This window comes from Malus sylvestris, chromosome 6 (assembly GCF_916048215.2).
Source record: "Malus sylvestris chromosome 6, drMalSylv7.2, whole genome shotgun sequence".
Lineage (NCBI taxonomy): Eukaryota > Viridiplantae > Streptophyta > Magnoliopsida > Rosales > Rosaceae > Malus > Malus sylvestris.
In genome coordinates, this window is record NC_062265.1 from 20,274,370 (window position 1) to 20,346,266 (window position 71,897).

Below are 71,897 nucleotides of genomic sequence, written 5' to 3' on the forward strand. Positions count from 1 at the left end.
AATATCATATAAACATATATATATATAGACATATATATACACACACACACATATATATGTTCAAAGTCGACAATTGCGGACCCTGATCTGATCTTCTATAAATATATGATTGTGATGTAGGTGCAGCCTGCACCATAGTCCATGTTTGTGTCCTAAATTTTCTGTGTCCCACCATGTGAGTGTTTTTTCAATAATTCATAACGATAGGGATTTGTTTATTCAGAGATTAAAAAATAATAATTCAAATCCCCATGAAATCTATTACCACTATGTTTGGATGAAAAATTTTAAAATTACTAAGGAATTTTAAAATGACGGAAATTAAAATGACGGGATTTTATTTTCTAGAATTTGTGAATTTTGTTGTTTGGTTAACCTAAAAAAACAATGGAATTGAAACAGAATTTGTTAATTTTAACCTCTCAATCATAGAAATTGTGAAATGACACCTATTTACATGGAATTTAAACTTGGATATATTTGGATGAGGAAAATAAACTTGAAATTTGGATAAAAGTCAGAATTTATAAATTGACATGCACCAATTCCCTGGTTTGGATTCATAAACATAGAAATTTAGAATTTCCGCGTGGAAAAAAAACTTAGAATTTGGGACCTCCAATTCCCAAGTTCAAATTCCATGTAAATAGGTGTAATTTCCCAATTTCTATGATATAGAGTTTAAAAATAATAAATTCAGTATTCAAATCCATTGTTCTTTTAGATTAACCAAACAAGAAAATTTACAAATTTTAGAAAATAAAATCTTGTCATTTCAATTTTCGTCATTTTAAATTCCTTAGTAATCTTAAATTTTTTCATCCAAGCATAGTGTAAAAGTTGAAACAAGTAAATAAATTTTCGCTTTTTCAGCAGTTCATTAAAAATTAAGGAATAGAAACAGGAAAACGAGGAAATTCAAGTCAAAATATCTTCTACTATGTGTTGCCTCAATTCTTGCTAGCTAGCTGCCTCCAACTGTGATTAGCTCTTGATTAGCTAAAGTAGTAATTAAATTTTGTATCAACAGGTATCTTCTGTTTGTTTCTAGGGAAAGTTTTTCCACTGAAATTCTTGTCTAGAAATCAAACCAAAAACATGACCATATAACAAAAACTTGCATACCCAAGATTTCAAATTTCACAAATATCAAGTAAACTGAAGAAACTTGGACAGAGAGAGAGAGAGAGGGTACCTGAAAAAACTTGAGAAAAAAAAAATGGAAGCTTTATGCTTTTGGGCTGAGCAGAGAGCAACTATATATAAATTTCAAATCTTTAACATGAAACTGAATTAATGGCAAGAAACTCAGAAAGAAAAATCTCAAATGGGAGGTGGAAAACCTTGAAGAATAAGAAGAATAATGGAAAATTATTGTGAAAAATATGGAAAGGGAAAGAAAGAAATAGAGATAAAAAATAAAAGCAAAGGATGTGAGAGATTTTATGGTGAAAGTGACTGGTAATTTGCAATTTGCATTGACAACGAGGATGAAGACTCGGGAGGAAAGCTTTCAACTGCAGAAAATATTAAGTTGGGTTGCTTTCCACTTCCCTCTCTCTCTCTCTCTCTCTCTCTCTCTCTCTCTCTCTCTCTGGCTTTCTGCATTTCCAACTTCAACCGTCATCCGACAGACTCATCACCTCCTCTCCTCCTATTTTTTTTGTTTTCATCAAGACTCTCACTTCACGTTAAGCTAAAGAAAGATAAAAGATGTCTCTTCTTATAATAAGATTGTTCTGCTATAAGCCTATAAATGCTTTGTTATATTTTTTGATGTTAATGTTTACAAAAACAATGATATTGTAAATAGACGGCCGTTGGACTTTTACAATGTTTTTTTAGGGAGGTTCCACACTTCTTTTTACCTTCCAGATCTTCTTTGTTAATTTTTGTCATTTAATCTTCTTTATTTCATTCGATCTGAAAACCGTGTTAATTTTTGTCATTTAATCTTCTTTATTTCATTCAATCTGAAAACTGAAATTGAGGTGTGTGTAGAAGGTTAAAAGGTGTTTGTGGATAGCAACACCATTTTCTTATATACAAGATGGTTCACACTAAGGTCTCGTTTGGTATAGATGATTTAGGCTAGCTAAGCCACATAATTAGTCCATTATAGTAATGTGATACCATACTTGCAATTCACGGAAGTTGAAACCAAACTTCTCACTTATAAGTGATGAGAAATATCATTAAATCGTAATATTAGTGACTATTTTATGAGACTTACTAAATTAATGATAGAGGTTTCCTTCATTCTGGAGAGGAAGAGGTTAATACTTTCATCGTACCTTATTGACGTGGCATCATTTCAATCTATAGTGTCATAATCAAAATTATTCATTCTCTTTATTATCATAAAAATCAAATCTAGAAAGAAAAAAATCATTCAATTTGGAGACCATTTAGTAATCTATACGAATCAAAGAAATTGATAGTTTATCATTAGGATTCTACTTCATAATATAATTCTCGATGTGTTCAACATGTATAGATGGGTAAACTGTATCCCAATTGAATGAATTTTTCTAGAAACTATCTTTAAATAATGTTAAACAAAATAAACAATTTAGAATATCCTTATTGTATGACAACGATACCAAGTTAGTTTCTTCTTTTTTTTTTTTTTCTTTTTGACTTGTGCCCACTCACCTGTCCAAATGATACCGTGCTAGTTGGGAAGAAGGAAATGAAATGAAAGAAGTATTCTCCTTGAATTATGATAATGGTTGGTGGTAGCAAATTACACATGTTATATATCACGAAACTTATTAAATTAGTTAATGGTGGTATTAACAAATTACTCGTCATATTCCCTCAATTCAATAATTTTTGGATAATACTTGCATCCTTATGGTAATGGAAGAATGAACATATTTCATTCTTAATAAATAATGAACTTGTATCGTCTAAATCGAACAATTAATGCTTGCATCCCTAACTTGGCAGGATGAGCTCACTTCTCTTGGATATAAATTAGACTAAAAACAGTAAAGTTCTGTAAAATGGAAAACAGTTACCAAACTATTGTTTCAGTTTTTAAAAACAAAAAGTGAACAAAAATTGAAAACTAAATAGTTATTAAGAGAATCTTTAATTGGAGACCCTAATGTATATAAGAAAATGGTGTTGCTATCCACAAACACCTAATAGTTGACAAAAATGATCATAATTACATATTTTGATGAGTTGAGGGACCCTAATTATATAAATAGTTATTCCAACATAACTTATTTTGACAAAATTTTGACGAAATTGATGAAAATGATTATAGCTACACATTTTGATAAATTGAGGGACCAATGGTAATGAATTTTTAGTTGAGAGATCATTGCTCCAATTTTATTAAAGTTAAGGAACCATTGCTACAATTTACTTTAAAAAAAATATTGGTTCTGATGGGACAGTCCTTATGGTTGATCTTTAAATTTAGGGACTAAAGGTTTAAAAAAAATCATTGTTAATTAACAGCCGTTGATCTAAAAAATCAAAAACAGAAAAATAACAAGAAGCTATAGTAGCTGTTGGTTCTCACCTTTAAAACAAAAAGAAAAGAAAAAACAGCATGTGTTGCGGGGCCGCTGAGGACGCTGCGACGGCTGCGTCACAAGTTGTCCTCGAGTAAATGCTTTCCCGCGCATGCCTTTCGCGTCCATCCCAGCTTTGGTGTATACATCACTTCGTGGGGTATGTTTTCTCATAACAAAAATGATAGGGCTCCACCCTAATCAGTCCTTACCCAGTCCTCAATTATAAGGATTTTTTGAGGTCTCCGGCGACATCCTATATATTATGGTCCTTGTAGACGAATTCTAACTTCGGATGGTCCTAATTAAGGGATGTTAGGCGCTAGTCCACAGGCGAGCTGGAGCATTTATTTGCCCAGACTGAATTTAGGCAAAGACCTAGATGGATTAGGCAAATTTAAGTAAACTTATTGTATATCATACAAGTAAGTGTCTTTTTACACTTACAAATAAATATACTTGCATTGAAAATTTGAGGTTTATTTAATTAGGTTCATTATTCAACATATAACACACAAAAATATCAGAATTTTGCTTTAGTATTTTATGAATTTGATAGTATGAGATTAAAGTGCAAGCGACTACGAATTCATAGTACTTTACGAAATACTTTTCAGATGTCGTATGAATTTATAGAGAATTTTTGTAAAAGTAAAGGTGTCAAACATATGGTATACAAATATTGGTTGAGATATACCATCCATTTGCTAATTAAAATGCTAGGGATGCATAACCTGATTGGACAATGATTTTTAAAAAATGAGAGTTGGTCACGTCGAAAATGGAGAGAAAAAGTCTTTCTTCTTCGTTGTAACCAATGTCCAAAAACAACAGAGTCATGGTGGTCTTCTCTTCCATTACATGTTCACACCGTTGGATGGTCCTTGGAGATTTTAACAGGCGCTTCTTCGGACGTCCAGGTGGTCATGGAATGATTTTTAAGAACTACATTGGAGATGCTCTAACCGACCACTAAACCCTCAAATCAGTTTTTACCCCTAGAAGGAGGATAAACATATATGAACAAAAAGAAAAGCTGCATTTTACATTGTGACGATGGAGACTTGTGGGATCATGAAATAGGGTGCGTTTTCGGATTTAGTGGGAGATTTGTCGTCGTTGGTGACAAAACACTGATATTGTCAATCCAATAACGTGATTCTGAAGGAAGCAAGCAGCCAATCCATATATAGTTGATTGGTTGATCAGAAAACTTTTTTAAAAATTTGTCTGTTCTTACTCCCAAAGTTTGAATTTCTTGTCTCAGCTTTTCAAAATTTGACCTCCATGATTTCACCTCATCGCCATGGATTCTGGATGCCTGGACGCCTGGACAGTGGATTCTGAAATGGTTGCCAAATGTCTAAAACCATAGAATATATCCAACCTTATTATATAAACATATATATTTGTATGTATATGTTACAATAACTCCATGATTAAGTTGAAGTCAATGCAACGATTCTTACAATGCGTAAGCAAATATATACATACATACCCATATATAAGTAATGTTAGGGAGACTAAATTTGTAGATAAAGTTTTGAAAACTAAAAGACATGGAAGTTGATGATTGATTTATTACTTACACGTTGATAAACGTGCTTATTCTTATTAGTGACATATCATTTAGTTCGCAAATTTAATCTCCAAATTTGATCTCCTTAGTATTATATATATGCTTCTGCGTGCAACTACTCTTGGCGTCGCATGCGTTGCATCAGGCTCAAGCTTGGGACCGCAAGCACCAACAGCCACATGGCTATTGCAAGTTTGCAACAACAAGAAGGCTTAAATTTTTGAGCAAATTAATGTTGCTAGTGCACCGAAAAGTCTACTATCTAATTTAGCATTGGATAATGTTAGAGACGCTAAAATTTCAAATTAAATTTACAAACCAAATAATGTGTCACCAATAAGAGAAGCACGTTAATCGACAATTAATTAATAATCTAATCATCTATAATCACATCATTTGATTTGCAAATTTGGTTTAAAAAATTTGGCAGTACCCTTTTATATACATTGTTGATTTCCTTCCTTACAATTTAAGTTTTTGGCGCGGTTTAACATGATATTAAAGTTTTGGTTCGATAGAGTCATCATGCGTTTAAAGCTTCCAACTTTTGTTTTTACAGATATTATATCTTTGGATGATAATAAAGAGAATCAACAGTTTCGATCTTATAAATAATCATTCAAATCGAAGATCGTTTAGTCATCTAAATGTATCAAACAAATCAACAATTATCATGAATATGTTACTTGGTAACTACACTATTATTTTATTTGAATATATTTGGATAACTAAACGGTCTCCGACTCGCATTATTTTTTGTAAAGATAATCTTCAAATGGAGAATAAAAGATTGAGTGATTCTAATTATGAAATTTTTATCGTGAAAATACGTTATTTGCAAGTTAGGGCATGAGCTCATCCCTCGAATGGAGGAATATAAGTATTATCCATTTAAAAATACTTTGTTCACTTACTTGTATGAGATTGCTTCTCTAAAAAGCAATTATCTTACTTGTATGAGATTGCTTCTTTAAAAAGAAATTATGCTCATAAAGATTTTTTTTTATTAAAAATATCCTTGAAAAGAAAAAGGGGCATTTTGATTCAAGTCCAAAAAAAAAAAAAACATTTTGAAAGGTAGATAACAAAATTAAAAACTTGTGATGTAGATAATATAAGGGGCATTTAGATTCATGTCCAAAAAAAATCAATTGCTTTCGGATTGAGTAGTCTTCTATGTTTTTACTAGTTTAGGTCAATTGATCTTTTTTATTCTCATCTCACCCTTTATAGTAAAAATCAAAATACAAGTAAATTTTTTAACTTATGCATCATTTACTCAAATTTAAATTTCAAATTTTGAATCTTCATATTCCTTCAATATACCCACTATTTAAGAAAAAAAGTTAAAAAGTATGAACAAAAACCTGTGATAATACCCATTTATTATATTTTTGTAAATTGATATTGTGGGTCTACTTCCCTGCAATTAAACATGGACAAGGATTGTCTGCCCTCCATTTTTCCATGCCCTTCCATGCCCTCCTATTTTGTGTGGTCACGGTTAAGCCACGTTAACATTTTATATTTTTTTTATAAAGATAATAAGACAAAAATGAATAGTAATATAAAATGTTTACGTGGCTTAATCATGACCACACAAATAAGAGGGCATGGAAAAAAGGAGGTCAGACAATCATTGTCCATTAAACATGGTTGTGTGTGTCTTATCCAAATGGACCATGCCCCCTCGAATGCCAGACAACATACGTCAATCTTGAAAATTGAAAACGATACATATCTACCTAGGTTTGTATTTGTATATATATTAAATGGAACTTTAAAAGTTCCTGGTCTTATTTACTTTAACGAAAAACAACATTTTTACATTAAAAAGTTAATCCTGGTATTATTCACTTTACCCTTTATTTTTTCTTTATCGTTTTGAGTTTTCAAACAATTTTCATTAGTTTTCCTTATATTTTAAAACCATAACATATTGTGTGAGAATAACCAAATAATTAAGACAGATAAGAGTTGGACTAGAATATTTCGACATATAGACAAATATGCTTTAGTTTAGTATCCTTGTAGCAATTTTTTGGTACGAAATTTTAAGCTCATGACAAGGATCACAAGAACATGGAGCATGGAGTGTTTTTTTTTTTTTTCTTTCTTTCTTTTAACATCGAGACTTTCGACAATAACTTGCTAGTTTGATCATTCCTTCCGACTCTACATTTTTTACCAAGGTTTAGTTGTTATAAATGGAGCTTTTGGATGCGGTCCATAACTATGAATATTCTTTGACTGAAACCTTGTTGGTTTTCAATTTTTGATCGAAGTTCCTAAAATTAATGTGATAATTTATTTCTATGTATGTTACTATATTTTTTTAAATTAAAAATTGTAATTTATGGTCGTTTATATTAATGAGATTTTAAATAAAAAAAACCATAATTTGTGGGATTACAAATATTAAAATATAAATATACTATTGTGTGTGTGAACAATTTATTGTACCAAAACATGGGTACATTCTTCAAAATCACAAAAAAATAAATAAATAAATAAAAATTAGTATCCAGTCCCTAATTACTAATGTTTATTGATTGAAATCTTATTAGTTTTCAAATTTTGATCCAAGTCCCTAGCATTAATGTAATAATGAATTTACACGTCAGTTACATAATTTTTTAAAATAAAAATTAATAATTGATTTAGAATTTTAATACTCACACCGTTAATAAACTCCTAACTAATTTTCAATTCAAAACATTTCCAAAATAAATAAATAAATTAGAATAAGTTTGTACCCATTAGCTTTTTTTTTTTTAAATGCTTTCAATTTTTAATCTTATATGTACTCATTCCTGTAATTTTTTCAAATTTTTAATCTTAAAATGTATTCATTTTTAAATATATTGATTTGTTATATGTAAAATGTACCCTTTTTTTATATATAAAATCTATTCATTTTTTTCTAATCCATTTTTAAATTTATATGGGTACATTCTTTTTTCTTTGATTTGAGAATGTATTTGTTACATCTCATATCGACTAGGGGAATGGATCATGTAAGCCTTATATGTATATTCTCATCTCTACCTAGCACAAGGCCTTTTGGGAGCTCACTGACTTCGGGTTCCATCGAAACTCGGAAGTTAAGCGAGTTCGCGTGAAAGCAATCCCATGATGGGTGATCCACTGGGAAGTTCTCGTGTGAGTTCCCAAAAACAAAACCGTGAGGGCGTGGTCGGGGCCCAAAGCGAACAATATCGTGCTACAGTGGAGTCAAGCCCGGGATGTGGTGGGGGCTCAGGTCAGGATATGACAATTTGGTATCAAAGTCAATTCCTGGCCGGAAGTGTGCCGACGAGGACGTCGGGCCCCTAAATGGGATGGATTGTTACATCTCACATCGTCCAAGGGAATGGATCATGTAAGCCTTATATGTATATTCCCATCTCTACCTAGCACGAGGCCTTTTGGGAGCTCACTGGCTTCGGGTTCCATTGGAACTCGGAAGTTAAACGAATTCGCGCGAGAGCAATCCCATGATGGGTGACCCACTGGGAAGTTCTCGTGTGAGTTCCCAAAAACAAAACCGTGAGGGCGTGGTCGGGGCCCAAAGCAGACAATATCGTGCTACAGTGGAGTCGAGCCCAGGATGTGGTGGGGGCCCGGGCCGGGATGTGACAATATTCATGTCAAGTTTAATTGAAGAAATTTACTAATGTTATTATGCCTAATATCTTCTTTTCTTTTCTTTTTTTGGCTTCGGTTTGGAAAAAAATTGATTCTGAAAAAAAAAGTTCGAAAAAATTACATGAATGAGTACATATAAGATTAAAAAATTGAAAACATTTTTTAAAGAAGCTAATGAGTACAAACTTATTCTAATTTATTTATTTATTTTGGAAATGTTTTGAATTGAAACTTAGTTAGGAGTTTAATAAAGGTGTGAGTATTAAAATTCTAAATCAATTATTAATTTTTATTTTAAAAAATTATGTAACTGTTATGTAAATTCATTATTACATTAATGCTAGGCACTTGGATCAAAATCTGAAAACTAATAAGACTTCAGTCAATAAACATTAGTAATTAGGGACTGGATACTAATTTTTCCTTGTTATAATGAGTGTGAGGATAAGTGCTCTACTATAGAAGTTACTCAATCCCGCCACTCGCCGTGTTTGCAATAAATCCAGGATGTTGTTTTGGTTCAAAATTTGATCAGTCTCTCGTTTGCTTAGACTCTAGCGTCCAAAAAATTTGTGGTTAAGCTAAAAAATTAAAGTTTAAAAGAACATTCATCTATTTTTTTTTTGTCAATATCTCCTCTACAATTGGACTAAGAGCGAATAGTAGGTGTTATATGATCATAATTTTCTTGGATCCTAAAGCCCAGGAGGGCGAGACTCAAAATTTAATGGCTAAAATGCTCTATAATGGGGCTGAAACTAAGGGTGGGCACTTAGAACCGAAAATCAAAATCAAAACACGAATCGAATCGGACCGCATCGAACGGTTTGGTTTTGCGGTTTTGAAACGGTTGCGGTTTCAAAACCGAACTGCGGCAAAGAAAACGGTTTGGTTTCGGTTTTGGGTTTTCAAAACCGCACCATATTGAATGTTATGTTTTAATTAGTTCAACTACATTATAGTCATGTTCAATTTTGCACCACTATTTGAGTCCATACATCTCTCTCTCTTAAAACTCATCGTCATCTTTCTCTCAAAAGATATCTGATGATATCATTTGTGTTTTATGAAATTGCAGTTGGTAAGGACATCCAAAATGTTATTCATTGGTCAAGTCCAAGTCCCATCTCCCTTTCCATAGTCCAGTTTGCTTGTTGGAACATTATGGTCCTATTTCTACCCTAGGCTGACGGTATGAGAAAGCTTATTGCTGCTCAAAATCCTAACTTCGTATATATTGTTGAAACTAGAGTGAGATTGGTTATTGAAGATGTCAGTTCTAGAAGTTTTATTTGGATTACTCTATGAATAACTTGGGTAGTTAATATATGAGGAAAATAAGACCGTCTTATGTGTAAATAAGTGCATATTTTAAATTGTACATTTTTTTCTTAAAAACTGAACCGAAACCATTTGAAACAGCACCGAACCGAACCAAATGGTTTGGTTTCATTTCAGTTTTGGCTTCAAAACCGCACCACAAAAAATTTCGGTTTCAGTTGCGGTTTCACTCGAAACCACATCGCGCCCACCCCTAACTAAAACTGTTGTCGTGGAGGCTTCTTCTCGTGGGTTAACTATAGCCAGGTGTCATAAAGTTAACTTTGACGTGGTTGTTTTCACAAATTTGATGAGACAATTGATTGTTGAGGGAAATTTAGTGTAGGAACAAGTTTCTTCCAACACATTTCATCACTACTAAAAAAGAATAGGGTTTTATCACTTCAGTTTTGACCAATTCAATATTAATAAAGAATCTCTTAATTACTATCTCTTGTAACAGATGTCTAAACAAACGTAATGTCGGGGATGGTTGTTTGTTTACGTTTGTTTAGTTTTGTAGCTGCACTTGAAATAAATCCCAAATTACATATGTGAACCTAAAATAATCTCAAAAATCTTAGAGATGACACGTGGACTTTTTTCTGAAGAAGATAAGATTGCTCTCATTAAATGGGTTGGGCACACAAATCTTCCCACACCCAGCTCAACATATTTGACAAGCGCATTTGCGTAGAAAACGACCTTGGTGAATAAGCTCTTGGAGCACATTGAGACTCAGCACACTCGTGATGAGATATCACGAAGCAGGACAAGGGCAGGCAACAACGTTTCTTTCCAGCAGCATCCGAGTAAGCAGCCATTTAACTAGCCATTAACCTGTCATTCTAGCAGTGTGCATTCTCGCTTAGGCCCCTAGGGTAATGGTTTCTCTCACCTTAGCATCCAAAGAAGCGTTCAATCTCGACTAGGTCCACATGCAAGTATGCATTCACTGTTGGGCCCACACTTTGATGAGCGCATTCACGGTTGGGCTCACATTCCGACAAGCATTCCAGACCCAATTCCAGGCAAAGAGTCCATTCGCAGCTTGAACCGCAAGGAGTATCCTCCACCTCACATCGGAATAGGCAACAATTCATAGGAGTTATTGTAAAGAAGATAGATGAAGAGAAAGTGGGATTGTGAGAAAATACTTTCTTAATAAAGTGATTTTGTAGTTTGACATAAATATCCCCAGTAAATAATTTTTGTTTAATATTAAGGGAAAAATTGAAAAAATGAGGACATAATTGAAAATTTTGAAATGATGTTGACAAAAGCTCTTTTCTTAATAAATAGTAAGTATAGATAGATAATTACAAGAAATTATACCCATAATAATAAAATCAAATAACAGAAATTAACTCATTCGAGTGGTGGATAGCACCACCCTAAAAATATGTCTAACTTCTTAGGGTTCACTTCGGCCCAAACACTTCGCCAAGCCCAAAAACTAAAATCCAAAGGACAACAAAAACCGCGAAATGAAAACCCGCCACTCGCCACGTCAGCACTAAACCCCTATCCCCTTCCCCATCGCCAAAACCTCTCACTCTCTCTCATCTGTCTCTGCAACCTCAATCTCTCTCATGGCCTTCACTTTCCTCTCAATCCCCAACTTTCTCTCTCCTCAACCTCACTTTCTCTCTCTAAGATCCAATTTCACTTCCCTCAAACCCTCAATTCCCTCTCTTTCCACCCGGTCCATTAAGCCCACCCACGCAATCGGGCCGGACGGCAAGTACTACCCGGACCCGGCCGACGACGACCCGCCCGAAGCCCCGGAAGACTCGGGCCACGGAGTGTCCAAGTTCCAGCAAATCCAGCGGCAGGCCTCGCGCCACCGCAAGCTCCAAGAGGAAGACTACTTAAAGCACCAGGACACCTTCCTCAACGCCATTGCTGACGTGGAGGACGCGCCGGAGAATCCCAATTCCGTAATCAACGACAACTCCGGGGACGATTTGTTCGGCGACATCGACCAGGCGATTGCCTTGAAACGCAAGGAGTTTGTGAAGCAGGGGCTTCTGAAGCCAAACCCTAAGAAAGAGATTGTGGCGGTTGACGAATTGGACCCTGAGGAGGTAGTGGATTTGGAGGAGATTGAGGAGCTTCAGGGGATTAGGGTTGTTGGCGAGGACGAAGAGGAAGACGGGCCGGAGAAATTCGATCCCAAGGTCAGTGATTTGGATGGTAAAGATGGGATTTTGCGTTTGAATTCGGAGTTTGATTTGGATTTTGATAATTATGGTAAAACTAGGGCTAGGATTGTGGAACCGAAGTTTAAAATGAGCTTGGCTGAGCTTTTGGATGAGAGTAAAGTGGTGCCCGTGTCGGTTTATGGTGACTTAGAGGTTGAGATTACAGGAATTCAACACGATTCGAGGGTGGTTAATGCCGGTGATTTGTTTGTGTGCTGTGTTGGGAGCAAGACCGACGGGCATTTGTATTTGAGTGAGGCTATTAAGAGAGGTGCGGTGGCTGTTGTAGCTAGTAAAGAGATATACATGGAGGAAAGTCTGGGGTGTAAGGCATTGGTCATTGTGGAAGATACAAATGCGGATTTACCTGCATTGGCTGCGTCGTTTTATCGGTACCCGTCGAAGAATATGGCAGTGATTGGGATAACGGGAACAAATGGGAAGACCACAACTGCATATTTGATAAAAGGGATGTATGAAGCGATGGGATTGAGGACCGGTATGTTGAGTACGGTTGCATATTATGTGCATGGGGATAATAAGTTGGAGTCACCTAACACGACCCCGGATGCTGTTTTGGTTCAAAATTTGATGGCTAAGATGCTCCATAATGGGGCTGAAGCCGTTGTCATGGAGGCTTCTTCTCATGGTCTTGCTCTATCCAGGTGCGATGAAGTTGACTTTGACATAGCAGTTTTCACAAATTTAACGAGAGACCATTTAGATTTTCACAAGACTGAGGAGGAGTATAGGGATGCAAAGGCTAAGTTGTTTTCAAGGATGGTGGATCCGGAACGGCACAGGAAAGTTGTGAACATTGATGATCCGAATGCAACCTTCTTTATTGCACAAGGCAACCCAGATGTTCCAGTTGTGACCTTTGCCATGGAGAATAAGAATGCAGACGTTCACCCCTTGAAGTTTGAACTTTCCTTGTTTGAGACGCAGGTTCTAGTCAATACTCCAAATGGTATATTGGAGATATCATCAGGCTTACTTGGAAGACATAATATATACAATATACTGGCTTCTGTGGCTGTTGGGATTGCAGTCGGATCACCATTGGAGGATATCGTTAGAGGAATTGAAGAGGTTGATGCAGTTCCAGGGAGGTGTGAATTAATAGATGAGGAACAGGCCTTTGGAGTAATTGTGGACTATGCTCATACTCCTGATGCCTTGTCTAGGCTATTGGATTCTGTAAGGGAGCTTGGTTCAAGGAGGATTATTACTGGTATGTTTCTTATGTTTCGTTTTGTGTATTTTCACATATGAAGTTAGCATAACTGTACTGCAGACTTGCAATATGTATCCAACTTCTCTGCCCACGTCAAAACTGCAATATTGTTAATAAAAAGTAGTGATGTCTAGGTTGAGTAAATTGTAGGGGTGAAACCATTTTGTAAGAAGGCTATTCTTATTCATGTTCTGTGTTTAAGAGTCTTTTTATCATAATTTTTTCCCATGATGACCAATTATGGAGCACTAATAATAAAATATTTATGCGAAAAAATGTAGTTGTTCTTTCTTTGCTGATCAATTATTTGTGCTTTATGTGAAGTAATTGGTTGTCCTGGAGAGAGTGACAGAGGGAAAAGACCCATGATGACGAAGATTGCAACAGATAAAAGTGACGTGACCATACTGACGTCTGACAATCCAAAGAATGAAGATCCATGTATGTATAGCAAACCTCAACACTGATTTTTTATTTGTTTGCTATTATTGACGTTGTAAAATGTTACTCGACTTAAAAAAAAAAATCCATAGATGGGGTAACTTCTATAATGTTTGTGTGACTCTAAATTTAGCTGTGGCCGGTCTCTCTAGAAATGCTATTGTTTAATGTTTATTGTTCTCTTGTATTGTCAAGTCTTGGTGTCCTAAAGCTTACGCTTGTCATTTGTTTCAGTGGACATCTTGGATGATATGTTGGCTGGTGTAGGATGGACAATGCAAGATTACTTAAAACACGGGGAGAACGATTACTACCCACCTCTTGCAAATGGTCATAGGCTTTTCCTTCATGATATTAGACGAGTAGCCGTACGTTGTGCTGTTGCCATGGGCGAGGAAGGTGATATGGTTGTAAGTTTATGAAGCCCCAAATCTCTTCCATACGCAAGATTTATGCATATACAGGAAAAAAGTCACAATATGGCTATCCACTCTCTCAAAAGATTTAATTAGTATCATTTTTTGCTTCTAGGTATATTATTGCTTATACATAGAGTTCAATGGTACCCTGCATCTAGTCATTTCAAATCCCAAACGCAACCCCTCAAAATTGGCAATTATTTTACTTTTGTCTTCTAAGAAAAATAAAAGAATTAGTATGTATTTTGGTTTTGCAAGATGAAGAAGTGGTATTCCTTAAAAGATTCTGAGAGAACGCTGGTGGTGAAAACTAACAAAGAAACTTAAGGGTTTTGAAAAAGAAATAAGTTTGTACGTGTGCAAACAAATTATGATTACTCTAGCCACTATAATATAGATTTTCCGTGTGAGATGAATTACAAAATATGGTTACCCTCCCTGGAACTGTTTTCCAGTTGTCATGACTCTCCTTGTTGCTCTTTTTAAGATTATGTTGCATTACTGCAGGTGGTTGCTGGCAAAGGGCATGAAGCATATCAGATCGAAGGTGGCAAAAAAGAGTTCTTTGATGACCGGGAAGAGTGCCGAGAGGCGTTACAGTACGTTGATGAGCTTCACCAAGCTGGAATAGACACAAGTGAATTTCCATGGAGGTAGGTTAACTGACCGTAATTTGCATTTACTTGGGGTATCTCTGTTTCTTAGCATCTCCAGAAGACCGAGCAATCCCTATGAGGGAAAGAATGGCTTGAAAAACAGCATTTCTATTTATGATTGATAATTCTCATTTATCAACAACGCTTTTTAAAGAAAAGCTACATGCAATTGTTCTAGATCTTGCAAGTGAGAAATCATCGTTATGTGTGCAGAATGTAATCCTTGTTTTTGTTGATCTGATGCAGGTTACCTGAAAGTCATTGATCTCTTATAAAAGGAGTGCATTTTGTTACAGTGAACGGAGGTATACTTCCACGTTGTTTTGATGTACAATAGGAGATACTTTGTCCAGAATGCATGTGACCGTGTATCAACCTTTGTCTGGTCAAGTCAACGTTGTACATTATATGCGAAGGCAGTCGATAACGGCTTCTTGGTTACTAAGACTGGTATACATTCAACTTACTAATTGACGTTTATTTCTAGAGAGAGAGAGAGAGAGAGAGAGATTTATCTTAACATTTTCTTCATTTATGCAGGTTGGTGAGGAGTTGGTCTTTTGAGGCAGTGTATTTTAACCCTAGAAAGGTTATTAGGTGACAATTTTTGTAAGGTTATGCGTGTGTAGAATGTAGAATGTACTCGTATGTAATCTGAGATCCTGGATTTGCCAATGTCACAATTTAAATTATAACCCAATTGATTGGTCCAGTTAGTTCTCTCTCTCTCTCTCTCTCTCTCTCTCTCTCATCAGCATTAATTTTTAATTTTTGAGTACAAGCGATATTCTACATTAATTTACATTAAATTTTAATTTAATGCATCAAATATAATCGTGGCCACTCCTTTTAAATTTCTTTTCCACACGAGTATAATTTCTACCAAAAATGAAAATATATTTCCAAGTTTGTCATTCAAATTTACTGTTCTATTGAAATTAAGAAAATAGACAACTATGTACAAACGCACCATAAAAATTTCTTCTAAAGTTTAATGGGGAAAAAAATATATATTGTAACTTTTTCTGCATGACATTATTCTATTTTAAATTATTCAATCTTATGAAAAAGAATTGAACTTGAGCAAGCAAAGTGGTCACACTGTCCTAATTAACTAGCACAATTCACATTTACGTTGTAACTTTATGTGGGAAAAATCCGAAAAAGGAAAAATAAAATAAAATAACTCCCAAAATAAGAGAGGGAGGGGGTGCGGAAGAAAAGAAATCTTGGTAAGGCAAACTTTTCTTGGCATCATAAAATGGAGGGAGGAGGATTGGTGGAAACAGATAACAAGCATTAGTGTCGTGAATTTGGGTGCAGAGTATCATTTAACTCTTTTACCAAAATAAACAACTCTTTTACCTACCAAGGCCATATGCTTTTTATATTATTAAAATAGAGTTTTGAATTAAGTCACATAATACACCAACAATCAAAACTCGCAATTCACGAAAGTAATATGTAACGCTAATGACAATCCCAATTCAAATCAAGAAGTCTAAGTGCACGCAGTTTATGTGGTGACAAAAAACACATTAATATTTATTACACCCAAATCCACATACATTTTTACTTTCCTTTTGGAGAGAGCCAGATATATATTCTGAATTTCTGATGCAAAAACAAAAAGCTAATGCTGAACCACCACCACCTGGAGAGCTGTCAAAGTATGAGCATAGGAACTTCATTGTCTCATCAGATTCTCATCCACTGATGTTATGGTATGAAAATTTCCATCCCACAAATGAAGAAAAAAATGAATAAAAATTTATATATTCTGTAGGTATTTGTATGTTGCTCTTGATAATTCCTCCACTTTTTTATGCCAAATTTTCAAGCTTTTTATGATCATGTTTCTGGGCTTCTGAATTTATACATGGATGTTGTGACAGTTAAAACCTGCATATATATATATATATATATTTCTAATAACTATACGAACTGTTAGCGTTTTGTGTAAAAAAGGTAGCTTATTGTGCTTGTATTTCTGGGCTGTTATAGCTTCTGGTGTTACAAGATTTACTTTTGTTCTTGATTATTTGCTTAAGTTTGGGACTTGGTCGAAATTGGGGGGCTTGGGTTTGTAGGAGTTGAATTTCAATTTTCCCTGTAGCGCTAGACTGACTGATCGAGTCACTCTGGTGTTCTTATCAAGGTCACATTGTGTTGCGTTTGTATGTGGTTCAAAGTTACTGAATCTAGTAATCCATTTCTGTATCCAATTTCTTAAACCAATCAACGTTTCCGCTAGGAAATTCGTGGACCATATTTGGTTTTCAATCATGTGGTTGTCTTTGTTAGTGTTTAATTGTTATTTCCTGCTACTAAAGAAGATGAATACTATATTCAGATTTTGTTATCCCCTTTGTTCATTCAACTTGATCCTTTGTTTCTGATTTCCATGTAGGATTTGAGCAAAGAAATCAACGGAAGATGCCAGATAACTTGCGGTTCTAGCCAGCGGTTTTTTCAAGCAAACTTCTTTCCTAGAGCCAGTGCAGCATTCAGAGTCGTATGATAGCAAATCAGTAAAGCTCTGATGTCGCCTAGCTTTGGGATGGGTGATGAGGTTAAACAGCAAATGTGGGAGTTCAGGAGGAAGGACAATGACAATGATTCTTCAAGTGACGATTCTAAATCAAGTAGTGAGGCGGCTCACGAGAAGCGTAAACTGGTTTCCGGTTTGATATCACTTGCAAATGATGCAGCAGTCGATAACTGCAGAGCTCAGCAAACTGGCATGTTCATTCCTTGTGGGGAAGATCAAAACATGTCAAAGAAAGGCAAAAGGGTGCACCTTAGGAGTAAGAAGAATAGTAGAAAAAAGAGTAAAACTGGCGTTTACAATTCTGCTGCAGCTTTGGATGAACTTAAAATCTTCAAGGAGTCCCTATTAGAGAATCTTAAAGTGACGAGAGAAAATTTGCTTTCATGGATGAGGAAGGAAATGCAAAAACTGGTGGATGATGACGCTGCCCCGCGACTTGAACAGAGAGAAGGAAGTTCTGGAGGGAAAAATGTTCGAGTACAACATGGAAACAACTTTGAGAAGAACACCATCTATAAAGAGAACATACAAGTGAATAACGAAAGAAAAAATGAGGATAACATTCAGCACCAAAACAACTTTGGGAAGAATGTCCCTGTGCCTCGAGAAAGCAACTTTAAGGGGAATGTATTTGCACACCATCACAACAATGTGAAGGAGACGGTCCAAGTGCAACATCTGGATGAAAAAGTAAAATTTCAAGTTAACTATCGGAACAACTTTGAGTTCGGCATGAAACCTCAACAATGTGATCTTGAATCGTTAGGGAGGAGTGTTAAAAGCAATGCAGCAGATGGTTCTGATAATTTGTATCATGTTAAGCCAAATTTTCAATCCTATTCCACAGACAAGAACGTCCTGATGCAGCATCCCAGTCAAGTAGCTTCTTCGATGTATTTGACATTGCCCACCGTGTTAACTAAGCCACGCGGTGAGAACTATATGCTCACTACTTCATCAAGCAATTATATTGGAACACCATTCGACATAAACAAAATCGGTATGAACTCTGGGAAGGTAAATCCAATGCTCAAAGTAAATTGTGGAAAATTATCCGACATGGAGCAGCTAGAAAGGGATGGAAGCTTTCCTCAAATAAGGTCGAGAAATGCGAATTGCCTTGATAAACAACGCATCCCAAGTTCAAGCACTGGAAATGGATTCCCAATTCCATTTCATCAGGGTAATGATATCGGTCTTAGCATTCCAGGCCAAGTAAGCTCCGAATACTTGCCCTGGGAAGAAAAGAACATAATGAGTTTAAAGGTGGATGAAGGAGCTTCAAGCTTCTTCGGCGGAAGCTATAGTAAATCAGAAGACTATTTCGAGAACAATGTCTACGACATTCCATGAGTAAAGCTTACAAGGCATTTCAAAACAAAGACCTTCGAGAGGGCTATTTGTTCCCAAAGTAGTATAAAGTTGCAACATGGTTGAACAATGGACCGGATTCGAACTTCTGCAGAAAGCGCTTTCTGTATTTAACTTTTCCGAAGCTGGCAACAATTGAACTAAACTTCTGCTGCCTTTCAAATTTCTTTAATTCTAAAGGAGGTACTTTTCTGTGATATGCCTTGAAAATTTTGCCTCTGCACCCAATTTGTCTGTTGGAAAGAACAAGCTGCGGTTGTTTGGAGAATTCTGGATATCATTTTGTTTTCTTGATTTGGATATGATTTGGGGTCCGTTGATTTTGTTCTATGAATGTTTAAATTTTCTACAAAGCAAATTTTTTTTTGTTTATTTTTTCAATCCAGGTGAAAAATGGTGTGCCCAATTCATTTTGCAGAAAATAAATATTTGCTTCAACCTCACCACCACCGAGTTGTTTTTCGCTTAGTTCCTAGCCGCCCCCACATTAAGATTGAAATCCACTTGTGCTCGTAAGTGCTTTTGTTGAAAGTGCTTCTAAAATACCGCCAAACATGCCATGTGGAACCAATAGAAATGTAAAAAATGTACACACAAACAAATTATAAATTATGAGAAAGACAAGCTGAGAGAGAAAAGCGGGATGCTCACGACAAACCATTTTCTGTTAGATATGTGGGGTCAAGGAAGAGGATAGAGGTATATGGACACGTAATCCTCAACTTGTTTCAACTTTTCTATTATGTTTGATTTGTAAATTACAATTTTTACATTAATAACGAATTCATCGTTCATAAAATTCGAACTTAGGTCTCTCACCTACAAGTGAAGATAAATATTTGTAATTTGTAACTTTGTTTTCGTTGTTTTAATAGCGTTCAATTTCTATCTATGGAGTCATGGACATTGCCACTTGCAAGTCCAACAACAAAACAACAGAATGCCTTGTGGGAACACGTTTATGTCGAAGACTTGTCGGCAAAAACAAGAAATCTATATCAGTCTTCTGGTTTTACCAATATGAATGTGCTTCATCTACAGAAGGATATTAGTAGTATGCTTTGACAAAATTTGCAAATTTGGAAATGATTACTAATTTATAGAGTTGATTCTTACAAATGTCATTCTCGAAAGAGCTCATCAATTAATCAAGAAAGAGAAGATAGATAAGATCTTGTCACATCGATATAGTGTGAGCTAAGGATATTTTAATGCTTAAATTAAATAGTAAATCATCTCTAATGACCGAATTACGAACTATTTCTTCACCATAATTGTCGACGTTTAACCGTTGTTAGACATGGTTAAGTGTCCTGACATGCTAACCTGGCAACGAAGGCTTCCTCTGGTGGGCCTATACAACGAGGTCTAAACTTGCCTCATTGCATGGGATCGAAATGAAGATGTAAAAAATGGAACTTTGAACTTCTTTCAACGATGAAACGAGAAATATTACTAAATTAATAACGAGCCCACTAAACAACTGTTTTTGATGTCAAGAAGTCCTACTATACGTCACTCTGCAACAGAACACACAGTAGATCCAAACACTTTTAATTTGCAATTTATTAATACTTTTTTTTTTTTTGAGCTAATATTTTACTTCTTTGATTCCTTCTTCTTTCTGGTAACAATAAGCATCCCAAAAACCAAAAACAAAGCCGCTTTCTTTCTCTATCTCTTTCTTCGATGTCTACAATCTCGGCGAATCTGTGATGCAGAGGAGGAAGAACCAAAAGGGTTGTTCTTGAAAGATCGCCGGAAGGGGTTCAAGAACTGATGGATTTGCAGAGGCTTTGTGGGTTGGTTTTTGTTTCAGCTTTGACTGTTCTACTGGTCTGTAATCCGAGCTCTGTCACTGCCGGGGATATAGTGCACGATGACGATTCTGCTCCGAAAAAGCCCGGGTGCGAGAACAATTTCGTTTTGGTAATCTAATGCTGGTTTTTCTCTCCAACCCTTCTCTGTTTTTTTTTTTTTTTTTTTTTTTTTGTTTGTTTTGGATAATGAGTTTTGCTTTTTATGGTCATGGGTTTTGTGTAAAATTGGTTCATTTGTATATTTATCCGATTAAAAGTTCCCATCTTTGGTTAATTTGGAGCTGTTAATTTACCCCCATGAAGTTAAAAGTATTGAATTTTCTTTGTTTAGGTTGTTTATGGATTGGAATTGGGTGTTTGTTGTTGTTTGATTTTACTGAAATTGATACGAACAACATAAGTGACTGTTGAATAAGTTTCTATATCCTCCCTGTTTCGGCATCCTGCTCCTACTTATATATGGAGACATTATGGATGGATAAACTCTCCGTTCTTTTGGGTTTTGGCTCATAATAATGTTTCCTTTTCTATTTTTTTTTAATTATATTTCGTTTCCTGTTTTAAATTGATAGTGATTATGTAGACTTGTGGTCAGCTGTTATTGGCTGTGGGACATATACCGTTGTTTCCATAAAATTCATTTGTTTTTTCAACTTGATAGTTCGTATCTGGTTTTAAGGAAAGTTGGTGTCAATCGGGTTCATTGAAGTGTTTTTTTTTCCTGGAGGGATCATGCAAAATAAACGACCTTTTAGCAATTTATATTGCTATGTATATATGATTACTGCTCTGTCACAAACTGTTTTGCAGGTAAAAGTTCAAACTTGGATTGATGGAGTTGAGGCAAATGAGTTTGTTGGTGTGGGTGCTAGATTTGGAACTACGATTGTTTCAAAGGAGAAAAATGCACAGCAAACTCGCCTTGTTCTTTCTGATCCTCGCGATTGTTGCAGCAAACCAAAAAAGAAGGTTTTATGTTTAAACTATATTATCTTGACATTCATGGTCACACGTATCAAACATATACATTATAGGTTTGTCAACATCAATTTCACATTTTGCTTTTTTGCTTTTGTTTAGCTTACTGGAGATGTCATCATGGTTGACCGAGGCCAATGCAAATTCACAACTAAGGCAAATATTGCCCAAGCTGCCAATGCTTCTGCTGTCCTCATTATAAATAACCAGAAGGGTAAGAATTTTATGTTTCTGCAGTATGATGTGTAGCATTATGTAGCAATGATGCGTTCAGAAAGCTGATGTGTAGCATTATGTAGCAATGATGCGTTCAGAAAGCTTGAGTATCTAAATATTTTATCTGCGAGTGTGTGTGTGTGTGTGTGTGTGTGTATTCTTGTTGTACTGCTTAGAGAGATTGAAACTATCATCTAGAGACTAGTTTTCGAGATTTTAATTTGGTATGTATGATGGTTGAAACATGGAAATGTAACAAGCGGAAATAAAATGCATTACAACCATTTTCATTTCATATCAAACTTGTCTCTTTTTTTTTTTTTGCAGAACTTTACAAGATGGTGTGTGAGCCAGATGAAACTGCTCTAGATATTCACATACCAACAGTCATGCTCCCACAGGATGCGGGTTCGACCTTGGAAAAGATGTTAATGAGCAATTCATTGGGTAAGGTTCTTTACCCTCAGGTAATTTCTAAGCTACAAAAGTTTGTAACAGTTCTCTGGGTATGGGTTTTTTTTGGTTTCTTATTCTATACCTTGCTTATCCATTTGCCTCATCTGTTTGTACTTTCCACTCAGGTTTCAGGTTGCAAATAATTTTAGAACTTTTGTTGGGTATACTATACATTTGTACCTAATACCTTTACCGGATAGCTTTCTAATTGTAGGCTCTCTGCAGTGTCTGTGCAGCTGTACTCTCCAAAGCGTCCTGTAGTTGACATTGCAGAAGTATTTTTATGGTTGATGGCAGTCGGCACCATCTTGTGTGCATCCTTTTGGTCTGCATGGAGTGCCAGAGAAGCAGCTATTGAACATGAAAGGCTATTAAAGGTCTCCTTTTCCCAACCTTAGCTAAATAGTTGTAGGTTTATACGTTCCCTTGCAGAGTGTTGTTCTACTGACAGTTCGTTGTAAGTATTGACTTCAACATTATCTTGTCTTGTAGGATGCTGCTGATGAAATCCCATGTGCCAAAACTCCTTTAGGTGCTAGTGTAGTAGACATCAGCACAACATCAGCAGTCTTGTTTGTTGTTATTGCTTCATGCTTCTTGGTTATACTGTACAAGCTTATGTCATCCTGGTTCGTCGTGCTTTTGGTGGTTCTTTTCTGCATAGGTGGTGTAGAGGTATGAGTCCTCCCATTTCTAAATAGCGATACAATATACCTCTGCATGGTCACTTATATACTTACACAAAGCATTTATCTCTCAAGTTCCCTGCACAGTAAACATTTACATTCTGAAGTTGTGCAGGCTGTAGTTTTGTAATGTTAACGTATTTGACATTATATATTTTTGTGCTTATTTCTTTATCGAATGATTATATCTAACTTCATCAATATTTATATCCAGGGATTGCAAACTTGCTTGGTTGCATTGTTGTTGAGGTACAGTTTATTTCATCTCTTATTGAAACAATCTCTGACACTTTATTATGACTCTCCTTTTGGTCACCTGACTAGTGAACAGTGCGCTTGCAGGCTATCAGTTTTTGTCTATTTATTTTTCAGTGTCTCTGTGTGGCTGTATGCATGTGGGCAAATCAAAATTTTAACGGGATGCTTCTTTATGTCCCTTTTATCTGGGGATGGTTTATCATAAGATTATTGGGAAGTTGTTATTCTTCTGATATTCTGATTCTCTGAATATTTTCTAGAACATTATTCAAGACACAATCTCGAGTTCTAGTTTAATTTGACTAAATCATTTCAGTAAAGTCAGACCAGAAAACTGGTGGCAGTGGCAGTGTACATTGAATGAGTCACCCAGTGTTAACTTGCTTTAAGGTCTTAAACTAATTATACATTTTCGCAGGTGGTTCAAACGTACTGGAGAATTGTACGTTAAAGTACCTATCTTGGGAGCAGTCTCATACCTAACTTTAGCTGTTTCTCCGTTCTGCATAACATTTGCTGTTCTTTGGGGAGTTTATCGCAACCTTTCCTTTGCCTGGATTGGTCAAGATATACTTGTAAGATTATTTGTCCTATCAAAAGAATTTTTCCCAATGGCATCATAGATTTTGCCCCTTCTTTCTTGAACTTAAAGCCATGCAGTATAGATTTTGTCTAAACTAATGGTGGCCTTAATTTTAATGAATCTTTGATCAGGGAATCGCATTGATAATCACAGTTCTTCAAATTGTTCGAATACCTAATCTGAAGGTAATACTTCGAACTTGTATGTTTTACTGGTATTCCTCATTTTGGCCCGAAATTATTTTGTGGTTGGTAAAAACATAGTAGGCAATTCGTTTTCCAAACACTCTAAATCACTGCTCATTTGTGGAACTAATTGACTGTAATTATGGGGTTGTAGCATTTAAAGTACAGGGTGTCCACGTGTGCAGCTGAATATCTCTGCATTTGAAAATTTCTACTGGAATTTGATTGACTTCAAGTATTTACACGTATTCTTCTTTTTGATTTGCTATGGTGTCTCTACTCTACTGAATCAGGAATTTCAGATGTGTGTATTTCTTCCTTAACATTGTCTAGTCATTCCAAAAGTTGATAAAAAAAAAACACTTGTCTTTTGACATTGGATGGTAGCTGTTAATCTCAAAAGCTTTAATGAGAAGATACCGGATAGTATATAATATACATGCGTAAGCGTTCCTAGAAACTGATGAGAGGTAGTTTTGTTAATTAGGTGGGTACGGTCCTCCTCAGTTGTGCCTTCTTGTATGACATATTTTGGGTGTTTGTTTCGAAGAAGTTGTTCCATGAAAGCGTGATGATTGTGGTAAGTGATCCTTGCATGTTTCTCTACTTGCTTCATTTAAAGCCCATATGATATAAACATTTCATTTTTGAAGGATTTGAAATGCCTGAGAATCATTTTAACGGCTTGGTCTCCCTTTTACAGGTAGCTCGTGGTGACAAAAGTGGAGAGGATGGTATTCCAATGCTACTAAAGATCCCACGCATGTTCGACCCATGGGGTGGTTTCAGCATCATAGGATTTGGTGACATCCTATTACCAGGCCTGCTTGTAGCATTCTCGCTCAGGTTTAATCTCTACGTCCTATCCCCAATTTGCAAAAAGACTTGTTATCAGCATTTCTCCATGTGTCAAATCTTGGCGCTGTTTATATGCAGTGGAACAATAAATTTACGACTATTAATGGTTTTTCCAGGTATGATTGGTTGGCAAATAAGACTCTCCGTGCTGGATACTTCATTTGGGCAATGATTGCTTATGGATTAGGTAAGATATAATAAAGAGAGTTTCTCGACAGCTACTTTAAGGTTTTAGACGTGTTTCCCGGAAGAAAAACATGATGTTTCACATTCTTTGGCAGGTCTTCTCATCACGTATGTGGCATTAAACTTGATGGATGGGCATGGCCAACCAGCACTTCTTTACATTGTTCCATTTACACTAGGTAAATCCCTTTCTTTCTCGTTCACCATAAACCTAGTCCAATGCACTTTGCCATTTAAAGTTTAAACACATGAATAAAAACGAAGGGCATCACACGTGCAATGGTTCTCTCTTATCAAGCGATCAAGAACCAGTGCGGATACTTTATTTCCGTATAATATTGGGATGCTAGATGGTGTGGTTTTAAGTTAAACTGATCAAAATTTACACTCCAATGCAGGCACTTTGTTGACATTAGGTAAGAAGAGAGGTGACTTGCGGATTCTGTGGTCTAGAGGAGAACCGGAATGGCCCTGCCCACATATTGAGCTTGAAGGCAGTCACGAAGTGAACGAATAAAAGTAATTAGAAACCATTTTCGTGTATGATATTTTAGTGTTGGCATTGTATAATTACAAGAAATCTGGTAAAGATCCGACAAGAGCTTCGCCTAATTTGGTAATGTTGGATGCAAGTTTATTGCTCATTAAATTGAACGAGGGCGCTCTCTTACCAATAACCGCGTTCATTCAGCATCGTCGATTGTCAACTTGATGAATGGTAAAGCAAGATGGATAGCAATTTTGCTGAGTTTTATTGACATAAGCAAGGAACCTATAGAAACTTCGAAATCATATGTACTTTCAACCAAGCAACAACAGAAGTGCAAAAGACATATAAAGGGTACAAACGACGATAAATATTAGAATTCATCATGACGGTGACGATGTCCAGCGGTCTCACTGGAGGTCAAGGGTTTGCACCTATCTCGCGTAGAGGAGCATCGCGATGCCCCGCCGCTGAACCATGTCTGCTTCAACACTGTCAACTACGAAGGGACGATTGTTGACAGTTGTGAGCTGAATAGGCCTATTGAAGCGTTTTCCATTGGCCGGTACCTTCTGGATCTGCTCCGACAGAGCAGACCAATTGGTTTCCAGGCTCCGCATCGCAGGGTCTGGTATATAAGGAGGGTTGTCTATCCCCATTCTAGTGCCGACTTGACTCTCAATGTACCGGAACCTTGCCGCTTCCGAGACCATCTGAATGATCACAATAAACGCTGCGGCTTGGTCTGAGTGGGATGCCGCATAGTGCAACTTACTGATGGCGTTATCGAGTTCATTGCGTCCCAGAGGAATTTGCTCAAGCATAGGTATATCCTCATGTATACGTGACCCTGGGTTACGAGCACCTGATGCACTCGGTTGCGCTGTACGTCGTGCATATGCTCCAAGTGCGGGGTAGTCTCCGGTGAAGGGCAGCATAGTCCGCGTGGACTGCGCGGCGCCGGGGGCGGTGGGGAATAGTATGTTCGTTGGAGCCGGATTTTCAGCGTTATTTGCAAGTATGTAGGATTTATTACCAGAACGATATCCCACCACATAAACGTTTACTACATCGATGGCGACCCTGATGGTGTCGCCGTTATAGTTGGTGAGATCAACATAAAGAAAGCGCTGCGCGTCTGGCACGTCTTCTCTTCGGGGCAGCACCGGTATACCATGTGATGTGGGTCGTCCGGCTGTGAGTCGGGCTCGTAGTGCTTCGATGAATGCTGTGTATGTCTTAGGGGTTGCATTCAAAAGAGAGAGGGCAAGTGCCATATTAAAGCAAGAACAAGGAAAATTGTATCAAAAACTATCCTCGTTCTATTTGAGGGATTTGTGTTATTTGATGAGGAGCGTTGATACATACATATATATATATATATACACACATATATGTATATATATGTGTGTGTGTGTGTGTGTGTGTGTGTGAATCAGGTTAGTAGCTCAGCATTGCAAAATATCCCAATTACAAAATATCTTTCGAACACGCAACCTTGGCTGACAGCACTATTTTGACAGAGGATTTTTTAATTAAAAAAATCTATTCCGATCCTTTTTTTATTCTCTTGAAAAGACTTTATTATATTTTAATTGAAATGTTTACCTCCTCAACTAAGATATTAAAATAAATTTCAAAACTAATACAATCTCATTTAAAAAACTTATAATTTTTTGAATAAACGTTGCCCAGAATATTGCTTTATTAGCGAACAAACTCGAACGAAATAGACCCCACATCATTTGTAATAGCCCAAATAAATTCAGGAGCATCAGCACCAAACTCCTTCCTTATCATCCTAATAAATTCACGAGCATCAGAGTCTATGATAATGCTTGACAAACCATGTCTGCTGCACTCCTCCAATCCTTTACTCCTAGAATAAAATCATGTATAAGATCAAAAACTAACTCTAGTCTTTGGCTTTTAATTGTAATTTTTGAATATTAATTAGGTTAGAATAATTATGAAGTTTTTTTGGACTTTTCGTTAGTTTTTTTTTTTTATAAATTGTTTTTTATTTGTTGTTAAATTTTTATGTATAAAAATTTAAATTGAATTTGTTTTTATCCATTAATATGATTGGAGCACAAAAAAGTAGGTTACTTTTGTATGAATATATAATTTCTGATGGTAAGTTAATAAATATTGAATGTGCTATAAATATCTAAATATGATAAGTTTTGAACAAAGGAATTGAATTTGATTTAGAAAATCGTTCAGGTTATTATTTTACATTACATTAAAAAAAGCAAAAAATATTTGAATTCGACACGTCTATAAAATGAGACCTAGCTGAATTGGTCTCCCTTTGGGGTTGGGGTTGGGATAAGTTGAACTTTTTGCTTCTTCAACTCCGAAATCTTTTAAATTTTATGGCAGACCAAATGATAATCCACTACACATGTGCATTGAAACACATGTACATCTTCAGAACCGTTGGATTCTCTTTGAAAACAATATATGCTTAACAATTTTCAAAAAGTAGCAACAGACACGGATGTATACCGTTTCTTAACACGTTGGCCTGCGGTGCATTGTACCTAACACCATTTTAAAAGAATATCATCTCCTATAATTCGGAATTGGATCCTCTCCTAAGTCCAAGGAGAGGATTCTCCTTATCAAAGAATGTGGACCGTTAAATTTTCATTCAACGGTTATAATTATTATAACTTTAAAGAAATCCTTATTTGTTGTAGCCGTTGGATAAAAATTTAACGGCTCACATTCTTTGGTTAGGAGGATCCTCTCCTTGGGCTTAGGAGAGGATCTAATTCCCTCTAATTCTATCAATGCATTTGGTCCGCATTTATCGGGAGTATCTTCTTAATACAATGTTCGGAAAAGCGGTTTAGGCGCTAAGCGAAGGGTGGGTGGGCATTCTGATTAGGACTTCAGCATTTAAAAGAGGAAAACTAACGAAAAGTTCAAAACAAAAATTTTAATGAAAAATAATAAATAAAGGTGTAGTGAATAGTACCAAGAAAAGGTAAAAATGTGGTTTTTCGTTAAAAGTGAACAGTACCAAGAGTGTTTCTTTAAAATTCCCTTAAAAAAATCGATGAAGTCTCTAGGAAGCGATTAGGCGTATTTATTTTTTTTTTAGGTTAAAGGGTTTAAAGATGTAAAATAACTTTGGAGTTTTGTTTCTTGCAAAATAACTTGCAATACATGTTCATTATTGATTCAATTGTTTAGATTTGTAGAGTACCAGTAACAATTTATTATGTATATATTTGAAGTATAAACCTTCTAAGTAGTCGCCTATTTATATATTTTTATTGTTATATAATAAAGGAGAAATTAGGTTTACATCATTCTTTTTGCTACTTCATTGATTAAAATCTTATTCATTTTCAATTTTTGATCAAGGTCCTTGGGTATTAATAACATCATTAATTATTTGAATAATAAAATATTTTTTATTTTTAAATATATTCCTTTAGTGTTAAAAATGTTACAATTAGTATATTTATATTCATGGCTACATTTTTTATCATATATTTGTATTTTTAGTTTGTACCAAATTTTTTTTTCATTTTTAATTTGTACCCATATATTAGTTTCTTTTTGTGCCCATATTTTTTAAAGTTTTATTTGTGTTTGCACCCATATTTATTGTCACAGCCCGTGCCGAAACTTTTAATGTCGGGGACGTGAAACGACGGATTTACCCTTAGCGGGTATTAAGGTACGCGGGTGTGACTTTATTTGGATTAATTTTATAAGTTTTGGATTAAAATTTTTAGTTTTGTAATTATTGTGGTTAGGGAATTTGATGGATGGATGGTGAGGATTTAGTGTGAACACCTCACACTCCCTGTTCTCTCCCTCATCCCGTAGCTCTCTCTCTCTCCTCCCTCACGACACTCTCTCTCTCTCTCTCTCTCTCTCACACCCATATCGTACGGGCCACACCCAAAACCATTCAAAACTTCATGGATCGAAGCTATTGAGGTAAGATTCTTCATCCTTTCGTCGTCCTGAGTTGAATGGTACTAATTTTAGATGGTGAAACCTTCGATTTCACGTGAACCCGAACCCCTCATTTTTGGTCATTGTTCATGTACACATGAAATGTTGTGTTTCAGGGAATTCTAAGCTTATAGTGAGCTTAGTGAGGTCCCAAGGAAGCTCAGAGTGCTTCGTTTGAAGGATTTGGACGTCGGGATCACGAGGTTTGATTTTGGCCGGTTTTTCTTGGATTTTTCCGATGAGATTTAGTTGTTTTTGGAGCTTAAAAGTAGTGTATCGTGATTCTACATGTTTGGGGCTTCATTTTGGTATAAAATACGAAGAAAATGGTTGAGAAACGAAGGAGAAAAAGGCATTTGAAGTTTGGCCGGAAACCGGCCGCCAGAAAAACCAGTTTGACGAACCAAGGTTAGGGATGATGCGCGTGGGGGCGCGTGTCCCCTTGCCTGTCCTGGCGCGTGGGGGCACGTGCGGCCTCCAAAAATTTATCTAAAAATTTCTCGACGTCCGTGACGTCGAGTAGGTCGATGTGGTATATTCATATACCCAAATTGAGCATCGTATGAGAAGTTATTTCGAATTATTGGTTATGTGTTTAAATTAACGTTTTTATAGTTGTTTCGCATATAGGTGACACCTATCCCGAGGACGAGCGCATCCAGGGACGTCACGGGGGTTACGACCCATCGACTTATCAGTGAGTGGGCAGTTTTGTTTTCGTGTTACCTATATACCATTGTTTTTCCCAGAAAATGCGTTTATTTGAAAATTATGATTTAAATTGCCATGCATGCAATTGTTGAGATATTTAGTTTGATAATTGATGCATATATATGTGAATTGACGCAGTGGACGCACATGTGAGTTTTTATATTATTCAGATGAGTTATTTTATGTGAATTGCGTTGAAAGCTCATAACCTGCACCCTAGGTGTTAGTGCTTATATTATTATTCACCACACCGCACGCTCGTCTTAGATCCAAGTAGGTGGATGTCGTACAGACCATGTGAGGGTTCCAACATGCTAGTCGTATAGATCACTAGATGTGATTCCGACTAGTGGGTGACCTTAGTTATGCGCGCCGATGATTGATGAGAGAAGCACTAGAGCATATTTATACACCTTTCATCGTACAGACTACCATATGTAGTTCCGAGTGACGTGCAGAGTTGGGCCGTATAGGTCACTGTGGTGACTCCGGCAGAGTGGGATGTTGAGCTTTAGAATCAGCCGTACAAGACCATTGTAGGGTCTCCGGTTGATTTATTATTTCACCTGATTGATATTGATGCATTCTGATTATATTTTGGCATGGCATAGCATATCCTTTCTGAGATGTTTATTGATGGATGTGAGCTGAGTTTTGATGATATGTGTATATATATGTTTATATACTATTTTCTGGGAAAGTATACATGTTTTACAGTGAGGGGTTATAAATGTTTTAAATGAAATGTTTTGGAAAATCTTTGGTTTTACTGACCCACTCATCTTTGTTTTGCGCCCCTCCAGGTTCTAGTTAGCTGTTGGTGGCTCTCGAGGTCTTTTCGGCATTCTGACAGACGCTCTTCATGTAGGACTCACCTGCGGGTGTTGTACCTTTTATTATGGTCCTACTTGACTGCACTTAGACCTATGCTCTGAATTTATGTGTTTACCTTATAACTTATCCTTTTATTCTAGTAGGTTGTTCTGCTAGAGATTGGTTTATATTCCTTCTTATTTCTGTCTATTGTTTTGCTTCCGTGTCGCACTTTTGGTTACGTCACGCTCACGTGACGGCCAACGCGCTTTGATCCTCTGGATCGGGGTGTGTCATTTATACCGTCGCGTGACATTGTATATTTAATTAATGATAGAAAAATTACATATGGTATATTTATGTTTTATGCCTAAACTTTGTATCATGTATTTATATTTTTTCGTTTGTACCCACTTTTAATTTGCAACATTTTTTAAAATTTGTAGTATTTTCTTTTTAGTTTTATGTACCCATGTATTAATTTCTTTTAGAGCCTATAATTTTTAAAAATTCATTTGTACTAATAATTTTTTAATCTTTTACATGCACCCTAATTTATTTATAATGTACCCATTCTTCTTTATTAATGTACCACTTTGTTATATGTGAAATGTACCAATTTTTTTAACACTATGGATACATTCTTTTGCTATTTATTATTTCTTATTTTTACATAGTTTTTATCCATTTATTCAATCAATATGTTTGAATTTTTTTATTGTAACCGTTTCTAATAGTATTATAATGAGGGATTTTAAATTTATAGGATTCTTAATCTCATAAAATATCAAACAATTAATGTCAAAACTATAAAAATATCAATATTAATTGTAATATAATGAGGTGTACAAAGTCAAGAGACATTAATCAAACTTTGAATACCATTAAGGTTTTAGTCAAAGAATGTTAAGGATTAGAGACCACATCCAAAGTATCCCTATAATAAATTTAGGGGTGTGTTACTTCATACACACCATCTTAATTTGTGACCGTCGGATCAACTGAATTAAAGAAGATTAAATAATCTCTATTAATGAATGAAACTCTCTTTGTTAACAAAAAAAGGGTGAAAAGACAACTTAGTCTTCTATCACACCAAAAAAAAAAAAAAAAATGATGGGCATTACTCTTAAGTTAGCTTGGTATATCAATAAGGTTCTAAAAAAAAACTGGGTACTTGTTGGGTGGCGGGCAGTAGCTCAGGCAGGGTTTGATAGATGTGTTATCCACACACCCCTTTTTACTTGTCACACACCTTTTGTTAATTTATACTAGCATTTGTCTACAAACTTTGTGTGTATGAACACATTCTTTTAGAAAATGAGAAGGAGAGAGAGAGAGAGAGAGAGAGAGAGAGAGAGAGAGAGAGAGAACGTGGAGGGAGTGGGAGGTTTTTTTTTTTTTTAGATATTTTAACATCACCTGTAGGTGAGGCTTCAATAAAAAAAGAGTGAGAACTGTTAAACCCACCCCGGTGTCTTATTTCCCCCCCCACCTTTTTATGAATTTTTTAATTACAAATTTATCCATTTGTAAAATGACTAATAGGGACCTTACTTACTCCTTTTTGCATTAATTTTTTTTTATAAAAAAAGAAAAGAAAAGAAAAGTTTAGAAAATTTGTCTCCCATAAACCCTAACTCATCCTTTTCATCCCCTTTCATTCAGAGAAAGCAAAATCATTCAGAGAAAGCAAAAAGAATGAATTTAGAAGATGACATTTCTATGGAACAAGTAGATGACTATGTTTCCGTCGAACATGTAAAAGATAATTTTATGTGGACCATCTTGATTTGTCGACATGAATAATTGAAGCATAGCTTTGTGACTTTTTATTTGAAATTGCATTAGATTAGGGTACAATTTGTTTCATGTTTTCCTATGAGAATTCCTAGAATTCGTTGGAATTGTTTTAATTAGGTTAGGGAAAATTTGGAAAGGACACTCAAATTGGTATGCATCTCGAAAAGGACACTCAAATTGGAATTTGGAAAGGAAACATGGTTTTTTTTTCTTTTTTTTTTCCTATTTTTAGAAGGTTTGTTTATTTTCTTTTTTTTTTTAAAGAAATTTATCTCTAATTATATATAGGGCTATTTTAGGAATAATAGTGGGTGGGAAAATAACATTTTAATTTTTTAACTTTTTATAATGGGTGTAAATATAACGTGGGTGGTGAAATAAGACAACGGGGTGGGTTTAACAATTCTCACTCTTTTTTTATTGAAGCCTCACCTACAGGTGATGTTAAAATATCTATAAAAAAAAAAACCTCCCACTCCCTCCACATTCTCTCTCTCTCTCTCTCTCTCTCTCTCTCTCTCTCTCTCTCTCTCTCTCTCTCTCTCTCTCTCTCTCTCTCTCTTCTCATTTTCTAAAAGAATGTGTTCATACACACAAAGTTTGTAGACAAATGCTAGTATAAATTAACAAAAGGTGTGTGACAAGTAAAAAGGGGTGTGTGGATAACACATCCATCAAACCCTGCCTGAGCTACTGCCCGCCACCCAACAAGTACCCAGTTTTTTTTTAGAACCTTATTGATATACCAAGCTAACTTAAGAGTAAAAAACCCTAGACACGTCTAATAGAGTAGGCTCCAATGAAAGGCCAAACCCATGCACGGGAAGCCTTGCCAACTTCTCAAGTTTTATTTTATTTTATTTTTATTTTTATTTTTTTAATTTTTTAATACAAACAATGTTACTTTAATTTACATTGGAGGGAGTTTCAACTTAAACACAATGGATTGAAGAGAAATGTGGAACCATGATTTTCTAAGATTGGAGCAAGACAAATCAGAATACGTCTACCTCAGAAGTCCGTCATGAACTTAACAACCTCCATAATCATTATTTAGATTTTTAGAGTGCCAATAACAATTTTCTATAAATATTTGAAGTATAAATTATATAAGTATTAACCTATTTCTATTTCTGTCTAAGTATTCGCCTAATTTTTACATGACATGTATGTTAGAACATTCTGTACTTGAACCTTTGTATAGGTATGCAATTTAAAAAAGCACAACAATTGAAATGTGTAGTCCATATTAATATTAAGCCTTGATCATTGTTCAGTATACTCAATACCATTTTAAGCACCTATGCTTTTGTCTTATGGATACATCATTTGGGCAATGATTGCTTATGGATTAGGTAAGATATAATGAAGAGCGTTTTTCGACAGCTACTTTTAGGTTATAGACGTGTTTCCCGGAAGAAAAACATGATGTTTCACATTCTTTGGCAGGTCTTCTCATCACATATGTGGCATTAAACTTGATGGATGGGCATGGCCAACCGAACCAGGAGTCTCTCCTGAGCACTTCCCTAGGGATCCTACAATCATACCCGTTCATCGTATATCGTGCGGTCAGAAATGATTTAAAATTAAAATTTTAAAATTCAAATATGAATAGTACCTAACGAAAACTGACCGCACGATATAAAATGAACGGATAAGATTGCGGGATCCCTAGGGAAGTGCTCAGGAGAGACTCCTGGTTCATGGCCAACCCGCACTTCTTTACATTGTTCCATTTACACGTGGTAAATCCCTTTCTTTCTCGTTCACCGTAAACCTAGTCCAATGCACTTTGCCATTGAAAGTTTAAACACATGAATAAAACCGAAGGGCATCACACGTGCAATAGTTTTTCTCTTATCAAGCGATCAAGAACCAGTGCGGATACTTTGTTTCCGTATAATATTGGGATGCTAGATGGTGTGGTTTTAAGTTAAACTGATCAAAATTTACACTCCAATGCAGGCACTTTGCTGACATTAGGTAAGAAGAGAGGTGACTTACAGATTCTGTGGTCTAGAGGAGAACCGGAATGGCCCTGCCCACATATTGAGCTTGAAGGTAGTCACGAAGTGAACGAATAAAAGTAACTAGAAACCATTTTCTTGTATGATATTTTAGTGTTGGCATTGTTTAATTAGTAGAAATCTGGTAAAGAACCGACGAGCTTCGATTAATTTGGTAATCTTGTCAGTAAGCTTATTGCTCTTTAAATTGAACGAGGGCGCTCTCTTAACTATAATCACGTTCGTTTGTGTTGAAAGTTGTCCCACATCAGTGAGAGACAAGGTTTGCTATATGCTTATATGATCTTGGGCTACTCTTCATATTGTCAATTGGTTTTATGGTGGAACCTCAATTTCATCCTGGTATCAGAGCAGGGTTGTCCACGTGTGAAGCCCAACGGCCACACGCGTTCCACGTCACCTAGTTGTTGTCCACATGTAGGGCTTGAAAATTAGCCACATGTGCGGGGTGTGTTGAGAGTTGTCCCACATCAGTGAGGGGCAAGATTTGCTATGTGCTTATATGATTTTGGGCTACTCTCCATATTGCCAATTGATTTTACGGTGAAATCTCAATTTCATTTTATGGTGAAATCTCAATTTCATCAGTTTGACACCGTTGGTTGCCAACTTGATGAATGGTAAGGCAAGATGGATAGCAATTTTGCAGAGTTTTATTGACATAAACAAAGAACATATAGAAACTTCGAAATCATATGTACTTCAACCAAGCAACAACAGAAGTGCAAAAGACATATAAAGGGTACAAACGACGATAAATATTAGAATTCATCATGACCGCGACGATGTCCAGCGGTCTCACTGCAGGTCAAGTGTTTGCACCTATCTCGCATTGAGGAGCATCACGATTCCCCGCCGCTGAACCATGTCTGCTTCAACACTGTCAACTACGAAGGGACGATTGTTGACAGTTGTGAGCGTAATAGACCTACTGAAGTGGTTTCCATTGGCCGGTACATTCCGGATCTGCTCCGAGAGAGCAGACCAATTGGTTTCCAGGCTCCGCATTGCAAGGTCTGGTATATAAGGAGGGTTGTCTATCCCCATTCTAGTGCCGACTTGACTCTCAATGTACCGGAACCTTGCCGCTTCCGAGACCATCTGAATGATCACAATAAACGCTGCGGCTTGGTCGGAGTGGGATGCCGCATAGTGCAACTTACTGATGGCGTTATCGAGTTCATTGCGTCCCAGAGGAATTTGCTCAAGCATAGGTATATCCTCATGTATACGTGACCCTGGGTTACGAGCACCTGATGCACTCGGTTGCGCTGTACGTCGTGCATATGCTCCAAGTGCGGGGTAGTCTCCGGTGAAGGGCAGCATAGTCCGCGTGGACTGCACGGCGCCGGGGGCGGTGGGGAATAATATGTGCGTTGGAGCTGGTATTTTAGCGTTACTTGCAAGTATGTAGGATTTATTACCAGAACGATATCCCACCACATAAACGTTTACTACATCGATTGCGACCTTGATGGTGTCGCCGTTATAGTTGGTGAGATCAACATAAAGAAAGCGCTGCGCGTCTGGCACGTCTTTTATTCGGGGCAGCACCGGTATACCATGTGATGTCGGTCGTCCGGCTGTGAGTCGGGCTCGTAGTGCTTCGATGAATGCTGTGTATGTCTCAGGGGTTGCCTTCAAAAGAGAGAGGGCAAGTGCCATATTAAAGCAAGAACAAGGAAAACTGTATCAAAAACTATCCTCGTTGGATTTGTGTTATTTGATGAGGAGCGTTGATACATATATATATATATATATATATATATATATATATATATATATATATATATATATATATATGTGTGTGTGTGTGTGTGTGTGTGTGAGAATCAGGTTAGTAGCTCAGCATTGCAAAATATCCCAATTACAAAATATCATTCGAACACGCAACCTTGTTTGACAGCACTATTTTGACAGCGGATTTTTTAATTAAAAAAATCTATTCCAATCCTTTTTTTTTCTTTCTACTAAAAAACACTTTATTAAGTTCTAATTGAAATGTTTACATTGTGAACTAAGATGTTAAAAAGGAACTCGAAACTAATATAATCCCATCTAAAAGAACTAATTTTTTTAATAAACGCTGCGCAAAATGTTGCTTTCTTGAAGAACAAACTCGAACGAAACAGACACCACATCATTTGTATGAGCAACTCTACCGTTGCAAAGGCCCTTCCGGACTATTCACTATTTAATCCACCTAGTAAACAATAACTGCCTTTAATGAACAATAACTACATTTTGCATCTTCACCCATACACTGAATAGACATGGCAATAGGCAATAAAATATTAGTATTTTATTTATTTATAAAATAATACAAAATAATTTAATTTGTAATTTCGGATAAGATTTTTAATCGTTCTCGTTGCGCCACGTGTCATTATTCGAAAAAACAATTATTGGTGATGGATTTCGATAAGATTTTTATTCAATGTCGTCATGCCACATTTCGTTATCTTTTCATAATCGTTGATGATAGATTTCTGATAAGATTTTTAACCAATCATGTCGTGTTACGTGTTACAATCTATTTACAATCTTTGAGGATAGATTTCGATCATATTTTTAACGAATGACGGTATGTCATGTGACATTATCTACAACCTAATCCTTCCTGCATCATTAGTCATTTTGTTGGAAAAAAAAATTGGATTGAAACATAGAGAGAAAGATAGGAATGTGGTTGAAAGTAGTTGAGAAAATATGAAATTGTGGTGTAAGGTAGAAGATAATGAGAAGGTATTTATAGAAAAGTAAAATCATTTTTTTTAATTTTTAATTTTTTTTCTTCGGATTTTTATTAATTATTTACATTTTTTTTAAATTTTTATTCAATAATTAATCTTTGTCGTTGGATTAAAAAAAATTGAATTCCAATACTCTAGATTGTGCCACATGGCACAATGGTAACATTTTAGAATTTTAAATTGTTTTTTTTTAATTTATAAAGCCGCATAACTTGGATCGTTGATCTCAGATCCAACGGCTAAAATTAAATAAGGTTTTTAAATTTTTTTACCGTTGGAAATCCAACGGTCCATAAAATATAGCCGTTGAAATCCAACGGATGTGGGGAAGCCACGTGGCCTCCCCAACGATAATATCTCAAAGAAGCGCCGCGGGCCCCAGCTCTGAATTTGTGTCAGACGACGCGCGGCCACGCTCCTGACGCAAAAAATATATAAAACATGGCTGACGTCGCCCGACGTCAGCTTTGCGTCACGTGGCCTTCGAGCTGGCAACTCCTGCCGAGCCACCCCCTCAGGCTCGCTCGGAATCCATCGCCAGCCATACTGTACCTCCCCACTCGGGCTTTCTGGCCCTATTTGAGAGCCAGTCCATCGGGCAATAGCCCATGGTGGAACTACTCTAATAGCCCAAATGTAATGCACTATGCTTTCCACCTCCGCATCAACACCAAACTCCTTCCTTATCATCCTAATAACTTCCCGAGCATCAGACTTTATAATAATGCTTGACAAACCATGTCTGCTGCACTCCTCCGATCCTCTACTTCTAGAATAAAATCATGTATAAGATAAAAAACTAACTCTAGTCTTTGGCTTTTAATTGTAATTTTTGAATATTAATTAGGTTTAGAATAATTATTGAGTTTTTTTTATGTGTAATTTAAATATTGATTCCCATAGACAATAAAAATATTACTTATCACTGATAAGTGTTTTTAAGTTCCCATAATGAAACAAGTCATATACTTTCATCTATTCTTCCTTGTGCATAAATTTCTCTATATATGTATTCGCATATTACGTACTTATGTATGTTTAGATATTGAGTTATATATCGATACATTCGTAAAAGTTATGCACAGATAAATTCGTACTGAAACTTATGTATTGATACACAGTAACAGATGCATTGAGGGGCAGGGGTTAGCTGACCCCCTGAACTTCAGTGAACGTCCATAGATACCTTGGGTGCTGACCCTTCGAACTTCGGTGAATGTCCATGGATACCTTGGGTGCTACCTTTTTGAAGATTAGAGTTGGCTTCTTACATGCCCTCCAATTGACTTCAAGCCTACTAAGATTCGGTGAATGTCTATGGATACCTTGGATGCTGCCCCTTGCATACATTAATAGGTGTGTAATATGTCTTTTCAAATGATTTTAGGCCTACTAAGACTTGATGAAATGACAATATGTATGCTATTTATGGTAAAAAAAGTTGCGCGCAACACACGCTATTCTTACTGACCCCCTAATATTATTTCTTGAATCCATCACTGCCGATACATTCATACTGAAGCTTATGTAACAATTCATTCATAAGGAAGCTTATGGACGATACTTTTTAACCTATGAGCTTTTTATAAAGGGAACTTTAACGAAAAGCTTCCGGTACTGTTCACTTTAACGAAAAATCACATTTTTACACTAAAAAGTCAATCATGTACTATTCACTTTACCCTTTATTTTGTCCTTATTATTAAAACTCAAAGTTTTCAAGTCATTTTCATTAGTTTTCCTTTTTATAAATTGTTTTTTATTTGTTGTTAACTTTTTATGTATAAAAATTTAAATTTTGAATTTGTTTTTATCCATTAATATGATTGGAGCACAAAAATGTACGTTAATTGTGTATGAATATATAATTTAGGTACTGTTCACTTTAACGAAAAATCATATTTTTATACTAAAAGGTCAATCCTGGTACTATTCACTTTACCTTTTATTTTATCTTTATCGTTAAAACTCAAAGTTTTCAAACCATTTTTATTAGTTTTCTTTGTAATTTATGATGGTAAGTTTATAAATATTGAATGTGCTATAAATATCTAGAATGATAAGTTTTGTACAAAGGACTTGAATTTGATTTAGAAAATTGTTCAGGTTATTATTTTATACTACATTAAGAAAAGACAAAAATATTTGAATTCGACACGTCTCGTTAGTTTTATCCAAATGAGACCTAGCTGAATTGGTCTCCCTTTATTTTTTATTTTTTTTTTCGGAAAACGAATTGGTCTCCCTATGGGGTTGGGATAAGTTGAACTTTTTACTTCTTCTACTCCGAGATCTTTCCATTTTTATGGCAGACCAAATGATTATCCACTACACATGGCAGACCAATTTACTTCTTGTTTGTTTTTAGGTTTTTATCGAAGTCTCTGACATTAATGTAAAGATCTCGGAAATGATAGAGGCATTAGGTTTACCACTAATCAGAGACTTCGAAATGTTTGTCATTGATTGCATGAACTTGGAAATGATAGAGGCATCAGGTTTACCACTATGGCCCAAATAACCATGTTTCCCAAAGAAAAATGATATCATTAAATTGCCAATTTGAGCCGTGTATGTTGAGCCTTTTATTTCTTATCACCAGATATGTCTACCCTTATACCTGAAACATTTTTCCTTACCCTTTCCAAGCGAGCAATGCGAGATTGTCCTATGAGATACGTTTGTGAAGTACTTTGAAGGTGTTTGGCAAAACAATAAGCGTGGGGGTATTTCATGTTTGTATTTAAAAAAAAAAAAAAAAAAAAACAAAAAAAAAAAAAAAAAAAAAAAAAAGAAAGAGAAAGATTGTATAAAAAGAAAATAAAAAGTTTTTAAAGTTTCAGTTTAAGGGTGTGGTTGGAGGTGTTAGAAGAATCGCTGTAAAGATTGAGTTCTTATAAATCTAAACAAAAGAATTGCTTGCAATATAGTTTGGAACTTGTGTTTACCTAATCTTTCATTTCAATAACCCTCTCCCTAAACCTCATTACATCCAATAAAAGTCCTCTTGATTTAAGTTTTGCAATTATGACTGTGGAGAAGTGATCTTTATGCAAGCTTATGGTAGAACTTTCACATTTGATTCTTTGAGCGAAACACATTAAAACTAAACACATGTGTGATTGAGTGCATATCCCGTGAGAAGGTCGCTAGTTTGCATATGATGTTTTTTTTAAAATATAAAAATTTTGAAATTGCATTAGCATGGCTATCTCACACACTACATTTCATGGATGATTCAAAGATTACTGCTAATATTTGAATAAGGAAGATGAACTTGGATTAGCTTGTTTGGTGCTAGCTATGGTTCTTGATGATTTGTTTCTTGAATAAAATTCGATGAGGGTCACATAGAGGGAAGCTAATGTCTTTCATGTTAGTACTTTTTCATGTTTTCTTTGTTTTGCTCGAGGACTAGCAAAAGTTAAGTGTGGGGGTATTTGATCGGATCATATTTATATATATTTTTACTTCGAATTCACTCGTCTTTTCTTGGTTAGTTCCTTATATTTTTGAGCTATTTACGTTATTTTTGTGTTTATAGGATCTGTTATGCAATATTACCTTTTATTGTCACATGATAATATTAATTTACATTTTATAAACAAGGTTTGTCCCTCTCTATGTCTAGATGTTGAAAGACAAGCAAAAAAAAAAATAATAATAAAAAGAAGCTGCCCAAGACAGCTAAGGGGAGAATTGAAAGAGGAATCCAAGGAGGGCAGCGGGAGATTAGGCAGACAAAGAAAACCTTTGCAGCTGGCGAGAGAAAGAGGAAATGAGAAGACTGCGACAAAGGGAATCCAAAGAAGAAAGCAGGATAATTAGAGGGGAGGATGTGAGGCGGACAGAAAGTGGAGAGAAAAGGGGTAGGCTGCACTTGGGCAGCTGAGAGAGAAAGCGGGAGAATTAAATAAGAAATATAAGTAAATATAAGAGGGGGAGAAGCGAGAGGCGAGGGGAGTCTTGGGGGGGAGACGGACAAGAAGGAAGGCAGAGGCTGCCATTTGGCAGCAGAGAGCAGGAAGCGGCATAGTGAGAAGGCAGAGAGCTGCCCTTTGGGCAGCCTTGCCTGACGAGAAGAAGGAGTGAGACGCGAGGGAGTGACGCGAGGCAGAGACGCAAGGGGAAGGACAGTACAGGGCGGCTCGCAGACAGCATCAGGAAGAAAGTCAGGCAGGGCTGAAGTGGTTACAGAGGGCACGAACGCAGCAGATCCTTTCTTTCGGTTTAATCTTTCCAAACTCCTATTTTATTTCTGTTTTAATAATGTGTAATTAAATTTATTTTGGCTAGAGGTTAATTCAAAGCCATGAATATATTTGTAATATGAATTGATTACCTTCGGTTGTGATTTCATAAGTTGTGATTTCAATTTACTTATCCGTTCGTATAAAAACTTATTTGTGTATGTTGGTTGAGAGTGCACGCTTAATTTACATGCATGAATTTGATGCTAGAATATAAGTGAATTTCACCTAATCGTTATGAACTTATATTCACAAGTAGTGAAGGTTGTTATCCACAATCGTGTTAAGTGAATTCTTGGCAAGAGTATCATGCTTTTCATAGTTACGAATGCCTCGTCAATGCTTATAGTTTTCACAAAGTTTAATGATCTTTAATTGTATCTCTATTGTGCTTTTCACGTAGGGGACTTTTGAAGAATGTTTTGAATTGTTGTATGCGTTTTCCCGTCCAATTCAATAACTTAAGGAAAACTTGAAGATTAAAAAAGTGCTGTTCACGGTTAATCTGGAGTATTGAAATTCACAATTTATTGAAAGAACAACTGAAAATCAATTTAGGTTGCATATGTGTCATGTGTGGAGAAGAACCCTCTAGCTAGTCCGTCATTTATCATTTTACCTTAATTTTATGTTTTTGTCAATTCTGTAATTTAATTAAGTTTAATTTACTTTTCATCAAAACCAAACACCCATCCATTATTAAATTATATTATTTAGTTAGTTTTCTTTATTGTTAGTCTTTTAATTTAATTTCCGTCCATTTCAGTTCCTAGTGTTTAATTTAATTGTTTTCATTATTTTGAGTCATTTTAAGTGTGTTTCGAGTTATTAGAGTTTTTAGCCTAGTTTTGTGTCATTGAGTCTTATTTAATATTTTTAAGTTAATTTAATAGATTAGCAATCCCTCCTAATCCCCGGCCTAGAACGATACCCTACTTACATCTATACTACAATTGTCAAAAAGAGGGTTTAATTTGTGTGTCAAGTAATTCTCACATCAAATTTTGGCGCCGTTGCCGGGGATTAGTAACTTTGCTAATCCTTTTATTTTTGTTTTTGTTTATGTTTATATTGGTGTTTGTGTATTTTACTTTTGATATTTGATTTATTTTTCTTTCTTTGATTTTAGGTTCAAATGGAGCCGAGGGAAATTTAAAGGAAAGATGCGTCCGGCTAAAGACGTTAAATCAAGCGCTTCTTGGGAGGCAACCCAAGCATTCAACGAAGGGAGACTTTGGAATAGCTAACCCAATCAGCTTTGCATTCTTCCACCCTTATCTTTGCTGCTTTCATTTTGTTTTGTTTAGTTAGTTGTGTTATTTGGTTGATTTCTGTGAGTTTGTGTTATTTAGTTTAAGTGTGGGGGAAGGTTAACCAAAGTCTCTTTACATTAATTTACATATATAAAAAAAAAAAAAAAAGAAAAGATAAAAATTAAAATTAAAAATTTAAAAAAAAAAAAAAAAAAAAAGTACAAATATTTTACAATGATGTAAACTAATAGTATTCATTGGTCGGGTGGTGCTTCAGTAGTAGGCGGGGCTTCAGCAGTCGGCGGGGCCACAGAAGGAGGAGGCGGCAGAGGTTGATCAGTTGGAGCTTCACTACGCGGTGCCGCTCCAGAAGACGAAGGCAGATGTTGTTGGAACAAACCCACAAACCTCCGATGATCAAGTAAAATTTGACCATCGGTGTCCTGCATCTGGTCAATCTTCCTCTTCATGCTGGTGGCATAGCTGTGTGCGAGCTTGTGCAATTCTTTATTCTCATGCTTGAGCCCTTTAATCTCTTGCTTGAGACTCTGTATTTCAGCCACCAACGATTCAACGTGACGGGTTCGAGCAAATAGGCGTTGGGCCATGTTGGACACAGACCCCGCACACTGCACGCTAAGAGCCAGAGACTCCTTAACCGCCAATTCATCAGACCGCCTAGCGAGCAGTCTGTTATCTCTTGGGGTGACAAGGTTCCGGGCCACCACCGCAGCTGTCATATCATTTTTCATCACCGAATCCCCCACGGTAAGGGGACCGGTAGGGGATATGAAGGATGGCCGCCATATGTTGTCTGGTGAAGGCGGAGCTGCCTCTTCACCAATGTTCAAGTCAAAACGACGATCAGAAGGGCCAGACATTTTTCAGAGGTGGTGAAGAAAGAAGAGAGTCGGAATGATCAAGATTAAACAAGTGCAAGAAGGGAGTGTTTACAAGAGGGAGCTCAAGTGTGTTGTGGAACACAATTAGCGCCTCTATTAAAAGAAGAAATCGGAGAGGCGCTCCTCAGAAATCGATGAAGCGTCCTCTCGCAAATCGAAGAGTCGGGGCTCATTTCTCAAACGCCAGATTCTTTTCTCAAAAGAGGCGTTTCATTTCTTAAAAGTTGAGCTTGCTCAGAAACCACGAGCCGAACCCCGGATTTCGCAAAATCAATTTGTCCAGACGTGTTGTCACTCGTCACATGCAACCGGTAGCTTTGCGGAAATCACGGGTAGTTTGTCGAAGCACCAATTCAGAAATCAAAGAGGGAAATTCAACAGTCAATGACACGCTAGCTTTCTCAAAAGCTGGGCTTCAACCCACGGGCAAATCTTCTTTTCCAGATTTATCCGCACGTGTCACATGCTACCTCTACAATCGACGATGCTCAGAGCTCGAAGCGCCGATTCCAGATATCAATGAGGAATCTGCTTTGCGGAAATTACGGGCAGCTTTGTCAGAAAGCGCGTAATTTGTATTCTTCACCCATCCACCGGCTGCCGACACTAAGTGAGAGAACAGTTCCGGTTGTGAAGACAAGTCCTATAAGTTTCTACCTTCGCCTTCCACAGAAAAGGCACACCCTCTCAGCACTTCTTCATCTTTGAAATGGCCTTCCAACAAACCCTCTCGAGTCACTCTGTATTCCTCATTCCCTGGGATACCCTTGCTAACAACCCATCCAGAGCAAAAGTATTTCATATCATAAAGGTTGAAAGCAAGAGTATCTCATATCATGCTTTCTCCCTGTCCTTTCTCCAGCCAGCACTTGCTCTCGAGTACTCATCATCTTGTGTTTCCTCTTCGTCTCTTACGTATAAGGGAAGTGAAGATGATACCTCGAAGCATGTGGAGACAACGTGCTGATTCATCCTCAGCTAGGGACAAGGAGAAAGAGAGCAAGAGGTGGGCACTTGGAAAGATTGAAGAAAGAAACAGACCAATACCTCTACCTCGTGCCTGCCCGCCATGCAGAGGAAACAAGCAGAGAAGAATGCAGCTTGCGCAATCATCCCAGCGGAAGGAGTCTGAGATGAAGAACAAGAGAAGCTGCCACATTTGCTTGGAGAACAAATAAGGAACTGCAACATTCCCAAAGAGCAAAGCCTTGCAGTACAATAGCATAAAATCATCACTTGCAAGTGAAAAGCTAAGTGTCACCCTGTTCAAGAGGAAAGCTGTGGAAAGTCAACAAGCACGACCAATGATTACTTATTAGTTTTATTCATTATCTTTTATCGTAATTTTCAATTTTTCGTTTGCAATTTTTTTTTTTTTAATTAATTTTCTTGCGTTACTTAACTGAATTATTTCTTTTCTTTGCAGGAACTTTTGGTTCTTTCCACCCTTGAAGTTGATTGCAGAATTTTAGCTTGGGGGTCATCGCTTGATTTTACTGCAAATTAGGGAAGTTTTCAGTCCACTTGTTTTATTTTGTTTCTTATTATTTATTTTATTTTATTTTTTATTTGCATTATAGTGTTTTCTGACATTGGGGACAATGTCAAGTTTAAGTGTGGGGGTAGAAATCTCTAGAATTTCATTTGTTTCTGTGTTGTTAGTTTTTGTTTTCTTAAAAAAAAAAAAAAAAAAAAAAAAAATCGGAAAATTTAAAAATCCAAAAATATTGTCTTGTTTCCCTTATTGTTTTGAATTAGATTTTTGTTAGTTTCCCGACCCAATGATATAATTGGATCAAATTTGAACCATGATCATCAAGAACTTAGTTAACTTGTGTTTTGTGAAATTCCTAATTCTCTTGTTAGTTTTGTACATGTTTGATCATCTTTGAAAAACCAAATGCACATAGCCTTGTTAATGTGAAACTAAAGTATGACTTAAAGCTTCATATGTGAATTTAGTGACCATATACATCCTATGTGAGTTTTTGAGCCGATTGAAAGTGTGTGCATTTTTCATACACTCCTATTCTTTCATGTGTGATGAACTTATGTGAGATACATCTCTAGAACTTGCGTAACGATCTTTCGAAATGTTTGTCATTGATTGCATGAACTTGGAAATGATAGAGGCATTAGGTTTACCACTATGGCCCAAATAACCATGTTTCCCAAAGAAAAATGATATCATTAAATTGCCAATTTGAGCCGTGTATGTTGAGCCTTTTATTTCTTATCACCAGATATGTCTACCCTTATACCTGAAACATTTTTCCTTACCCTTTCCAAGCGAGCAATGCGAGATTGTCCTATGAGATACGTTTGTGAAGTACTTTGAAGGTGTTTGGCAAAACAATAAGCGTGGGGGTATTTCATGTTTGTATTTAAAAAAAAAAAAAAAAAAAAAAAAAAAAAAAAAAAAAAAGAAAGAGAAAGATTGTATAAAAAGAAAATAAAAAGTTTTTAAAGTTTCAGTTTAAGGGTGTGGTTGGAGGTGTTAGAAGAATCGCTGTAAAGATTGAGTTCTTATAAATCTAAACAAAAGAATTGCTTGCAATATAGCTTGGAACTTGTGTTTACCTAATCTTTCATTTCAATAACCCTCTCCCTAAACCTCATTACATCCAATAAAAGTCCTCTTGATTTAAGTTTTGCAATTATGACTGTGGAGAAGTGATCTTTATGCAAGCTTATGGTAGAACTTTCACATTTGATTCTTTGAGCGAAACACATTAAAACTAAACACATGTGTGATTGAGTGCATATCCCGTGAGAAGGTCGCTAGTTTGCATATGATGTTTTTTTTTTAAATATAAAAATTTTGAAATTGCATTAGCATGGCTATCTCACACACTACATTTCATGGATGATTCAAAGATTACTGCTAATATTTGAATAAGGAAGATGAACTTGGATTAGCTTGTTTGGTGCTAGCTATGGTTCTTGATGATTTGTTTCTTGAATAAAATTCGATGAGGGTCACATAGAGGGAAGCTAATGTCTTTCATGTTAGTACTTTTTCATGTTTTCTTTGTTTTGCTCGAGGACTAGCAAAAGTTAAGTGTGGGGGTATTTGATCGGATCATATTTATATATATTTTTACTTCGAATTCACTCGTCTTTTCTTGGTTAGTTCCTTATATTTTTGAGCTATTTACGTTATTTTTGTGTTTATAGGATCTGTTATGCAATATTACCTTTTATTGTCACATGATAATATTAATTTACATTTTATAAACAAGGTTTGTCCCTCTCTATGTCTAGATGTTGAAAGACAAGCAAAAAAAAAAAATAATAATAAAAAGAAGCTGCCCAAGACAGCTAAGGGGAGAATTGAAAGAGGAATCCAAGGAGGGCAGCGGGAGATTAGGCAGACAAAGAAAACCTTTGCAGCTGGCGAGAGAAAGAGGAAATGAGAAGACTGCGACAAAGGGAATCCAAAGAAGAAAGCAGGATAATTAGAGGGGAGGATGTGAGGCGGACAGAAAGTGGAGAGAAAAGGGGTAGGCTGCACTTGGGCAGCTGAGAGAGAAAGCGGGAGAATTAAATAAGAAATATAAGTAAATATAAGAGGGGGAGAAGCGAGAGGCGAGGGGAGTCTTGGGGGGGGAGACGGACAAGAAGGAAGGCAGAGGCTGCCATTTGGCAGCAGAGAGCAGGAAGCGGCATAGTGAGAAGGCAGAGAGCTGCCCTTTGGGCAGCCTTGCCTGACGAGAAGAAGGAGTGAGACGCGAGGGAGTGACGCGAGGCAGAGACGCAAGGGGAAGGACAGTACAGGGCGGCTCGCAGACAGCATCAGGAAGAAAGTCAGGCAGGGCTGAAGTGGTTACAGAGGGCACGAACGCAGCAGATCCTTTCTTTCGGTTTAATCTTTCCAAACTCCTATTTTATTTCTGTTTTAATAATGTGTAATTAAATTTATTTTGGCTAGAGGTTAATTCAAAGCCATGAATATATTTGTAATATGAATTGATTACCTTCGGTTGTGATTTCATAAGTTGTGATTTCAATTTACTTATCCGTTCGTATAAAAACTTATTTGTGTATGTTGGTTGAGAGTGCACGCTTAATTTACATGCATGAATTTGATGCTAGAATATAAGTGAATTTCACCTAATCGTTATGAACTTATATTCACAAGTAGTGAAGGTTGTTATCCACAATCGTGTTAAGTGAATTCTTGGCAAGAGTATCATGCTTTTCATAGTTACGAATGCCTCGTCAATGCTTATAGTTTTCACAAAGTTTAATGATCTTTAATTGTATCTCTATTGTGCTTTTCACGTAGGGGACTTTTGAAGAATGTTTTGAATTGTTGTATGCGTTTTCCCGTCCAATTCAATAACTTAAGGAAAACTTGAAGATTAAAAAAGTGCTGTTCACGGTTAATCTGGAGTATTGAAATTCACAATTTATTGAAAGAACAACTGAAAATCAATTTAGGTTGCATATGTGTCATGTGTGGAGAAGAACCCTCTAGCTAGTCCGTCATTTATCATTTTACCTTAATTTTATGTTTTTGTCAATTCTGTAATTTAATTAAGTTTAATTTACTTTTCATCAAAACCAAACACCCATCCATTATTAAATTATATTATTTAGTTAGTTTTCTTTATTGTTAGTCTTTTAATTTAATTTCCGTCCATTTCAGTTCCTAGTGTTTAATTTAATTGTTTTCATTATTTTGAGTCATTTTAAGTGTGTTTCGAGTTATTAGAGTTTTTAGCCTAGTTTTGTGTCCTTGAGTCTTATTTAATATTTTTAAGTTAATTTAATAGATTAGCAATCCCTCCTAATCCCCGGCCTAGAACGATACCCTACTTACATCTATACTACAATTGTCAAAAAGAGGGTTTAATTTGTGTGTCAAGTAATACTCACATCAAAGAATATTGATAGCTAAGGACCGCTAGACCTGGCATTCGTGTCGTGTTTCTCGTGTTCGTGTCGTTTTCGGGTCATACTCGATAGCTTAACGGGTTGTGTCGTGTAATACCCGTTAAAGTAAACAAGTAATATGACCCGACCCGAAATCAACCCGTTAATATTATCAGATAATATGACCCGATTCGTTACTTGTTAAGAAAAATATATTTTAAATCAATAAAAATGAAAATGAAAAATATAATTTGACCCAAAAAAATGGAAAACATAATACTAAATTAGTATATACATACTAAATTTCGGAGTTGACCCCTTCATAAAAGTTGTAAAGCTTTTCATTACGAATGATTACATTTTTCATACTTCTACAATAATTATTATTAATTTTATTAATTTTGCACTCAAATAAAAAACATTGTTCATGAGATTTGGAGGGTTTTAAAAATCTAAACGACCATGAAACCATCGTCTAGCATTGAGGATGCAATTATGAACGTTTATTATGCTTTCACATCATTCAGACTTATACATTAATGATTATGAATTTTGTTTATTTTGAACTCCTTTAAAAATAGTATTCATGAGAGTTCGTGTGGTTTTAAAAATTCAAACGATCATATACCCATCCTCAAAGTGTAGAGGATGCAACTACGAGCGTTTGCATATTTTTTCATATTTTTCGCACATGTAAATTCATTATGATAATTTTTTTAATGTGTTTGGTATTTTTAAATTACTTGATATTTTTATTTTTAATGTGTTTTGTGATTTTTAATCTCAATCTTTGCCTATAATATACTATAAAAATAAATAAATAAATAAATAAATAAAACTTAAAATTTGAAATTTATAGAGAATAATAATTAATAAACAATATATACATATTCATTATATCTATTGTATTTTATAGTAAGTTTTTTTTAGTAGTGTTGATGCACAAAATCAGTGAGGACTTTGGTACAACAGAAAGTGTCAAGTTTGTGACCTTTGCTAGATTGCTCCGGTCACTAGTGTGGATAAGTATGTAAATGGATAGAGACAGGGAAACAAACACAAGATGTACGTGGTTCACCCAGATTGGCTATGTCTACGGAGTAGAGGAGTTCTCATTAATTGTGAAGGGTTTACACAAGTACATAGATTCAAGCTCTCATTTAGTGAGTACTAGTGAATGATTTAGTACAAATGACATTAGGAAATATTGTGAGAGAATGATCTCTATTTATAGAAGAGAGTTTCTAGTTTCATTCTGAAATTGACACGTGTCGTGTTGTGATTGGCTTCTGATGTTGACACGTGTCGCGCTGTGATTGGCTTCTGATGTCGACATGTGTCGCGCTATGATTGGCCTCCTGGTTTGAGGGAAACTTTTCTAGGTCCTTGACTGTATAACGTTGACCGGTGCTCAGTAGTTTCGGGATTGGTCAAGTATGGTACAAATAGTGCTCTCCTAAGTTCCCGAGTGAGGGAAGCTCCTCGGTTGGGGACTTGCAAGATCCAAGCCATTGAGTAATCATGAAACTTCTAAGTACTGAAGTGTGGTATCATTTTCACTTGCCTTATCTGTCTCATATGTAGATGTGGCATCTTCTCTTGAAGTACTTTTCCTCTATCCAGGGGTGGTATCTTTAACCGATGGAGATGCACAAGGTAATGTATCAATTTCACTTGAAGTTTACTTGTAGTTTCGGGCTTGGTTAAGTGCAATACAAACCCTATAGTAAGAGTCCCCCAAGTCGCCGAGCTAGGAGATTTGCCGAATGAGGTAACAGACAAGGTAAGCAATCAGACTTCCAAGTAAGCAACTTGGATCAGAGGTTCGACTTTGGCTTCCGGTTGGTTGTTCTCCTTCTTCTTGTGTCGTAAACAGCAACAAGGATAAGGAGAAGCAAATGGAGAAGAGATGATATGAGATACTTTTGCTTTTAAAGAAGTAACTTTCCACCGGCTTATTCTTGAACTGGGTTGGAGGGTTTTCTGGTTTCCTCCAGAGTAAAAGGCCAACTCAAGAATTTGAGGTCAAAACAAGTCCATCAAATCTAGAGTACGTTCGACCCTGATGATATGGAATACTTTTGCTGTTGACAAAGTAGTGGATGTATCAGCACGTGTTCTGTTACGCTTGTCTCCACATGTTTTCTTGTATCCTTCTGACTTGCCCTATCTGTTCCTCAGGTAGATGTGGTATCTTTTCTGGAAGCATAAGATGTTGAAGATGAGTACTTGAGAGCAATGCCAGTTAAGTAGTCAGGCAATGCCAGGTAAGTAGTTAGGCAAGGGGTTCCAGGCAGTCAGTTTCTTACTGTAAGCTTGATTCCAAGTGCTGACTGATTGCTCTCTTTCTCCTTGTCTTACAGGTAAGAACAAGGCCAAAGGAAAAGACAGGGAAAAAGCATGATATGGGATAATTTTGCTTTAAACCCTGATGATATGAGATACTCTTGCTCTGATGTGGCTTGTTTGCAGATGTATGATCGGGGAGAAAAGAAGCTGAGTATTTCGAGAGACTCTGCTGAGAGTGCCCTCTCGGATGTGAAGAAAAGTTGAGCATTTTTTATTTATTTGCAGGTTTGCCTGGCTGAGGAGGATGAAAGTCGACATATATAGGAATTGTCCCAACAACGAGTGGTAACGCTGTTCCTTTACCCTTCTCGGTCATAGCAATATAGTGGGAGTTGCAAGATTCACGTGTTTTAACTTTCTTAGAGCATTTTGAAAAAGTGGTCTGTGGTATCTGGAAAGCTGATGTTGCGTGTGAAGATTGCAGACAAGCTTTATCCAAGGAAATCTAGCTCTTGAAGTTCGGAGAGCTGTGCCTCTTCGGTTTTCGAACAAGCAATCCTATCGGGGATCTGGCTCTCGAGATTCGAAGAACGTTGCCTCTTCGATTTTGAGAAAGTAATCATGTTGGGAGTATGGCTCTTGAGATTCGGAGAGATGTGCCTCTTCGATTTTTGAGTAAGTAATTCTGTTGGGAGTCTAGCTCTCGAGATTCGAAGGGTGGTGCCTCTTCGATTTTTGAGCAAGTAATCCTGTTGGGAGTCTGGCTCTCGAGATTTGGAAAACGGTGGCTCTTCGATTTTTGAACACGTAATCCTGTTGAGAGTATGGCTCTCTAGATTTGAAGAACGGTGCCTATTCGATTTTTGCGTAAGCAATCTTGTTGGGAGTGTTTTCTCGAATGTGAGTAAAGGTTGGGCATTTTTGCTAGTTTGCCTTGTCACGGAGCCCGGAGGTTGACACACATAGGGACTTTCTAGTTATCAAGCAGTGGTGTTGTTCCTTTACCCTTGTGGGTAAATAGTAGGGTGGCTGGACCTTCAAAATTTATGTGTCTAAACTTTGTCAGAGATCTTTAGTAAAGTTATCTGTGGTACCCGAGGAGCTGCTGTTGCGTGTGGAAAGTGGTGCCTCTTCGGAATCCGGAGAGTGGTGCCTCTTCGATTTTTGAACCAACGGCCTTGTTACCCTTTCTTTTATAAGGGCACCAATTGTGTGCAAGAAGTACATTGAGAGAGTTATTTCTTGTAGGAATTTTCCCCTTACTTCAGAGATTTATTGCACCTCATTTCTCCTTTATCATTTCTGAGAATGTCTGGCCCATCTGACCGTCGTTTTGACTCGAACTTTGGTGAAGAGGCAGCCATACCTTCTCAAGACAACATATAACGCCCATCATTTTTATCCCCTACTGGTTCTTTTACCATTAGGGACTCTGTGATGAAGAACGATATGATCGCTGCGATGGTGGCCAGGAACCTTTTCACCCTCAAAGATAACATACTACTTTCCAAACGGTCTGATGAGTTAGCTGTTAAGGATTCTCTGGCTCTCAGTGTTCAGTGTGCAGGTTTTGTGTCTAATATAGCCCAACGTCTATTTGCTCGAACCCGCCATGTTGAATCATTAGCGGCTGTAGTGATAAGTTTTAAACAGGAGATTAGATGGCTCAATCATGAAAATAAACAGTTGCACAGACTCACACATGACTATGCTACAAACATGAAGAGGAAGCTTGACCAACTGCAGGAATCTGATGGTCAGATTTTACTTGATCATCAGAGGTTTGTGGGTTTGTTCCAAAGGCATTTATTGCCTTCATCTTCTGGGGCTGTACCGCGTAATGAAGCTCCAAATGATCAACCTTCGGTGCCTCCTCCTTCTGGGGTTCTGCCTAGTACTGAGGCTCCGAATAATCACCCTTTGGTGCCTCTTCTTTCTGGGGCTCTGCCGATTGCTAAGACTTCTCCTGTGCAACCTTTGTGAAGGCTCCCTCTTGTTTGTTTATTTTGATTCATGTATATGTACATATTTGTAACTTATCGGAGATATCAATAAACAAGCTTTGCTTCATTTCAACGTATTATGTTAAATACATCAAGGTCTTCTTCACTAAGTTCTTTGAATTTTTCCTTTTGTTGAAGCTTGTATGTTGAAGCTTTATGAGTGAAGCATGTAGGTTGGGGTAGTGCTTCATTAATTTCCCAAGTGAGGAAAACTTCTCGGTTGGAGACTTGAAAAAATCCAAGTCACTGAGTGGTCGTGAGACTTTCGAGTATCAATGTGTAGTAGCATATGGTAGGAGTCCCCCAAGTCTTTGGTCGAGGGAGTTGACGAAGGAGGTGTCTTATTAGTAGCCAAGTTTCCAAAATAACAAAACTTCACCATTTTCATTTCTAAGTGGTAACCTAAAACTCCTCATTCATATATATTTGTTATGAAAGTTGTTAGGCCCAAAGAAGAAGAGGCCTAGGCATTTTTTTTTTGAATTTTTGAATTTCGGAATTTTCGAATTTTTGAATTTTTGAATTTTTGAATTTTTGAATTTTTGAATTTTTGAATTTTTGAATTTTTGAATTTCTGAAAAAATATATATATTTTAAAGCTTCATAGGTGAAGCTTTGGAGGTGAAGCTTTGAGGTTGAAGCTTTGTTGGGTACCATGAATTGATTTTGCTTCACACTATCTTGATCAAGATAATGTGAAGCTTTTGTAGGTGAAGCTTTTGGGTTAAAGCTTTGTAGGTGAAGCTTTTGTAGGTCAAGCATTTGTGGGTGAAACTTTTGTGGTGGGTGAAGCTTTTGTTGGTGAAGCTTTTGTTGGTGAAGCTTTTGTGGGTGAAGCTTTTGTGGTGGGGAAAGCTTTTGTGGGTGAAGCTTTTATGGGTGAAGCTTTTGTTGGTGAAGTTTTTGTGGTGGGTGAAGTTTTTGTGGGTGAAGCTTTTGTAGGTGAAGCTTTGGAATTGAAGCTTTGTAGGTGAAGTTTTGGAGTTGAAGCTTTGTAGGTGAAGCTTTGGAGTTGAAGCTTTTGTTGGGTACCATGAATTGATTTTGCTTCACACTATCTTGATCAAGATAGTGTGAAGCTTTTGAGAATTTGTAGTTGTCCTCTATTGATGAAGCTTTTGTTAGTGAAGCTTTTGTGGTGAAGCTCTGTAGGGTACCATGAATTGATTTTGTTTCACACTATCTTGATCAAGATAGTGTGAATCTTTTGAGAATTTGTAGTTGTCCTCCATTGATGAAGCTTTGTTGAATTTCCCCTTTTTTTTTTTAGGAAAACTAGAAATTTGTTGAATTTCCCAATTTCCTTATTTTTTTTTGGGAAACTAGAAATTTGAAAATGTGAGAAAGACAACATATACAAATTTTGCTTCCACACTATTGAGCAAGAGATTGTAATGTAAGCCACACCTTGTAGTAGTCAAAGGTTTGGATGAACCATATACATTGAATTTGCTTCGAACTGTCTTGATCAAGAGTGTGTTAAACTTTTGAGGATTGTAGTTGAACTCCTTTGATGAATCTCTTGTTGGCACCATAAATTGGTTTGCTTCACACTGTCTTGATCAAGAGTGTGTGAAGCTTTTGAGAATTGTGATTGCCCACCATTGCTGAAGCTCTTGTTGACATCATAAATTTGTTTTGCTTCACACTGTCTTGATCAAGAGTGTGTAAAGCTTTTGAGAATTGTGGTTAAACTCCATTGATGAAGCTCTTGTTGGCACCATAAATTTTTTTGCTTCAGACTGTCTTGATCAAGAGTGTGTGAAGCTTTTGAGAATTGTGGTTGCCTTACATTGATGAAGCTCTTGTTAGCACCATAAATTGGTTTTGCTTCACACTGTCTTGATCAAGAATGTGTGAAACTTTTGATAATTGTGGTTTAACTCATTTGATGAAGCTCTTGAAGCTCTTGTTGGTGTCATAAATTAGTTTTGCTTCACACTGTCTTGATCAAGAGTGTGTGAAGCTTTTGAGAATTGTGGTTGCCCTCCATTGATGAAGCTTTTGTTGGCACCATAAATTGGTTTTGCTTCACACTGTCTTGATCAAGAATGTGTGAAGCTTTTGAGAATTGTGGTTGGACTCATTTGATGAAGCTCTTGTTAGCACCATAAATTGGTTTTGCTTCACACTCTCTTGATTAAAAATGTGTGAAGCTTTCTACGAGTTGTATTGTATGCATTGTTACAGAGGGGAAATGTCTGAAGCAGATGCAAAAGGGTTGAGTAGCTTGATCTTCGTATGCCATGCACTGAAGTTGTTGTTGGCTTGCAATAAGACTTTGTTGGTGACTATAACTCTTGTTGGGCATTAGTGCTCCTCTAGTTAAGTTGTTAAGCTTGAGGGTTTTTGATTATTTGTGAATGCTAGGAGTTCACATGTACAAGTTATACCACTCGTCTTCTGGTAGGTGGAATGAATGGTGAGTTACTTTCATCACTCGGTTGGTGGTACGAAAGTGAGTTCCTTCATCACCTTTCATCACATTTCATCACCTGGTTGATGGTACGAGGATGAGTTCTTTTTTCACCTGGTTGGTGGCATGAATGGCAAGCTACCAAATGATATTAGAGTACGGGTTGTACATTTCATCACTTGGTTGGTGGCATGAAGGAGAGTACGGGTTGTACATTTCATCACCTGGTTGGTGGCATGAGTGGCAAGTTGCGAAATGATATTAGAGTCCGGGTTGTACATTTCATCACCTGGTTGATGGCATGAAAGGGAGTACGAGTTGTATATTTCATCACCTGGTTGATGGCATGAGTGGCAAGTTGTGAAATGATATTAGAGTACGGGTTATACATTTCATCACCTGGTTGATGGCATGAAAGGGAGTACGAGTTGTATATTTCATCACCTGGTTGGTGGCATGAATGGCAAGTTGCCAAATGATATTAGAGTACGGGTTGTACATTTCATCACCTGGTTAGTGGCATGAAGAAGAGTACATGTTGTACATTTCATCACCTGGTTGGTGGCATGAAGATGAGTTCCTTCTTCACATTTCATCACCTGGTTGGTGAGAATAAGGGCAAGGTGTCGAGGCATGTTGTAGCAAGTGTCGAATGACACAAAGTATGTTGAACCCTTTCGAAGCACAGTTGGCTTATGTATGAATGTGTTGGAATTTATGATTGAACGAATATACTGTGAAGCTGTTCGTTTATTTGTATACTCTTGTTGACATATACTTAGACTTTGTTTCATGTTGGAAGCATTCATGTTGAAGCTTTGAACCCGAGTGTTTCATTGTTAGGAATGTAAGAGGATTAAGATCGAGTTGTCTACATCACCTCTTTATTGAATTTATGCCAAATAATCTTTGTTACATAGGATGTCGAACGGCTGAAGTTTAACACTTGTACAATGTGAGTTTACTTGTAATAGTACTTCAAGTGATCAGCGTTCCATGGATGGCCAAGGGTCTTGCCATCAGAACTTCTAAGCTTGTAGGAGCCAGGGCAACTGATGCCAATAACTTCAAATGGTCCATCCCAGTTTGGACTAAGTGTTCATTCACTCGGGACTCTGTCGCAGAGTAAACTTTTCTTCAATACCTAGTCCCCCACTTTGAATGAATGAGGTTTGACCCTTGAATCATAGTAGTTGGAGATGCGCTGCTTGTAGGCGACATTCCTTAAGTGAGCCGAATTTCTGTGTTCCTCGACTAGATCTAAGTTGACGGTAAGTTGTTTGTCATTTTTGCTTTGCACGTAGTTCTGGACATGAAACGTTGCTTGCTCAAGCTCAACTGGGACAACTGCCTTTGTACCAAAGGCAAGTAAGAATGGGGTTTCTCCAGTTGATGTCCGATGCGAAGTGCAGTATGACCAAAGAACTTGGGGTACAAATTCGGGCCAACAACCTTTAGCCTTGTCCAAGCTGGTTTTCAAAGTTCACTTGATTATTTTGTTGATGGCTTCAATTTGTCCATTAGACTGGGGATGAGCTGGGGAGGCAAAACATAAGTAGATGTTGAACTTATAGCAGAACATCCTGAAGTTATTGTTGTTGAACTGTATCCCATTGTCAGTGACTATCGCATTGGGAATGCCGAATCTGCAAAAAATGTTATTCCATATGTAGTCTTCTATTTTTGCCTTAGTAATGGTTGCCAAGGGTTGTACTTTGGCCCACTTTGTGAAGTAGTCAACTGCAACGATTGCATAGCGAACCTTGCCATTCCCTGCAGGCATTGGGCCAATCAAATCAAGTCCCCATTGGGCAAAGGGCCAAGGGCTGATCATAGGAATGAGCGGCTCGGGAGGAAAGTGAGGAATAGTTAGGTAGCGTTGACACTTATCACATGAGTGGGATATTCTGATGGCATCTTAGCGGAGTGTTGACCAGTAATATCCATGGCAAAAAGCCTTATGTGCTAGGGATCGAGATCCAGCATGATCTCCGTAAACTCCTTCATGTATTTCCCCGAAAGACAGTTTCCGCCTCTGCGGGCGTAAGGCATCTTAGGTATGGTAGGTTAAAACCCCGCTTGTAGAGTTGGTCACTAATGATCAAGTAATGGGTAGCCTTGTATCGAATCTACTTAGCTTGGACTTTGACATTTGGAAGGGTGCCATGATTAAGGAATCTATAAATCGGGGTAATCCAACTATCCCCTTGTTGTAAGTTGCACATTTCCGCAGCCATGGTGCTTGGTGCTGCCAACAATTCAACGAGAATTTTTCTCCCAATCTTGTCTTCCACCGCTGAGGCGAGGCGAGCCAAAGCATCTGCATGACTGTTTGCCGCTCGAGGAATTTGGGTGATCTGGTAGTGGAAGTGCTTGAGCAATAATTGTATTTGTGCTAGATATGCTGCCATAGAGCTATCCTTAGGGTCAAAGTTGTTGGTGACCTAGTTAAGTACCAATTGGGAGTCACTGAAGATATCAATTCGTTTAACCCCAAGGTGTTTGGCCAAACGTAAGCCTGCTATGAGGGCTTCATATTCGGCCTTATTGTTCGACACCTTGAATTTGAAACGAAGAGCATACTCCATCGCCACTTTGTCAGGGGTCGTAAGGACTAGTCCTACTCCACAACTCTGTTGGTTAGACGAGCCATCAACATATAGACTCCATGTTGGGGCTGTTGGTTCTATTTTATGAGCTTCCGAGGGTAATGAAATCCCTTCTTTAGGCGTAGAAACAATGTCAACAGGATATGTGAAGTCGGCAATGAAGTCTGCCACTGCTTGGCCCTTCTCAGCAGGCTTTGGTTGGTAATAGATGTCAAACTCACCCAATGCTATCACCCATTTGATCATTTGCCCGAAAGTGTCAAGACTTTGGAGTATCTGTCGAAGAGGATGATTAGTAAGCACGATGATAGAGTGTGCTTGGAAGTAAGGGCGAAGTTTTCGAGTAGACATGACCAATGCTAAAGCCAATTTCTCAATGTTGGAGTATCGTGTCTCTTCATCTTGTAAGGCTTTGTAGCTTAGTAGACAGGTCGTTCGACTTTACCATCAGTTCGAATGAGAACGAAACTTATTGCTGAAGCCGACACCGACAAATAGATAATGAGAGTGTCACCAACCTCAGGTTTGGATAGCATAAAGGCTTCACTCATGTAGTCTTTAAGGTTCTTGAATGCCTCAGCACATTCATCAGTCCATGTAATGTACTTCTTACTTCCCTTAAGTACTTTGAAGAAAAGAGCACATCTGTCTGTAGCCTTAAAGATGAACCTAGTTAAGGCTGCCACCTTGCCAGTAAGGCTTTGGATGTTTTTTGAAGTTATCGGTTCCTTCATGTCGAGGATTGCTTTGATATTCTCGGGATTAGCCTTAATGCCTCGTTGGCTTATCATGAAGCCTAAGAATTTGCCAGAGCCTACGCCGAAGGCACATTTGTTGGGGTTCAACCTCATTCGATACCTCTTCAGAATGGTGAAAGTTTCAGATAGGTTGGTGATGTGTTGGTCAGCATGTTTGCTCTTGGCTAGCATATTATCAACGTAAACTTCCATGCTCTTCCCAATCTATTCGGCGAACATTGAATTGACCAGTCTCTGATAAATCGCTCCTGCATTCTTTAGGCCAAAGGGCATGAATTTATAGCAATATAGTCCCCTGTCAGTAGTGAAGACTGTGTGTTCTTGGTCCAGAGGGTTCATGAGGATTTGGTTGTATCCTGAGTAAGCATCCATGAAGTTCAGGAGTTCACACCATGTCGTAGAGTCTATAAGTCTGTCTATGAGATGAAGAGGAAAGTTATCCTTCGGGCATCCTTTTTTTAGGTCGGTGTAACCGACACATATTCTCCACAAGACCTTTTGGAGCAGGAGACTTTCCTTGGTCGGATTCTTCTTAACAAGGACAACATTTGCTACCCACGTTGGATAATTGACTTCGCGAACGAAGCCTATGCCTTTGAGTTTTCAACTTCTGCCTTCATTGCCTCGTACCGTTCAGCATCATAGAATCTTCGCTTCTGTCTCACTGGCTTGGCCTTGGGGTCAATACTTAAGCGACGACAGATGATATCGGGAGAGATGCCTGGCATGTCCTCGTATGACCAGGCGAAGACCTCAGTGTTTTCTTGCAAAAAAGAGATCAATGCCAACTGAATGGGCGGTGACAAGGTGGTGCCAATCTTCACCATGTGATCCGGATAACCTTTTAAGATAGAAACCTTCTCCAACTCTTCAGCGGGTTGTGCTTGCTGGGTGAAAGAGTCATCTCGATGATCGTCAGGTTGACTGTTGCCACCGTGAAGATCCAAGTTGGCTTCATCTGGGCTGGTCTTTATGACTTGGTCATGTATAAAAATGGTTTCCTTAGGCACAAGCAGATGCTGTTGCTTGACCGAAGTATTGTAACATGATCGTGCACTAAGTTGATCTCATCTGATGTAATCATTGCCATAGAGGGTTGAAAATTTCATCAACAACATATGTGTGGATACCATGGCCTTGAGATCATTGATGCCTGTGCGTCCCAAGATGACATTGTATGCCATTGGGCAATCAACCACTAGGAAGTTAGTGGTAATGGTAGCTGTGTAAGGACCTGTACCAATGGTGAAAGGTAAGTGTATGCTCCCTTAATGTTGCACGATATCACCGAAGAAGCTTATCAAAGGAGAAATCGAGCGATCGAGCAAGTGTTCAGCTACATTAAGTGCCTTGAAAGCTTCAGCAAACATGATATTGACCGAAACCCCTGTGTCTACTAGGATTCGTCGTACTTCAAAGTTGGCAATGTGAGCTTCTACGATCAGTGGGTCGTTGTGAGGGTAGATGATACCTCTTTCTTCCTCAGGGTAAAAACATATTGGATCCCAGTTAGGCTTTTGATACTTGCCTCCCCTGATGTCTTCCACCTGAAACACTTGGTGGCTAGACCTTAAAGCTCGTTCACTATTTTTCATGGCCCTGTTGGAAGATTTAGATATGGGTGTGCCATCACTTATGGAATATATCACATTCACCTGGCGTTGGTTACGGTTACCCCTTGGAGGGTGAAGAAGGAATTGATCAATTTTTCCTTCACGTGCCAAAGTTTCAATATGATCACGAAGGGTGATACACTTCTCGCTGTCATGGCCGTTATGATCGTGGTAACAGCAAAATGTGCCCGTGTTTTCGTGTGCTTGTAACCCGACTGCCTCGACATTGGCTTTGGTATCAGGTGTGTTATGCTAGGGTAAATAGCCACGCATGTGTCGTTCAAAGGTGTGTGTGTCTCATACCTCGGGGTAGGGCCTGTCCTGACACGTGCTTGGCCCACTGTGTTGACTGCCTGGGGGGGCATTATCGTGGCGATACCCTTGGTTATCGTGATAATGTCTCTTACTCCTTTTACTAAAATGAGACTGGTGAGGAAGGAAATCTTTTCTTTTGCCCTGAGATTGATATGTCTATTGACTTGGCGAAGTATTAAGTAAGGCAGGAGAAGGCACCGCTACCGTTTGGAAGGTCGATGTCTTCTCATTTGTTTGGATTTGGCTTCCATTTCTTACTTGCTGATAATAGGTGGTTGTGGGGGGTTTCCCTTGATATGTTCTTGCCTTGGCGAAGGCATGGTTATAAGTTTTGGCCATCACCTCAGAGTAAGTCTTCCAAGTGTTGGCATTAATCATGTACTTAAAGAAACAGTCACGTAAGCCTACCGTGAAGGCTTTGAGGGCAGTCTTGTTGTCTGCCTCAGCACAACGGGAATACTCATGGCTAAAACGGCCAACATACATACGTAATGACTCCTCTAGCTTCTGGAGAACAGTGTACAAGTCATCCGCATAGTGTAAACGATCGGTCTAGAAAATGTGTTAAGAAACAAACAGTTTCCTTAATTCCTCAAATAAGTCTACCGTCTCAGGTGGAAGACGGCAATACCAGTTTAGAGCTCCGCCAGAAAGGGTGGAGGGGGAAGAGAAGACATCGTTCTTCGTCGGTATGCATCCGGTATGCCATGGTGGACTCAAAGAGGTTAAGATGCTCAATCGGGTCCTCTTTTCCAGTATAGAGTTGCAAGCTAAGCTTCTACTTTGTCTTTGCTTATAGGGAGGTGTTGAGGATCCTCCTTGTAAGAAGGTCATGCCTAGGTTGGTTCCAATAAGGTATCTCAGCTTGTCGTTCGGCCTTCAACTTATTTACTTCCTTAAGGAGTTATATGACAAGAGGGTCCTGAGTGAAGTCATGTACCATTAGAGCTTTCTTTCGTAAATCTCCATCTCCTCTTGGAAGTAGGAATGTTTGATCAAGAGCATGTGATTTTTCCCTAGACTCGTCGTACTGACTTCCAAGGTATGTCTGTCGGAACATCTCTGAGTCCCCTATACCTTCGTGTTTCTCTAGGACTTGTTGCCCCTTCCCCAAATTGGTAGCCGGCCTGGGACATGGGAGGGGATCGAGTCTTTCAGAGACCCTTGGGTCATTGATCTTCGAGCTTACCTGAATGGGATTGTCTCGATGTTGCTTTAAGAAGTATCGACAGTCACGAAAGACGGCTTTCGATCCCTCAACTTCTTCTGTAAGGAGGTGCCCTCCTCCACTCCTTCTGCTTCGGGTCGAAGCAGCTGGGTTGAGAGAAGTCTCATGTTGGTCGCCATTTCGATGAGTAGCTCACTCCTAAATAGGAATACCCATGTTGAGGGCAAATGACCCTCGGTGTTGGAGGGCACCCAGTTGATGGTTGATTTTCACAAGGGTGATAAGCTCATGTGTTTTAGTATATCTAGCCTCGTGGAGCATCTCGAAGACCTTCTTATACTGCTCTTGAAGGATCTCATTTTTCATCGCTATCTTGTTGTTTTGAGCCTCCAGCTCATCGACTTTAGCCTGAAGAGCAAACTTCTTTTGTTCTTTCTTTCGTTGCTTCGCACCAGGTGCAAGAGGGGTGTCATTCTGTGTGTTGTGGCTTCCTTCGCTCTCCATGTTGGAAAGGGATGTCTGGTAAAAAAAAAGTGTACGAATGGTGGAAACCGGCTTAACAGAGCTGAAGAGAGTGGGAATAAGTGTTGTTCCCACAGACGGCGCCAAAAGTTGATGCACAAAATCAGTGAGGACTTTGGTACAACAGAAAGTGTCAAGTTTGTGACCTTCGCTAGATTGCTCCGGTCACTAATGTGGATAAGTATGTAAATGGATAGAGACAGAGAAGCAAACACAAGATGTATGTGGTTCACCCAGATTGGCAACGTTCACTGAGTATAGGAGTTCTCATTAATTGTGAGGGGTTTACACAAGTACATAGGTTTAAGCTCTCCTTTAGTGAGTACTAGTGAATGATTTAGTACAAATGACATTAGGAAATATTATGAGAGAATGATCTCTATTTATAGAAGAGAGTTTCTAGTTTCATTCTGACATTGACACGTGTCTTGTTGTGATTGGCTTCTGATGTTGACACGTGTCGTGCTATGATTGGCTTCTGATGTCGACACGTGTCGCGCTGTAATTGGCCTCCTGGTTTGAGGGAAACTCTTCTGGGTCCTTGACTGTATAACATTGACCAGTGCTCAGTAATTTCGAGATTGATCAAGTATGGTACAAACAAGTAGTTTAAAATTTTAAAATCATCAAAATATCTTTTTTCTTATCGTGTCGAAACAGGTTACTCGCGTGTCACTCTCGTGTAAACTTGTTAAGGACCCGTTATTAACGAGTTATTATCGTGTGACCCAATAATGATCTGATCAGTTATCGTTTTGATCTGAAACCCGTTATTTTTGTATTATTTACATGTTGTGTTAACAGATTGTGTAAAAAATTATCAGGACTGCATCTAAAGTCTCACTTTAAAAAAGTAGCAGCGACACAGATGTATACCATTTCTTAACACGTTGCGAGGGGAGAGATTAATAGTTGGTGGGTAAAGACTATATCCTTTCTTAATGGTTACTGTCTCTATCGGCTTCAAACTACTAGTCCCTATCTTGACTTGGCCGTGCATTGTATTGTACCTAATACCATTTTAAAAGAATATCATCTTCTCTAATTCTATCAATGCATTTGGTCTACATTTATCAGGAATATCTTCTTAATACACTGTTCGGAGAAGCTTTGATGCATATGTATATTATAGGGATGTAATATCCACACTCCTTTTTACTTCTTTCACATTTTTTTGGTTTTTGGTTGTCGGATTGGATAAATTGAAGAAGATTAAAAGACAGAAATTAACAAAAAGTGTGTGAGAAGTAAAAAGAGGTGTGTGGATAGCACATCCCTATATTATATAAGAAAAACTAATAAAAATGGCTTAAAAACTCTGAGTTTTAACGATAAGAACAAAATAAAGGGTAAATTGAATATTACAATGATTGATTTTTTTATTGTAAAAATATGATTTTTCGTTAAAATAAACAATACTTGAAGCTTTTCGTTAAAGTTCTTTATTATATATGGATTTTTATGTGCCGGGTTAGTAGGTCAACATATGATCCTAGGTTAGAATCGGTTCTAAACTTTCTAAAAGGATGTATCAACACAAAATATCTTTATTTTGATACCGCCAATACAAAATATCTTTCTAACGCGTAATCTTGGCTGACAGCAATATGATGACATCCGATTTTTTAATTATTTTTTTAGTGTATTGATATTTTTATACTAAAGGAAGAGAAGGTTTAACTAAATCACACAATTAACAACATAATTTGGTATCAAATTCGTCATTTACAACATTTGAATCTAAAACCTTTCACTTCTAAGTGAAGAAGAATATCACCAGACTGTAGTACTGAGTAACCCGATTGTTTAGTTAGAACAGTCTATTCCAACCCTTAAAAAAAAAAAGATAATGTTAGAGAAATCAAAATTTTAAAGGTAATACTAAGTAAATTAAATTTACAAACTAAATGATGTGTCAATCATAAGAAATAAACACGTTAATCAAAACTTAAGTAATAACTTAATCATTAACTTCCATGTCATTTAGTTATGTAAAATAGGAAATAAACACGTTAATCAATAATTAATTAATAATTCAATCATCAAGAATCACATTATGTAAAATCATGTATATACATATAAACAATAAAAATTGATATTCTTATGGTTTATCGCATTACCTTAAGAATCTAAATTTTAGAATAAAATCATGTATATACACAAAAACTAACTCGAGCCTTTGGCATTTAATTATAATTTTTGAATATTAATTATGTTGTAATAGTTATTGAGTTTTTTATATGTGGGTTATATTTTGATTCCTAAAAACAATAAAAATGTTATTTATCACTAATAATTGTTGCTAAGTTCCAATGATAAGAAAAATCGTATATTATCATCCATTCTTCATTGTGCGTGAATTTCTCTAAATATATGTATATGCATATTACGTGCCTATGTATGTTTAGATGTTACAATTATGTATCGATACATTTATACTAAAGGCTAAATTGGATTAATGGTCCCTGTGGTGAGAGGGTAATCAGAAGATAACCCCGTGGAGAAAAAATTCGGATTTAAACCCTCGTAGTGAACTCCGTTAGGAATTAAGCCAAAATTAACATTTTTCTCATCTATCTGTTAACTCATTCAACCTTCATAACCAAAAGAGAAAAAAAACTCATTCATCCAAGGCTATGAATTCGTTGATCCATGCTTCGATTCCATTCAAAGATCTTTTGTCCATTAATAGGTGAATTCCCTAAATATGCCCATATGAGAAAAAATGATAGGCCAAAAAGATGAAATTGGAGAATCGCACGTCGGCAACGGACAGGTACGACCTTTCAACAAAAACAAAACCCCATAAGTTCATCTGCGTCACTGCATGCTACTCTTTCTCTCTCTACAACTCACGCCCTCTGCATGCTCTTCTCTCTCTGCCATTTCTGCAAAGCAAAACAATTTTCGTCTCTGTTTTTACCAAATGGGTTTTGGTTTTCTGCAAATGTACAGAGGAAAGAGAAGCTCGGAGAACGAATCACAGCGCTGCAGAAGCTTGTTTCACCCTACAGCAAGGTGAAATTGCAAAAACCCAATCAAGCCACCAAGTTAATTATTTTTTGACAATATTTTTGGAAATTCATCGAAAATATCTGATTTTTTTTCTTCTTCTGGGAGCTTGGAAAATTGGGTGTGTTATAGACAGACGATGGGATACATAAGATTTCTGCAAGAGAAGGTTCAGGTGCTATGCTCGCCTTACCTTCAACGCCTGGAGCCTCCTTCATTACCTCCTTCATTACCTTTACCTATAATCCTTGCTTCGAGTGAATTCCTTAAATATTCCCATTCAAAGATCTTTTCTTCAATCTCCATCGACGCATCTAACAGAAGAAACCCATTTCCTTGTAAATGAATACCACTACGTATTTTGGATTTTCATCCAATTTTCTCCTCCTATTGTGTATAATTGTAATATTCATTTTCGTTTTACTTTTTGTGAGCAGAAAATCACAATCCTTTTGTAATCCGCCAACTGAAGGATCTTCCTTGAAATCATTTTTTTTCAAATGGGCATATTTAGGGAATTCACTGATTAATGGACAAAAGATCTTTGAATGGAATTGAAGTATGGATCAACGAATTCATAGACTTGGATGAATGAGTTTTTTCTCTTTTGGTTATGAAGGTTGAATGGGTTAACAGATAGATGAGGAAGATGTTAATTTTGGGCTTAAATCCTAACGGAGTTCACTACGAGGGTTTAAATCCGAATTTTTTTCACCACAGGGGCTATCTTCTGATTACCTTCTCACAACGGGGACCATTAATCCAATTTAGCCTATACTAAAACTTATGTACCAATACATTTGTACCGAAACTTATGTACCGATATATTGTGCCTAAACTTATGCACTAATACGAAACTTTTGTAACGATGCATTGTGAGGAAGCTTGCAAACCGGTACTTTTGTACATATGATTTTTTTTTTAAATATAACTTGTTTTTGGTTTGTTGTAGACTTTTTTTTAATTATAAAAATTTGAATTTATGATAATTTTTTATCTATTAATAGGATTGGAGCACAAAAACACACATTATTATGTATGAATATATAATTTTGGATGGTAAGTTTATAAATATTAAATGTGCTATAAATACTTAAATATGATAAGGTTTAAACATAAGGACTTGAATTTGATTTAAAAAAAAAATTCAGGTTAAAATTTAAAAAGAATCTTATTTACCCTAAAAATGTAAAAATCCCTCTTTTAATTACAAGCTATTATTGTAGGCCTATTTAATTGAGCAATCTAAGGTTTAGAGAGAGAGAGGGAGACCAACCACTTTAGAGAGAAGAGAGATTGATTTAATTGTGAGATGTGTTTGATTCACCCCATTGTGCCTTTATTTATAGTAGTTGGAAGGGTAAATACCTTTCCCTTTATGATTACAACATTTAATAGGTAATCTAATCCTAATAGGAACATATAATACTTTCCCATATTCTCTAGGATTTACACAATCACATTCCTATTCTAAATAGAACTGCAACACTCCCCCTTGAATGTGTAAATACTCAACAAACCATTGCATCAGATCTTCAGCAGAGAAGGTAGAATAGTTGATGAAGTCATTGGCACAACAGGTCATCGTGAGTCTCAAATTTAATTTGAAGTATGCATTTGTAAAAACTCACAAAACTTCGCTATGGTAAAACCCAAGGAATGGGGAAAACCCATAGACTAAGGAGAAAAGTAAGAAAATATGCATAATGTCTAAAACAATCGTCAAACTGGACGAATGTAGTGAACTTAACGGAGTATGATCATCCCAGAATGGGTGCCTCGTTAAAACCTAGTTAGGTAGCAAAAACTCAGTGGGAAAAATGCTCCTAATCGTAGGGAAAAAGAGTACATTAAGATCATGTGAGTATGCTTCTAGATACTCCCTCTGAGTTAGACATAACTTCTTAAATAAGAGAACTACAAGCGATTTAATTCTAATAATTTACGCATACCGATTCCTTGGACGAGCTTCTGAAATGTAGACTTGGGCAATGACTTGGTGAAGAGATTGGCCAGGTTGTCATGCGAACGGATTTAGTTGACTTCAATGTTCTGATGCTGCTGCTGGTGGTGTGAGTAAAAGAACTTTGGCGCTATGTGCTTGGTGTTGTCTCCTTTGATGTATCCCTTCTTTAACTGCTCGATACATGCTGCATTGTCTTCAAAGATCATCGTAGGAAGGTCAACGACTGATGTAAGACCACTAGTGCTTCAAATGTGTCCCATCACTTCTCTCAGCCAAAAGCATTCACGCGATGCTTCATGTAGGGCGAGAATCTTAGCATGGTTAGACGAAGTCGCAACTAGCGTTTGCTTGGTAGACCTCTAAGAAATAGCGGGGTTTCCAACGGTAAAGACATAACCTGTTTAAGAACGTGCTCTATGTGGGTCAGACAAATATCCAGCATTTGCGTAACCAACAAGGCGAGAATCAATCCTAGATCCATAGGGGGCGGCAACACCAGGAGATTTGTGGGTATAGAACAAGCCCAAATCCGTAGTACCCTTGAGGTAGTAGAAAATGTCTTTGACACCATTCCAGTGCCTGCATGTAGGAGCATTACTGTATCTAGCCAATAGATTCACAGCGAAGGAGATGTCGGGTCTAGTGCACTGAGCCAAGTACAATAAAGCACCAATTGCACTTAGGTAAGGAACTTTAGGTTCCAAAATCTCTTCCTCATCCTCCTTTGGACGGAAGGGATTTCGTTTAGCATCTGGAGTCCGAACGATCATGGGTGTGCTCGAAGGTTTAGCTTTATCCTCATTAAAGCGACGTAACACCTTTTAGGTGCAGTTCGATTGATGTACTAAGATTCTATCTGAACAATGCTCGATCTCCAGGTCGAGGCAATATCGAGTTTTCCCAAGATCCTTCATCTCAAATTCCGATTTCAAGTGTTCAGCAATTTCCTTAAGTTCTTCGGGAGTACCAATGAGGTTTATGTCATCGATATAAACTGCAACAATTGCAAATCCGGAACGTGACTTATTTATGAACACACATGGGCATAGTTCGTTGTTCATATAGCCCTGACTTGTCAAATATTCACTCAGACGGTTATACCACATCCGCCAGGATTGTTTCAATCCGTAAAGTGACCTCCTCAACCTAATTGAGAGAGTGTTCTGTGGTCTAAAACTATTTGAGCCAGTCAATGGAAGTCCTTCTGGAACTTTCATGTATATTTCCGTATCTAGATCCCCATAGAGACACGCGGTTACCACGTCCATAAGCTGCATATTCAGTTTTTTGGAAACTACCAAACTGATAAGGTAGCGGAACATTATAACGTCCATTACGGGGGAATATGTCTCATCGTAATCAATTCCAGGGCATTGAGAGAAGCCTTGCGCTAGTTTCGGGTTAACGTTAATTTTTCATTTCTTTGCAGCCAAGAAAAACACTCGGGGACCTTGTCAGCAATTGAAGACGACGAAGGTCACCTGGGTGACCAACGGTCGTATCACAATCGAATACGATGAGTGACATCGCGCAGTACCAACGGCAGAGCAGCATAGTGCATTGGTCCACGACATTGGGCATCTCTCGCGAACCTATTGCCCTCTGCTACGGTGGAAGTCTTAGAAGGCGATGCCGGAGGAGGTGAAGAACACGATCCGTAATCATTTTTCCGTAAGAATTGTCGCCCTTTTAATGCTTTTCTTGTAAAATTTATATATTTATATTTATTAATGTTTTTTATTACTAATACTTTCGTAATATTTGTTACATTGCAGACAAACTACAATTTTGATGGCATCAACAAGGACATGTTGGCATACCTCAATCGGCTCTTCTCTTAACGCTACAAGTAGTGGAAGAGTGACCTGCACCAATATTTCGTGCTGTTTGATCATCCGCAAGTCGTTCTCGAGGAGGGTTGCCCGAACAAGTTTGCGGACCGACAAGATAGTTAGGTTTGGCTCTGCGATTATTTTCAGGAGTCGGGCTATGCCGTGCGTCTTTAATTAGGACTTCTTTCATTTTAGTTTTTTAAATTTTTACTAATGTTTATTATGAATTTTTTTTGTTTTCTTTAAATATTACAACTAATACGTTTATTTTTTGTATAACAAAAGAAGGTAAAGACGAACAAGATAAATCGGGATAAGAAGACTCTTTTCCACCATTCGGGTTCGAGGCCTTTCTCATACAGGATGGAAGCGCGGCAGAAGGTATATATTACAACTTTCATTTCCAATTTTAAAATGTCGCTAATAATTTTTATTTATTTTTGTTTTCGTACTAACATTTTCCTTATCTTTTTATATTTCAGGAGGGTTGACTGAGTCCGGCGATAAGTTGACCGAATCCTTTCATGTAAGTAATTTATTATGCATTAAAGATTTATACTAATTATTTCAAATTGTTTGCTATTTATATTCCATGTTTTATTTCACAGGAGACTATGGTGGAGAAGGATCAGTCGGTCCTTCAGGTGTCCGCCTTCCAGCTTCCCTCGGACACGCCAATCGAGTATGTGGATCCCTCTAAAGATGCGGGGTTTTACATCCTTACATAGACGTTGGACCAGACTTTCGGTCAAAGGCCAGAGACATATTGTTGGGGGATGGGAAATTCCAGGAGGCAGGAGAGTGGAGCCTTTTCATCCTCGAAGTCAAAAGGCGAGGTTATGGATTTGATGCAGTAAGTCACATTATACAAGACTCATATGTCATTGATTGTACGAGCCCTCAGTTCCTCTAGGATCCGTCTCCCCGATTTTTCTACACCACCGTCGTCAGAGCCCCTCCACCCCGAGCATACATAGCAATCAGACCAGTCAACCTTCGACCCCGTCCCCACCCCCTTCCAGCAGCAAGATTAACAAGCACCTCCGAACGACTTGCCCATAGATTATTCCTCATTTTTTTCGTAGTTTTTTTTCTCACTTTCTTTTTAAACTTTGTATTTGCACGTACATTTTTATTTATATTATAAATAAATTGTTTTTCTATTCATTAAATTTTTTTTTGGTCAATTGTATGAAATATATTTTTTTAATAATATTCCTTTTGTTCTATTTATTATTATTTTTTTATTAAAACTTACACTTGTACGACGAAGATATGTCGTCGTGCAAAACCACGTGCATCTTACATGTTTCGTTGATCAAACATTTTCGAGACGAATTGTAGACGTCCCCAGTAATTTCTCGTCACAAAGCACACTTGTACCCTCGTATATTATGCAACGAAAGCCTTTGTCCATATACCTTTCTTGCGATGAGCAGTAAAGCGTCGCGCAAATGTTTAGTTGCGCGACAAATGTGCACTATTCATCGCGCAAGGTTTTTCTTCACGACCTTTGTGAGACAAATTCTGCACGACGGTTTTTGTGTCACCATAAGTTTTGTGCAACCTGGAAACACTTTGTGCGACAAATACTCCCTCGTTGCGCAAAGTATTTAATTTAGTAGTGAGGCCGAATGATACTACAAGCTGACCATTTCTCCACTACGCCTGTGCATGAAAACACATGTACATCTTCAAAACCGTTGGTTCTCTTCCAAAACAATAGATGCTTAACAAATTTCAAACACTAGCGCCGAACACGGATGTATGCCATTTCTTAACCGGCCACGTTGTGGAGGGAGAGATTAATTCTACGTGGGTTAAGGCTATATGCTTCCTTTATCGTTTCTATCTCTATTGGCTCCAAACTACTAGTCCCTTTCTTGACTTGGACTGCGATGCATTGTACCTAATACCATTTTAAAAGAATATCATCTTCTAGAATTCTATCAATGCATTTGGTCTACATTTATCAGGAATATCTTCTTAATACACTGTTCGAAAAAGCGGTTTTGGGCGGTTGTTTAGGCTCTAAGCGAAGGCTGGGCGCCGCGATTAGGACTTGGGCATTTAGGAAATAGATAAAGTCTCTAGAAAGCGATTAGGCGACCATGTAGGTGGGTCTAGGGCCAAGGATATGATGTCCCCAATTTCATGTCTCCTTTGTGTTTCTTTATTAGTTTTTTGACATATGTCTCCCTACTTAACTCTGAAATTAACACCGTTAATTATTATATATAACTAATTGAACGAAAAAAAACCACAGAATTACAAAAAAATTAACATGAACAGTCAAATAAACACCGGCAACCGCGCCCAAAAACAAACAGTCAAATAAAGTCTACCTCCTC

General features: G+C 37.2%; 5 protein-coding genes across 11 annotated transcripts in view; 3 read left to right on the plus strand and 2 right to left on the minus strand.

Moving 5' to 3' along the window:
* LOC126626680 (uncharacterized) overlaps positions 1–1,707 on the minus strand; it is an 8,047-nt gene extending 6,340 nt beyond the window's left edge. For 5 of the 6 annotated variants that reach the window (XM_050296055.1, XM_050296056.1, XM_050296052.1 and 2 more), the window contains exon 1: positions 1,196–1,707. The gene's annotated coding sequence lies outside the window, so the exon portion shown is untranslated. Of the gene's footprint in view, positions 5–1,195 lie in introns of those variants that run through there. The other variant, XM_050296053.1, reaches the window with a different exon arrangement.
* Positions 1,708–11,594: 9,887 nt separating this feature from the next.
* On the plus strand, positions 11,595–15,754 carry LOC126626780 (UDP-N-acetylmuramoyl-L-alanyl-D-glutamate--2,6-diaminopimelate ligase MurE homolog, chloroplastic-like). Its single transcript, XM_050296175.1, has 6 exons — positions 11,595–13,515; positions 13,843–13,959; positions 14,194–14,369; positions 14,886–15,031; positions 15,281–15,484; positions 15,575–15,754. The coding sequence occupies exons 1-5, from the start codon at positions 11,670–11,672 to the stop codon at positions 15,297–15,299; spliced, it is 2,304 nt and encodes a 767-aa protein (XP_050152132.1). The 5' UTR covers positions 11,595–11,669; the 3' UTR covers positions 15,300–15,484; positions 15,575–15,754.
* An 849-nt stretch (positions 15,755–16,603) lies between these two features.
* Positions 16,604–19,314, plus strand: LOC126625187 (uncharacterized). Its single transcript, XM_050294265.1, has 2 exons — positions 16,604–16,758; positions 17,445–19,314. The coding sequence occupies exon 2, from the start codon at positions 17,577–17,579 to the stop codon at positions 18,936–18,938; it is 1,362 nt and encodes a 453-aa protein (XP_050150222.1). The 5' UTR covers positions 16,604–16,758; positions 17,445–17,576; the 3' UTR covers positions 18,939–19,314.
* A 1,231-nt stretch (positions 19,315–20,545) lies between these two features.
* Positions 20,546–35,079, plus strand: LOC126624935 (signal peptide peptidase-like 2). 2 transcript variants are annotated; one of them, XM_050293983.1, is made up of 15 exons: positions 20,546–20,885; positions 21,587–21,745; positions 21,857–21,968; positions 22,298–22,417; positions 22,652–22,803; positions 22,919–23,101; positions 23,327–23,361; positions 23,789–23,945; positions 24,085–24,138; positions 24,626–24,718; positions 24,842–24,984; positions 25,113–25,183; positions 25,278–25,361; positions 25,581–25,598; positions 34,964–35,079. In XM_050293983.1, the coding sequence occupies exons 1-15, from the start codon at positions 20,736–20,738 to the stop codon at positions 35,062–35,064; spliced, it is 1,632 nt and encodes a 543-aa protein (XP_050149940.1). In that variant the 5' UTR covers positions 20,546–20,735; the 3' UTR covers positions 35,065–35,079. The 2 variants fall into 2 exon arrangements, with proteins under 2 accessions (XP_050149940.1, XP_050149939.1); XM_050293982.1 differs by lacking the exon at positions 34,964–35,079 and having other exon boundaries at positions 20,547–20,885; positions 25,581–25,859.
* A 750-nt stretch (positions 35,080–35,829) lies between these two features.
* LOC126625508 (ribosome-inactivating protein bryodin II-like) lies at positions 35,830–36,672 on the minus strand. The gene has a single exon (XM_050294582.1). It carries the CDS (start codon positions 36,670–36,672, stop codon positions 35,830–35,832), a length of 843 nt encoding a protein of 280 aa, XP_050150539.1.
* Positions 36,673–71,897: the final 35,225 nt, after the last annotated feature.

Excerpts from the sequence above, each read along its gene's own strand:
- LOC126626780 (XM_050296175.1), top strand. The coding sequence starts at position 11,670 with ATGGCCTTCACTTTCCTCTCAATCCCCAACTTTCTCTCTCCTCAACCT. Across the intron at positions 13,516-13,842 it reads TTCAAGGAGGATTATTACTG|TAATTGGTTGTCCTGGAGAG; the intron begins GTATGTTTCTTA and ends CTTTATGTGAAG. Across the intron at positions 13,960-14,193 it reads TCCAAAGAATGAAGATCCAT|TGGACATCTTGGATGATATG; the intron begins GTATGTATAGCA and ends CATTTGTTTCAG.
- LOC126625508 (XM_050294582.1), bottom strand. The coding sequence starts at position 36,672 with ATGGCACTTGCCCTCTCTCTTTTGAAGGCAACCCCTGAGACATACACA.
- LOC126624935 (XM_050293983.1), top strand. The coding sequence starts at position 20,736 with ATGGATTTGCAGAGGCTTTGTGGGTTGGTTTTTGTTTCAGCTTTGACT. Across the intron at positions 23,946-24,084 it reads GGATTGGTCAAGATATACTT|GGAATCGCATTGATAATCAC; the intron begins GTAAGATTATTT and ends ATCTTTGATCAG. Across the intron at positions 24,985-25,112 it reads CTTGTAGCATTCTCGCTCAG|GTATGATTGGTTGGCAAATA; the intron begins GTTTAATCTCTA and ends TGGTTTTTCCAG.
- LOC126625187 (XM_050294265.1), top strand. The coding sequence starts at position 17,577 with ATGTCGCCTAGCTTTGGGATGGGTGATGAGGTTAAACAGCAAATGTGG.